This window comes from Rhopilema esculentum, chromosome 3 (assembly GCF_057945365.1).
Source record: "Rhopilema esculentum isolate cy_ngs chromosome 3, ASM5794536v1, whole genome shotgun sequence".
Lineage (NCBI taxonomy): Eukaryota > Metazoa > Cnidaria > Scyphozoa > Rhizostomeae > Rhizostomatidae > Rhopilema > Rhopilema esculentum.
The window spans coordinates 5,384,800-5,456,888 of NC_142817.1; the positions used below are offsets into that span (position 1 = coordinate 5,384,800).

At 35.2% G+C, this 72,089-nt stretch overlaps 1 protein-coding gene and 1 long non-coding RNA gene across 2 annotated transcripts; both read left to right on the forward strand.

Annotated features, from left to right (window-relative positions):
• The first annotated feature begins 2,894 nt into the window (after positions 1-2,894).
• LOC135695058 (cortactin-binding protein 2-like) lies at positions 2,895-42,621 on the forward strand. Its single transcript, XM_089112271.1, has 12 exons — positions 2,895-3,242; positions 33,639-33,694; positions 34,162-34,320; positions 34,637-34,774; positions 35,879-35,958; positions 36,085-36,171; positions 37,593-37,692; positions 38,783-39,005; positions 39,883-40,014; positions 40,467-40,558; positions 41,198-41,249; positions 41,688-42,621. The coding sequence occupies exons 1-12, from the start codon at positions 3,214-3,216 to the stop codon at positions 41,848-41,850; spliced, it is 1,311 nt and encodes a 436-aa protein (XP_088968397.1). The 5' UTR covers positions 2,895-3,213; the 3' UTR covers positions 41,851-42,621.
• Positions 42,622-56,636: 14,015 nt separating this feature from the next.
• On the forward strand, positions 56,637-60,446 carry LOC148960508 (uncharacterized). The gene is made up of 3 exons (XR_016144550.1): positions 56,637-57,587; positions 59,887-59,933; positions 60,397-60,446. It is a non-coding gene; the product is annotated as an uncharacterized LOC148960508 (long non-coding RNA).
• The last annotated feature ends 11,643 nt before the right edge of the window (positions 60,447-72,089 follow it).

A 72,089-nucleotide genomic window follows, 5' to 3' on the forward strand; every position in this document is an offset into this window, starting at 1 on the left:
TTTGAAAAAAATAACTTGGGACAGAGGGCGCACCGGGAAATTCCCCGGTGTCCCGGTGGGCCAGTCCGCTTCTGGTGCTGGCTTGATGCTGGTTGGATTGGCTCAATGTGCATTACACGTCGGATTTACACGCCGAAGGCCAGAGATTACTGTTTGGTGGGAAGTGGGGCCAAAGGCCTCAAATGTAGCATAGTAAATAAACACAAAAAATGTTTAACACAAAATTTGTTAAGTTTACGACTTTTTTGTTCAAGGTTGAGTCAAAAGATCGTTGTTTTGCCCCCACTCTGCAATTTTTAAGTTGGGACGTTAATCTTTGTAAGACTCTTCTTAGGTCGACTTGAAGTGCTTGAAGTCAGAAATGATGATTGTTGTTGTAGTTATTAGAGAACGCCACAAACTTTGGCGGCAAGAAAAATTTTAGATTGAACTAGTCTAAGAATGATGACCAGAAACTGCGTCTAAAGTTGATTTAAACGGGAGAAAGTTATATATTATATTAATACGAGACAATATTTTTGAGGCAAAAGAATTCGCTGGGCCGGATTAAATCTCGTTGCGGGCCTCAGTTGGCCCGCAAGCCTCAGAATGGCTGCCACCAATCAAAATGCTTCCTTTCATACGAATGATTTTCAATCGGCAAGAACAACGGCCAAGTACGCCGAGATTTATGCAGCGTATAGCCTCATATTTTGTTCAAGATAGTCTCTCTTTGAGGTCAATAAAAACAATTTATGGAGGAGGAGGTCGAATTTATATCTTCGAATTTGTCAAAATTGGATCATAGAATTGGAATCTTCATGTTGAAATTAGTCTGTGCCGAAATTTCATGTTATTTGGGCCGTCAGGCAGCGAATTCTCCTATTTTCAAAGTTTAGCTTTTCCTACATACTTCAATGGAATGTTTCTATACATCTATATATCAAATTTTTCACTACAGCACCAAATTCTCGTTAAATCTAAAGAAATATCTAAATATTCAAAAAAAGTAAGAGGCCTTTCACATGAGAAATTTCAGGCCTGTTTGAATCTTACGTCGGCCTGAGTTCAATTTGGCGTGTGGTCAAATCCCGTTGAGTGTTCACATGAGTTGGGCGAAATGAAATTCGGGCCGCCCTGAGATTCGGTTTTTCAAACCGGTTTGAAGTTTCAAGCCGGCGTGAAAAGTTCATGTGAACAAGATTTTTTAAAATTGGCGGGAACTTAACATGTAAATCATTTTCTGTGCGTCCAGTGTTTTCCAATCTCGTTGTCCCTACCTTTTTTTACCCTGAATTGCTTGAGAAACTTCTTGTTACAGCACCTGATACTTGCATGTGTGAAAACGCAGTATTCATCAATTCATTCCAACCGATTTGAAAAATCAATGTGAACGCGAAGGAAATTAGCTCACCCGAACTGAACTCAGGCCGGCGTGAGTTTCAAACAGGCCTGGGATTTCTCATGTGAAGGGCCTCTAACTAGCGACAGAATGATCCAAACAGCATGAAGTTCTCAGTATAAACTAATTTCAAGACGATGATTTCAAATTTTTGAGAAGGGTCTGTAGATAGTGAGATACAGAATCGATGATATCGACTCGGAACGGTGAAGGGAGACGGAGTGTTTCGAACTTCATCAAAACAACAAATACGACTGTATCTCTCAGAATTATTGGATGTTTGTGTTACTGCTTTGTAACAATCCTCTCTTTGAACCACAAATCTACGAACAGCAAAAGTAGGCTGCACATAGGTTTAGCTGTATGCTGTCCTCGTAGGGTAGGCCAATTTTACAATCGTTTGTTGGTAAGGAAGGTTTCCTATTTGTATTTTGTGATATAGTAAATTTAGAAAGGCTTAAAAATTCCCTTTCAAGTTGCCTAGTGTATTCAAGTATATTTTCCTGAGCGAAAAGTACTAAGCAAAAAGCTGTCGCACGAAAAGTTTTTGTCGAAAAATTGTAAGAAGGGCAAAAAGGCTAATAGCAAATGCCAAGTATAAGGACGGATGGACTTGCAAATGGCTCACTGTAAAGTTCTTGATCTCCTTTGACCAAGGAGTCATGACATATAGAATCTTGCATGATCTCTGTCCCGAAAATCTTCGTCATAAATTAACTGAAAGGTATCTCGTGTAAATAAATAAATATTGATTGATTATATACTGAGCATGCGCTGTTAGTGCAACTGTTGTCGCAGGATGGGTCGGATTCAGAGATGAAGCTATGGGGTGTCATGGTGGGCAGCTGCCCTCCAAGACTTTGCAATGACACCCTGTCGGAAACCAAATATAAGAAAAAATGAAGAACTGTTGGCCCTTTGAAACTGTCAGTTGTGGAATTTACCTTTTTAAAAGAACCAGAAAAGAGAAATTCTTGCTGCAGTGGAAAGCTTAAACGTTAATCGCAAAAAAACTTCACAGGTTTCGCGCGGCAGCTTTTCGCTCAGTGGAAAGTAAGCTTTAACCGCCATTATGATTATGTGCAGTTTTGTGCTCACTATCTTTAATGCTGCCTTTGGGAAAAGGGCTTGGAATTCATTTCACAAAGTATTAATAGCCGCATGTAATGCCCTCCGTGAATATTTTCGACATTCTCTGTCAGCATGTTGCATGAAAGTGTCATGTGTAGCAGCTATTGTGAGCACTTTGTTTATCGTTTACACCGACTAAAAGGATATCATAGTACACTAAGTTAGCAAAACCAAGGAACCAAAACAAGGTTCCGTCGACACGGTGGTGGATATTTTTTAAAACGCCATTATTTTTATCTGTTTTAAAAAAGTCTTTGTCACATTATGAGCGTCCACACCGAAAGTAAGGGAAGAAGAAACTTTTTTTACGCAAAGATAAACCTTTATTAAGTTTAAAGAATATCTTAGAATATCCAATAAATTGTTGGTTCTTTGAAATTTTCCCCCCTTCTATACCAGCCGTTCTGGTCCTATGAACCCTACCGACGATCCTGCGACGCTGCGCAATCCTTGGGGAAGTTGTTGTAGCCTCGGTTCCAGCTTTTCAGCCAACGAACACGGCGGGAATGAACACCATGTTGGATTGCACAACTCGGCCATGGACGAAGGTCGAGATTGCAGTTTCATTCCCTTGTTCTTATCAACCAATCTTGGACACATCTATTTACAATCAGCTTAAACGCAAGCTGCTATAAAGTACGAAGAATGCTGTTCTGGGAGGAATTCAAAAGAGGGCGGTTGCAACACGAACTGGCATCATCATGAAGAAAATCTCAGCAATTTCGTTGCGGTATGTTGCCAACTTCTTTTCTCACCTTATTATTTTTGGCAAATTTGCATTTGTGCAAATTATGGTATTTTTAATGCCAGTGGTTGATTATGAAAAGGGAACCCCAAAATGCAACCTGCAAGCTGGCATTCGTGGTTAAGGTTGCCGGGCGGGCGAGGTTCAAACCAGCTCACTTAGCAGTGCAAAGCAGCATCACATTTCGACTCTTTCATCAGTTCCGTAATTACTGCTTTGAGAGGGAAAATTGGAATAGCAATTTAGGAGGGCCGTTTCTTTACATTAAATGTGTGCTTATACTGCAGCATGCACTGGTCCTAAACTTGATGTTGCTGGAAATGGTTGACATAGAATGTCCAATGTAAGAAAATGAGCTACCACATATTACAACCTACCTTGCAGCTTAAATGTCAGCAGTTACATTAATGTTTTTAGTTACTAAGAAAGTCTCTTTTACCAATTTTGTATATATTTAGCTGTAATAACTAAATTTTGTCATTGGCTAGCAGTTTGATTCTTGAAAGACAACATATTCACTGAGGTCACACTTTTATCCCTGCAAAAACCCAAGCATGGTTCACAGGCTAACCATAGTTTGCAATGGTCCTACCATGGTTGAACCACGATTCTGACAAGTTCTGACCATGGCTAGTGACAATGGTTGATCAATGAATAAGATTTTGCCTGCAAAGAACTTAACTTGTTTGTTCTTTGAGAATGTTAATTCTGGACTGTGTAAGAAGTTACCCTGAATAGAAAGAAAAGAAAAGAAAAACAAAATTGTCTGTATTTTTCAAAACCTGATCATTGCTGTCCCATTGCTGAACCATGGTTCATTTCTCAAGTGACTTTCCATAAAATGGCAAATAAATTTTACATTGAATAGTTTTGATTTCACCAATTTTCTTTTGGAGACACATTCCCTTGTCCCTTAAATCCTAAAACATTGAATTTTTTATCAATTTGAAATGTTTTATGAGTATTTTGTCTGACAATTGCTGACGCATTGCTGAATCATGGTCAATTTCTCAACTGACATTTTCTAAAATGGCAAATTACTTTTACATTGAATAGTTTGTTTGACTATTTTTGTGTGGTTTGGTTTCACTATTTTTTTGTGGATTTATTTTACTGTTTTTTGGCCATAAAGCATTTATTTCTCTGAATTTGAAATGGTTAATGAAAATATGGACCAACTGTTGCTGACCCGCTGCTGAACCGTGGTCCATTTTTTAACTGACAGGTTCCTCATCCTGCTTTCTCCAAAACTGCTGGCTGCCTTTGAATATCATTAAATTTTAAATTTTAATGGTTTTAGAAATATATTGAAACTATCTTTTCACATGATATATATATTTATAAAATCAAAGATATATACTTAAGATTTTCATCAGATTTGCAAGAATATCAATCTTTGAAAAATATCTGATGAAAGCAACTGACAAGGTACCAGGGTCATAAGAGTGGATTCTTGGGTTTTTTCTCAGATAACTTTTTATTCCTATAACATGGTACAAACAAGCATATCAATACAAGATTGTCAGCAAATTGGAATATTCTATTGAAGTGCTTCTGTACAATTGCTCTAACAGTTCTTTGTGGTATCTTATGGATGCATTACCATTGAAGCCAGGTTTTAAATATTTCAGAATAAAAAAGTCTTGCCAGTTTCATTCTTAGCCAACAAAACAAACTTATTATCTCAAATAAAAGCAAATCAGGCCTCTCGGTTTCTGGCATGTAATTGCGTGCCATGCACCTGTAGTGGTGCCAAGGGGCACATGGATGTGATGCACAACTAGCAATATTGTCCACCTCATCCATATGCATTTACAATTACTATTTTATCTGCAACATTGTCTTGTTGCTCTGTGGAATCATTTTTAAAGTACAGCCTTCACCATCTAGGCAATCCCTTGACACTATATAAATAATAAACACTGGAAAAATTTTTGTGTTGGTTGTGTGTGATAAAGGATTCACTTTCAATCAGTGTTACCCCATGAGCCACACACCTACTAAAATCGGTGCGGAGAGGCCTGCGATCCTTGTTTTTCTTCCCAGTGTACCTATTAGAGGCCACATGGTGTTCAGAACGTACATTAAGGCTTTTAGGCTGTTTCGAGTAAAAAAATTTTTGAAAAATTTCAAATTTTTTGAACTTTTTAGCAGGTCAGGGATCTTGGATTTCTTCAAAAATCACTAAGTCCTTATTTTGTAAACATGTGCATAATTTTCACTGAAACTACCCAAAATGGTGTTCCGAACATAAATTAAGGCTTTTGACGTTATTTCTAGAAATATTTTTTTACAATGTTCACATATTTTCAGTTTTTTTCAAGTTTCAGTGTGAAACATGCTATAAATACTCTTTCCTACCATTTTCAGATACCACTTGGAGGCTCAACCAAATATCTAGAAATGATATCAGAAAGGTAAAATTTTAAGCTTTATATTGTTTCACATGAAAATTTTTTTTGAGAAAATTTAAATATTTTTAACTTTTTCAGGTCCGGGGGTCATGAATTTTTTATAAAATCACCAACTTCTTTTTTTAAAAAAATCAGAATAAATTTCACTGAAACAATCCAAAATGGCGTTCAAAACGTATCTTGAGGCTTTTTAGGTTGTTTCGAGTAAAAATTTTTTTTGGAAAATCTCAAGATTTTTCAACTTTTTTGCAGGTCTGGGGTCATGAATTTTTTCAAACTCACTAAGCCCTTATTTTGTAAATATGTGCATAATATTCACTGAAACTACCCGAAATGGTGTTTCAAACATAAATTAAGGCTTTTGATGTTATTTCTAGAAATATTTTTTTTACAAAGTTCACATATTTTGAGATTTTTTCAAGTTTCAGTGTGAAACATGCTATAAATACTCTTTCCTACCATTTTCAGATACCACTTGGAGGCTCAACCAAATGTCAAGAAATGATTTCAGAAAGGTAAAATTTTAAGCTTTATATTGTTTCACGTAAAATTTTTTTTTGAAAAATTTCAAGATTTTTCAACTTTTTTGCAGGTCCGGGGTCATGAATTTTTTCAAAAATCACCAACTCCTTTTTTTCAAAAAATTAGCATGAATTTCACCGAAACGACCCGAAATGGCGTTCAGAACGTATCTTGCGGCTTTTTAGGTTGTTTCGAGTAAAAAATTTTTTTTTAACAATTGCAAGATTTTTCAATTTTTTTTGCAGGTCCGGGGTCATGAATTTTTTCAAAAATCACCAACTCCTTATTTTCAAAAAATCAGCATAAATTTTACCGAAACGACCCGAAATGGCGTTCAGAACGTATCTTGAGGCTTTTTAAATTGTTTCGAGTAAAAAAATTTTTTTGAAATATTTCAAGGTTTTTCAACTTTTTTTTAGGTCCGGGGTCATGACTTTTTTCAAAAATCACAAACTCCTTATTTTCAAAAAATCAGCATAAGTTTCATCGAAATGACCCGAAATGTCGTTCAGAACGTATCTCGCGACTTTTTATGTTCTTTCGAGTAAAATAATTTTTTTGAAAAATTTCAAGATTTTTCAACTTTTTTGCAGGTCCCGGGTCATGAATTTTTTCAAAAATCACCAACTCCTTTTTTTCAAAAAATCAGCATAAATTTCACCGAAACGACCCGAATTGGCGTTCAGAACGTATCTTGCGGCTTTTTAGGTTGTTTCGAGTAAAAAAATTTTTTTGAAAATTTTCAAGATTTTTCAACTTTTTTGCAGGTCCGGGGTCATGAATTTTTTCAAAAATCACCAACCCTTTTTTTTCAAAAAATCAGCATAAATTTCACCAAAACAACCGAAATGGCGTTCAGAACGTATCTTGAGGCTTTTTAAATTGTTTCGAGTAAAAAAATTTTTTTGAAATATATCAAGGTTTTTCAACTTTTTTGTAGGTCCGGGGTCATGACTTTTTTCAAAAATCACAAACTCCTTATTTTCAAAAAATCAGCATAAGTTTCATCGAAGTGACCCGAAATGTCGTTCAGAACGTATCTCGCGGCTTTTTATGTTCTTTCGAGTAAAAAAATTTTTTTTAACAATTTCAAGATTTTTCAACTTTTTTGCAGGTCCGGGGTCATGAATTTTTCAAAAATCTCCAAACTCCTTATGTTCAAAAAATCAGCATAAATTCCACCGAAACGACCCGAAATGGCGTTCAGAACGTATCTTGAGGCTTTTTAAATTGTTTCGAGTAAAAAATTTTTTTTGAAATATTTCAAGGTTTTTCAACTTTTTTGTAGGTCCGGGGTCATGAATTTTTTCAAAAATCACCAACCCTTTTTTTTCAAAAAATCAGCATAAATTTCACCAAAACAACCGAAATGGCGTTCAGAACGTATCTTGAGGCTTTTTAAATTGTTTCGAGTAAAAAAATTTTTTTGAAATATATCAAGGTTTTTCAACTTTTTTGTAGGTCCGGGGTCATGACTTTTTTCAAAAATCACAAACTCCTCATTTTCAAAAAATCAGCATAAGTTTCATCGAAGTGACCCGAAATGTCGTTCAGAACGTATCTCGCGGCTTTTTATGTTCATGGGAATTAATCGTTTAATTCGAGTTAATACCCGCGGGGAAAGTGCGCAGATTCCCCTTTTCTAGAATCGGGTGGTCCCACACGTATATCCTTAGTAGGCTGTGGATATCATGTTACCTTAGCTATTTGCTAATCACCTTGTGGTATTTTCTAGGTGGTCTTTTCCTGGCATATTTCTTTAAGTACAGTGATGCAGCTAGGGTCATGTCATATTTTGCAGCAAGACTCACGCGTTGTTTGTACGCGTTTTCCCCTCCCATCCCTGTCCCCTTGTACTCACTTCTCCTCCTGCTTATATCCCGTCATATACTTCCTTCTGCCTTCTCCTGTCTCACTTCTTCTCACACAGTCATTCGATTGTGTGACAGGTGTATCAGTCTGTTTATCGGGGTAAAAAACTGAGGCAGTTTTTTCCCTGGAATCAAACACCGACCATAAAATTGCGTCATTGCTCAGGCAAGACAAGGGCTGATGCACCAAAAGCCCAAAATGTTTTTCCTGAGATTAGGGTGTTGTTTATCATAACTAAGGGGCCCCCGCGATGGAATTAATTTCGAGTAAAAAAATTTTTTTTAACAATTTCAAGATTTTTCAACTTTTTTGCAGGTCCGGGGTCATGAATTTTTCAAAAATCTCCAAACTCCTTATGTTCAAAAAATCAGCATAAATTCCACTGAAACGACCCGAAATGGCGTTCAGAACGTATCTTGAGGCTTTTTAAATTGTTTCGAGTAAAAAATTTTTTTTGAAATATTTCAAGGTTTTTCAACTTTTTTGTAGGTCCGGGGTCATGACTTTTTTCAAAAATCACAAACTCCTTATTTTCAAAAAATCAGCATAAGTTTCATCGAAATGACCCAAAATGTCGTTCAGAACGTATCTCGCGGTTTTTATGTTGTTTCGAGTAAAAAAAAATTTTTAAAAAATTTCAGGATTTTTCAAGTTTTTTGCAGGTCCGGGGTCATGAATTTTTTCGAAAATCACCAACCATTTTTTTTCAAAAAATCAGCATTATTTTCACCGAAACAACCTGAAATGGCATTCAGAAGGTATCTTGCGACTTTTTATGTTCTTTCGAGTAAAAAAATTTTTTTGAAAAATTTCAAGATTTTTCAACTTTTTTGCAGGTCCGGGGTCATGAATTTTTTCAAAAATCACCAACTCCTTTTTTTCAAAAAATCAGCATAAATTTCACCGAAACGACCCGAATTGGCGTTCAGAACGTATCTTGCGGCTTTTTAGGTTGTTTCGAGTAAAAAAATTTTTTTGAAAATTTTCAAGATTTTTCAACTTTTTTGCAGGTCCGGGGTCATGAATTTTTTCAAAAATCACCAACCCTTTTTTTTCAAAAAATCAGCATAAATTTCACCAAAACAACCGAAATGGCGTTCAGAACGTATCTTGAGGCTTTTTAAATTGTTTCGAGTAAAAAAATTTTTTTGAAATATATCAAGGTTTTTCAACTTTTTTGTAGGTCCGGGGTCATGACTTTTTTCAAAAATCACAAACTCCTTATTTTCAAAAAATCAGCATAAGTTTCATCGAAGTGACCCGAAATGTCGTTCAGAACGTATCTCGCGGCTTTTTATGTTCTTTCGAGTAAAAAAATTTTTTTTAACAATTTCAAGATTTTTCAACTTTTTTGCAGGTCCGGGGTCATGAATTTTTCAAAAATCTCCAAACTCCTTATGTTCAAAAAATCAGCATAAATTCCACCGAAACGACCCGAAATGGCGTTCAGAACGTATCTTGAGGCTTTTTAAATTGTTTCGAGTAAAAAATTTTTTTTGAAATATTTCAAGGTTTTTCAACTTTTTTGTAGGTCCGGGGTCATGAATTTTTTCAAAAATCACCAACCCTTTTTTTTCAAAAAATCAGCATAAATTTCACCAAAACAACCGAAATGGCGTTCAGAACGTATCTTGAGGCTTTTTAAATTGTTTCGAGTAAAAAAATTTTTTTGAAATATATCAAGGTTTTTCAACTTTTTTGTAGGTCCGGGGTCATGACTTTTTTCAAAAATCACAAACTCCTCATTTTCAAAAAATCAGCATAAGTTTCATCGAAGTGACCCGAAATGTCGTTCAGAACGTATCTTGCGGCTTTTTATGTTCATGGGAATTAATCGTTTAATTCGAGTTAATACCCGCGGGGAAAGTGCGCAGATTCCCCTTTTCTAGAATCGGGTGGTCCCACACGTATATCCTTAGTAGGCTGTGGATATCATGTTACCTTAGCTATTTGCTAATCACCTTGTGGTATTTTCTAGGTGGTCTTTTCCTGGCATATTTCTTTAAGTACAGTGATGCAGCTAGGGTCATGTCATATTTTGCAGCAAGACTCACGCGTTGGTTGTACGCGTTTTTCTCTGTAGAGAAGTGAACTATTCTGCGAAAGTGTAACTTATTTTAAACCCGCTAATAAAGGACATAGTCCTACCGTCAAATGGCGGGACGCTGATCATGGTCATGATTTCGACTGTTGCTTACTGTTGTCATAGCATGGCTGGAAAGTTGCAGGTACTGGTTGCTAGGCCTTGGCAGAGTTATCGAAAGTTATAGCAGTTCAGGTCAAGCGCTCAGTGGCTGCTGTCTACTGCTATTACAGTTTCAGTTACCCTGCATCTCGATTCTATCACGGGCTCCAGAGAAAAGGTTGTACCAGCATTTTTTTTTTCTACATTGGCTGTAGCATGGTTTGTAGGTTATTTGTTTTTAATTTTCGATCCACTATTTCCTGCCGCTTTTCATCATACCAACCCTGGAGCTTCATATCTCCACCATAAATACAACTAAATAAGGGGGCAGTATTCAAAGACCACAGTGCTGCCTCTCGGTAAAGCCACATGCCAGGCCGCCCAATCAAACGCATCCACCACGAATACCTGCTTGTTGTTATTTGTTCTTATTCTTTCAACTAATTTACCCTGTCATGTTCTTGTCCAAGGGAGAGATGCCTGTACTCAGAGATGGCAACGGGGGCAAAGCGTAGAGAAAAAAGGGCAAAACAATAGCCCGTACAATAGTCAAACGAAGAAAAATGCTCAATTTCGCGAGGTCAGGGGCAACTGCCCTAGCTGCTCTCCTGGCACAGGCGTCCTTTGGTTCCATTCATCTGGGATTCAACAAACGCCGTCTCTAAAATCCCCTCAATAGCGAATAGTATCTTTGTTGTGTCATTGTTGGCGTAAGGGGTGTGTGGCAAGCTGCCCCGTTATTTTATATTTACGTGGAGGAAATTAACACTAGCATAAAATTATACAGTCATGCCAGCAAAAGTTTCTGGACACGTTACATGGTCCATCTAGGATCAGTTGTTTTAGGCTTTTAAAAGTATCAAGATCCAATTAAGTGACACCCATCCGCATTGCACACAATTCAGCAGGTCCTTGCTTTGGCTGCATCACACTGCCGCCCTCCTTTCAAAGCAGTCATACTGTGGTTTAACAAATCTGCCAGTATGGTCATAGTAAACGTTTATGGAATCCCAATATTGCTCCCAGTGTTCTAACCTTCATACTTTAGTTTCGCAAACACACCTGTAAAGTTCGAATATCAGTTTGATCTTGTTTCAACAAAAATCAATAATCAGATGAATCAATAAATTGACTAAGGATTGTTTTCATTGTTTTGGTAATGTCACATTGCTTGCTTGGCTGTGGTTTAGTGGGCCCTCACGGTAGTGTTCACCTCAGTCCGGCACCAAAACTTCGCTCGAGTTACATAATAATATTTTTAACACTGGATCTCGGCAATGTCCCCCGAAACATCTTGATTGCCAGTTTACTGTTTTTAGATAACCCCAATTGGTCTATTCCTTTGATTACTCTTCCTAACAAAATGGAAATATTGCCTACAGCAAGATGATACCAAAAAGCAGGGCCGTCTTTAGCCGGCTTGTGCCCAGTGGTTATTGACAAAGCAAGACCCCGTTCAGAAAATTCCTGCGGCCATGCCCTTCGGTTTCGGTTTCGGTGAACGTCCTTTTTGGTTACAATAATTGAAAAGATTTGTTAGGGATTTTTGCAAGAATGTGCAGGAACGCTAAGAGTGGATCTGAGACACGTGGACATTTCTCTGCACTTTGCTTTTTAATCCGTATACTTTCCGTATGCTGAAATAGTAGCCTTTGTTCCATTTTGAAGATATCTTATTAAATTATTTTAAGTGTCACTAGTCATCACCATGGCAACAAACTTCCAACTAACTACGTGCTATATTTTCAACAACAAAAAAAAAAAAAAAAAAAAAAAACTTAGTGTAATACAGGTATTTTGATGTGATTTGTATAGCAGCAGAGCTAAACAATTTAGAAAAAGCGCGCTGGCAACTTTGCTCTCTGTTTTCATCAATCGTGATCGGCAAATGCATCAAATGTTTGTTGTTATTGCCAATTTATGAATGCATTGTGTGCCCCCCTTTTGTTCTGGTGCAAATTTGATTGGTTTGTGCAATCTGTATCTTGCTACTTTAGGCAAGCCTTTTTGTTGAGAGCGAACTTCTTGGTTCAATGTAAAACGTGCTATATTGTTAATACTAAACTTGCTCAATATTTATATATATAGAATTGATTTGCTGTAGTTATGCAAATTTATTTTACATTTTACAATGAATTTACTAACATTAGGCACACTGCTTGGTAAATGTAGAATTGTTTACTGTGGCTTTACAACAAATCTGCAGAATCTAAAACATGTAAGCTGAATCTGCAGAACCAATGTTTGCAATATAAATCGGTAAATACCTAGATAGCTTACTGTGGTGATGTTTCTTGCTAAATGCAAACATGTCAATTGTTCTGTCATGCAAACTGCAATGGTAAATATAGTGGCAGTTTGCTGTGTTTATGCAAACTCAAACGGCAAATGCAAAATCTTCCTTGCCATGGTTCATAAATTCGCATGAAATATGGAGATAGTGTGCTGCGTTCATGGAAATTCCCATAGTAAATACAAAATGTTTTCTTGTTATGGTTTATATATTCAAATAAAATATGGAGATAGTTTCCCAGGGCTATACATACGTATACATACATAAAAAAGCAGCTGCTGTTGTTGCCATAACACGTCTAGTTATGCCTTTACTCTTGGTGGCAAACAGGCAAGGTGAACAAAAAACAAACAAACCAAATGTTTACTGTTGTTGCCAAGCACGCAAAACAAAACAAAACGTTTGCTGTTGTTTGGCAAACATGCGAATATGTATATAAAAGAAAAGAAAAACCATTAAGCGTTTTCAGTTGTTGGGAAGCATGTAAATAAAAGAAAACATTTGCTGTTGTTGGCAGAATGCAAATTTATAGGTTCAAACAAACAAACAAATATTAAGTGTTTGCAGTTGATGGCAAACATGTAAAATAAAAACAAAACGTTTGCTGTCGTTTGGCAAGCATGAAAAATAAAACAGAACGTTTGCTGTCATTGGCAAGCATGAAAAATAAAACAAAACGTTTGCTGTCGTTGGCAAACAGGCAAAGAAAAGCGTTGTGCTGTTGTTGGCAAACATGCGGAAGAAAAGGGTTTGCTGTTGAAAAAAAAAAAAAAAAAAAAAAAAAAATTTAAAAACCATTAAGCATTTTCAGCTGTTGGGAAGCATGTAAGTAAAACAAAACATTCGCCGTTGTTGGCAGAATGCAAATTTATAAGTTCAAACAAAAAAAAAAGAAACAAAAAATATTAAGCGTTTGCAGTTGTTGGCATAGATGCAAAATAAAAAAAAAAAAAAAAAAAACGTTTCCTGTCGTTGGCAAGCATGAAAAATAAAAAGCGTTTGCTGTTGTTTGCAAACATGCAGGAGAAAAGGGTTTGCTGTTGTTGGCAAACATGCAGGAGAAAAGGGTTTGTTGTTGTTGGCAAACACGCAAAAACAAGCAGTTGCTGTTGTTGGCAAACATGCAAAAAAAAAGCGTTTGCTATTGTTGAGAAACATGCAGAAGAAAAGGGTTTGCTGTTGTTGGCAAACATGCAAAAAAAAGCGTTTGCTGTTGTTGGCAAACAAACAACGAAAAGCATTTGCTGTCGTGGGCAAACATACAAAAAAAAAGCGTTTGCTGTTGTTGGCAAGCATACAACGAAAAGCGTTTGCTGTCGTGGGCAAACATATAAAAAAAAAAAAAAAAAAGCGTTTGCTGTTGTTGGCAAACATACAACGAAAAGCGTTTGCTGTCGTGGGCAAACATATAAATAAAAAAAAAAAAAAGCGTTTGCTGTTGTTGGCAAACATACAACGAAAAGCGTTTGCTGTCGTGGGCAAACATGTAAAAAAAAGCGTTTGCTGTTGTTGGCAAACATACAACGAAAAGCGTTTGCTGTTGTTGGCAAACATAAAGAAAAGAAAAAAAAAAAAAAAACTTTTCTCTTGCTTTCTCTCCCCGCTTCTCTTCACCATTAACTTCCTCCCTTAGTAAGGTTAGGGCAAGAGTCTCCCCCAGTTACAGGTTTTCTAAGTCAGTGTTTGATGGGTGTAAACATTATCATGTTTCTTGTGGCGGGGTAAAAAACTGAGGCAGTTTTTTCCCTGGAATCAAACACCGACCATAAAATTGCGTCATTGCTCAGGCAAGACAAGGGCTGATGCACCAAAAGCCCAAAATGTTTTTCCTGAGATTAGGGTGTTGTTTATCATAACTAAGGGGCCCCCGCGATGGAATTAAATGGGAATTAATCGTTTAATTCGAGTTAATACCCGCGGGGAAAGTGCGCAGATTCCCCTTTTCTAGAATCGGGTGGTCCCACACGTATATCCTTAGTAGGCTGTGGATATCATGTTACCTTAGCTATTTGCTAATCACCTTGTGGTATTTTCTAGGTGGTCTTTTCCTGGCATATTTCTTTAAGTACAGTGATGCAGCTAGGGTCATGTCATATTTTGCAGCAAGACTCACGCGTTGTTTGTACGCGTTTTCCCCTCCCATCCCTGTCCCCTTGTACTCACTTCTCCTCCTGCTTATATCCCGTCATATACTTCCTTCTGCCTTCTCCTGTCTCACTTCTTCTCACACAGTCATTCGATTGTGTGACAGGTGTATCAGTCTGTTTATCGGGGTAAAAAACTGAGGCAGTTTTTTCCCTGGAATCAAACACCGACCATAAAATTGCGTCATTGCTCAGGCAAGACAAGGGCTGATGCACCAAAAGCCCAAAATGTTTTTCCTGAGATTAGGGTGTTGTTTATCATAACTAAGGGGCCCCCGCGATGGAATTAATTTCGAGTAAAAAAATTTTTTTTAACAATTTCAAGATTTTTCAACTTTTTTGCAGGTCCGGGGTCATGAATTTTTCAAAAATCTCCAAACTCCTTATGTTCAAAAAATCAGCATAAATTCCACTGAAACGACCCGAAATGGCGTTCAGAACGTATCTTGAGGCTTTTTAAATTGTTTCGAGTAAAAAATTTTTTTTGAAATATTTCAAGGTTTTTCAACTTTTTTGTAGGTCCGGGGTCATGAATTTTTTCAAAAATCACCAACTCCTTATTTTCAAAAAATCAAGATCAATTTAACCGAAACGACCCGAAATGGCGTTCGAAACGTATCTTGAGGCTTGTTAGGTTGTTTCGAGTAAAAAATTTTTCGAAAAATTTCAAGATTTTTCAACTTTTTTGCAGGTCCGGGGTCATGACTTTTTTCAAAAATCACAAAGTCCTTATTTTCCTAAAATCAGCATCAACTTCACTGAAACGACCCGAAATGGTGTTCAGAACGTATTTTGCGGCCTTTTAGGTTGTTTTGTGTAAAAAAATTTTTTTGAGAAATTTCAAGATTTTTTTGCAGGTCCGGGGTCATGAGTTTTTTCAAAAATCACCAACTCCTTATTTTCAAAAAATCAGCATAAATTTCATGGCAACAACCCAAATGGCGTTGAGAACGCATCTTGAGGGTTTTTAGGTTGTTTCAAGTAAAAAATTTTTTTGAAAAATTTCAAGATTTTTCAAATTTTTTGCAGGTCCGGGGTCATGAATCTTTTCAAAAATCACAAAGTCCTTATTTTCCTAAAATCAGCATAAATTTCACCGAAAAGACCCGAAATGGCGTTCAGAACGTATCTTGTGGCTTTTTAGGTTGTTTCGAGTAAAAAAATTTTTTTGAACAATTTCAAGATTTGTCAACCTTTTTGCAGGCCCGGGTCATGAATTTTTTCAAAAATCACTAAGCCCTTATTTTGTAAATATATGCATAATATTCGCTGAAACTACCCGAAATGGTGTTCCCAACATAAATTAAGGCTTTTGACGTTATTTCTAGAAATATTTTTTTTACAAAGTTCACATATTCTGAGATTTTTTCAAGTTTCAATGTGAAACATGCTATAAATACTCTTTCCTACCATTTTCAGATACCACTTGGAGGCTCAACCAAATGTCTAGAAATGATTTCAGAAAGGTAAAACTTTAAGCTTTATATTGTTTCTCGTAAAATTTTTTTTTGAAAAAATTGAAATATTTTTAACTTTTTGCAGGTGCGGGGGTCATGACTTTTTTCAAAAATCACAAAGTCCTTATTTTCAAAAAAGCAGCATAAATTTCACCAAAACGACCTGTAATGGCGTTCAGAACGTATATTGAGGCTTTTTAGGTTGTTTGGAGTAAAAAAAATTTTTTGAAAAATTTCAAGGTTTTTCAACTTTTTTGCAGGTCCGGGGTCATGAATTTTTTTAAAAATCACCAACCCTTTTTTTTCAAAAAATCAGCATAAATTTCACCAAAACAACCGAAATGGCGTTCAGAACGTATCTCGCGGCTTTTTAGGTTGTTACTAGTAAAAAAATTTTTTTGAAAAATTTCAAGATTTTTCAACTTTTTTGCAGGTCCGGGGTCATGAATTTTTTCAAAAATCACCAACTCCTTATTTTCAAAAAATCAGCATAAATTTCACCGAAACGACCCGAAATTGCGTTCAGAACGTATATTGAGGCTTTTTAGGTTGTTTCGAGTAAAAAAAATTTTTTGAAAAATTTCAAGTTTTTTCAACTTTTTTGCAGGTCCGGGGTCATGAATTTTTTCAAAAATCACCAACTCCTTGTTTTCAAAAAATCAACATAAATTTAACCGAAACGACCCGAAATGGCGTTCAGAACGTATCTTGAGGCTTTTTAGGTTGTTTCGAGTAAAAAAATTTTTTTTAAAAGTTTCAAGATTTTTCAACTCTTTTGCAGGTCCGGGGTCATGAATTTTTTCAAAAATCACAAGGTCCTTATTTTCCTAAAATCAGCATAAATTTATCCGAAACGACCCGAAATGGCGTTCAGAACGTATCTTGAGGCTTTTTAGGTTGTTTCGAGTAAAAAAAATTTTTTGAAAGATTTCAAGTTTTTTCAACTTTTTTGCAGGTCCGGGGTCATGAATTTCTTCAAAAATCACCAACTCCTTATTTTCAAAAAATCAACATAAATTTAACCGAAACGACCCGAAATGGCGTTCAGAACGTATCTTGAGGCTTTTTAGGTTGTTTCGAGTAAAGAAATATTGTTTAAATGTTTCAAGATTTTTCAACTCTTTTGCAGGTCCGGGGTCATGAATTTTTTCAAAAATCACAAAGTCCTTATTTTCCTAAAATCAGCATCAACTTCACCGAAACGACTCGAAATGGTGTTCAGAACGTATCTTGCGGCGTTTTAGGTTGTTTCGAGTAAAAAAAAATTTTTGAAAAAGTTCAAGATTTTTCAACTTTTTTGCAGGTCCGGGGTCATGAATTTTTTTCAAAAATCACCAAATCCTTATTTTCAAAAAAATCAACATAAATTTAACCGAAACGACCCGAAATGGCGTTCAGAACGTATTTTGAGGTTTTGAGGTTGTTTCGAGTAAAAAAATTTTTTTGCAAAATTTCAAGATTTTTCAACTTTTTTGCAGGTCCGGGGTCATGAATTTTTTCAAAAATCACCAACTCCTTATTTTCAAAAAATCAACATAAATTTAACCGAAACGACCCGAAATGGCGTTCAGAACGTATCTTGAGGCTTTTTAGGTTGTTTCGAGTACAAAAATTTTTTTAAAAGTTTCAAGATTTTTCAACTCTTTTGCAGGTCCGGGGTCATGAATTTTTTCAAAAATCACAAAGTCCTTATTTTCCTAAAATCAGCATCAACTTCACCGAAACGACCCGAAATGGTGTTCAGAACGTATTTTGCGGCTTTTTAGGTTGTTTTGAGGAAAAACATTTTTTGAAAAATTTCAAGATTTTCCAACTCTTTTGCAGGTCTGTGGTCATGAATTTTTTCAAAAATCACAAAGTCCTTATTTTGCTAAAATCAGCATCAACTTCACCAAAAAGACCCGAAATGGTGTTCAGAACGTATCTTACGGCTTTTTAGGTTGTTTCGAGTAAAAAAAATATTTTTGAAAATTTCCAGGTTTTTCAACTTTTTTGCAGGTCCGGGGTCATGAATTTTTTCAAAAATCACCAACCCTTTTTTTTCAAAAAATCAGCATTATTTTCACTGAAACAACCCGAAATGGCATTCAGAATGTATCTTGCGGCTTTTTAGGTTGTTTTGAGTAAAAAAAATTTTTTGAAAAATTTCAAGATTTTTCAATCTTTTTGCAGGTCCGGGGTCATGAATTTTTTCAAAAATCACCAACTCCTTATTTTCAAAAAATCAGCATAGATTTCACCGAAACAACCCGAAATTGCATTCAGAACGTATTTTGAGGCTTTTTAGATTGTTTCGAGTAAAAGAAATTTTTTTGAAAATTTTCAAGGTTTTTCAACTTTTTTGCAGGTCCGGGGTCATGAATTTTTTCAAAAATCACCAACTCCTTATTTTAAAAAATCAGCATAAATTTCACCGAAACGACCCGAAATGGCGTTCAGAACGTATCTTGAGGCATTTTAGGTTGTTTCGAGTACAAAAATTTTTTTAAAAGTTTCAAGATTTTTCAACTCTTTTGCAGGTCCGGGGTCATGAATTTTTTCAAAAATCACAAAGTCCTTATTTTCAAAAAATCAGCATAAATTTATCCGAAACGACCCGAAATGGCGTTCAGAACGTATCTTGAGGCTTTTTAGGTTGTTTCGAGTAAAAAAAATTTTTTGAAAGATTTCAAGTTTTTTCAACTTTTTTGCAGGTCCGGGGTCATGAATTTTTTCAAAAATGACCAACTCCTTATTTTAAAAAAATCAACATAAATTTAACCGAAACGACCCGAAATGGCGTTCAGAACGTATCTTGAGGCTTTTTAGGTTGTTTCGAGTAAAGAAATATTATTTAAATGTTTCAAGATTTTTCAACTCTTTTGCAGGTCCGGGGTCATGAATTTTTTCAAAAATCACAAAGTCCTTATTTTCCTAAAATCAGCATCAACTTCACCGAAACGACTCGAAATGGTGTTCAGAACGTATCTTGCGGCGTTTTAGGTTGTTTCGAGTAAAAAAAAATTTTTGAAAAATTTCAAGATTTTTCAACTTTTTTGCAGGTCCGGGGTCATGAATTTTTTCAAAAATCAACAACTTCTTATTTTCAAAAAATCAGCATAAATTTAACCGAAACGACCCAAAATGGCGTGCAGAACGTATCTTGAGGTTTTTAGGTTGTTTCGAGAAAAAAAATTTTTTTTGAAAAATTTCAAGGTTTTTCAACTTTTTTGCAGGTCCGGGGTCATTAATTTTTTTAAAAATCACCAACCCTTTTTTTTCAAAAAATCAGCATAAATTTCACCAAAACAACCGAAATGGCGTTCAGAACGTATCTCGCGGCTTTTTAGGTTGTTTCGAGTAAAAAAATTTTTTTGAAAAATTTCAAGATTTTTCAACTTTTTTGCAGGTCCGGGTGTCATGAATTTTTTCAAAAATCACCAACTCCTTATTTTCAAAAAATCAGCATAAATTTCACCGAAACGACCCGAAATGGCGTTCAGAACGTATATTGAGGCTTTTTAGGTTGTTTCGAGTAAAAAAATTTTTTTGAAAAATTTCAAGATTTTTCAACTTTTTTACAGGTCCGGGGTCATGAATTTTTTCAAAAATCACCAACTCCTTATTTTCAAAAAATCAAGATCAATTTAACCGAAACGACCCGAAATGGCGTTCGAAACGTATCTTGAGGCTTGTTAGGTTGTTTCGAGTAAAAAATTTTTCGAAAAATTTCAAGATTTTTCAACTTTTTTGCAGGTCCGGGGTCATGACTTTTTTCAAAAATCACAAAGTCCTTATTTTCCTAAAATCAGCATCAACTTCACTGAAACGACCCGAAATGGTGTTCAGAACGTATTTTGCGGCCTTTTAGGTTGTTTTGTGTAAAAAAATTTTTTTGAGAAATTTCAAGATTTTTTTGCAGGTCCGGGGTCATGAGTTTTTTCAAAAATCACCAACTCCTTATTTTCAAAAAATCAGCATAAATTTCATGGCAACAACCCAAATGGCGTTGAGAACGCATCTTGAGGGTTTTAAGGTTGTTTCAAGTAAAAAATTTTTTTGAAAAATTTCAAGATTTTTCAAATTTTTTGCAGGTCCGGGGTCATGAATCTTTTCAAAAATCACAAAGTCCTTATTTTCCTAAAATCAGCATAAATTTCACCGAAAAGACCCGAAATGGCGTTCAGAACGTATCTTGTGGCTTTTTAGGTTGTTTCGAGTAAAAAAATTTTTTTGAACAATTTCAAGATTTGTCAACCTTTTTGCAGGCCCGGGTCATGAATTTTTTCAAAAATCACTAAGCCCTTATTTTGTAAATATATGCATAATATTCGCTGAAACTACCCGAAATGGTGTTCCCAACATAAATTAAGGCTTTTGACGTTATTTCTAGAAATATTTTTTTTACAAAGTTCACATATTCTGAGATTTTTTCAAGTTTCAATGTGAAACATGCTATAAATACTCTTTCCTACCATTTTCAGATACCACTTGGAGGCTCAACCAAATGTCTAGAAATGATTTCAGAAAGGTAAAACTTTAAGCTTTATATTGTTTCTCGTAAAATTTTTTTTTGAAAAAATTGAAATATTTTTAACTTTTTGCAGGTGCGGGGGTCATGACTTTTTTCAAAAATCACAAAGTCCTTATTTTCAAAAAAGCAGCATAAATTTCACCAAAACGACCTGTAATGGCGTTCAGAACGTATATTGAGGCTTTTTAGGTTGTTTGGAGTAAAAAAAATTTTTTGAAAAATTTCAAGGTTTTTCAACTTTTTTGCAGGTCCGGGGTCATGAATTTTTTTAAAAATCACCAACCCTTTTTTTTCAAAAAATCAGCATAAATTTCACCAAAACAACCGAAATGGCGTTCAGAACGTATCTCGCGGCTTTTTAGGTTGTTACTAGTAAAAAAATTTTTTTGAAAAATTTCAAGTTTTTTCAACTTTTTTGCAGGTCCGGGGTCATGAATTTTTTCAAAAATCACCAACTCCTTATTTTCAAAAAATCAACATAAATTTAACCGAAACGACCCGAAATGGCGTTCAGAACGTATCTTGAGGCTTTTTAGGTTGTTTCGAGTAAAAAAATTTTTTTTAAAAGTTTCAAGATTTTTCAACTCTTTTGCAGGTCCGGGGTCATGATTTTTTTCAAAAATCACAAGGTCCTTATTTTCCTAAAATCAGCATAAATTTATCCGAAACGACCCGAAATGGCGTTCAGAACGTATCTTGAGGCTTTTTAGGTTGTTTCGAGTAAAAAAAATTTTTTGAAAGATTTCAAGTTTTTTCAACTTTTTTGCAGGTCCGGGGTCATGAATTTCTTCAAAAATCACCAACTCCTTATTTTCAAAAAATCAACATAAATTTAACCGAAACGACCCGAAATGGCGTTCAGAACGTATCTTGAGGCTTTTTAGGTTGTTTCGAGTAAAGAAATATTGTTTAAATGTTTCAAGATTTTTCAACTCTTTTGCAGGTCCGGGGTCATGAATTTTTTCAAAAATCACAAAGTCCTTATTTTCCTAAAATCAGCATCAACTTCACCGAAACGACTCGAAATGGTGTTCAGAACGTATCTTGCGGCGTTTTAGGTTGTTTCGAGTAAAAAAAAATTTTTGAAAAATTTCAAGATTTTTCAACTTTTTTGCAGGTCCGGGGTCATGAATTTTTTTCAAAAATCACCAAATCCTTATTTTCAAAAAAATCAACATAAATTTAACCGAAACGACCCGAAATGGCGTTCAGAACGTATTTTGAGGTTTTGAGGTTGTTTCGAGTAAAAAAATTTTTTTGCAAAATTTCAAGATTTTTCAACTTTTTTTGATGAATTTTTTCAAAAATCACCAACTCCTTATTTTCAAAAAATCAACATAAATTTAACCGAAACGACCCAAAATGGCGTTCAGAACGTATCTTGAGGCTTTTTAGGTTGTTTCGAGTACAAAAATTTTTTTAAAAGTTTCAAGATTTTTCAACTCTTTTGCAGGTCCGGGGTCATGAATTTTTTCAAAAATCACAAAGTCCTTATTTTCCTAAAATCAGCATCAACTTCACCGAAACGACCCGAAATGGTGTTCAGAACGTATTTTGCGGCTTTTTAGGTTGTTTTGAGGAAAAACATTTTTTGAAAAATTTCAAGATTTTTCAATTCTTTTGCAGGTCAGTGGTCATGAATTTTTTCAAAAATCACAAAGTCCTTATTTTCCTAAAATCAGCATAAATTTCACCGAAAAGACCCGAAATGGCGTTCAGAACGTATCTTGTGGCTTTTTAGGTTGTTTCGAGTAAAAAAATTTTTTTGAACAATTTCAAGATTTGTCAACCTTTTTGCAGGCCCGGGTCATGAATTTTTTCAAAAATCACTAAGCCCTTATTTTGTAAATATATGCATAATATTCGCTGAAACTACCCGAAATGGTGTTCCCAACATAAATTAAGGCTTTTGACGTTATTTCTAGAAATATTTTTTTTACAAAGTTCACATATTCTGAGATTTTTTCAAGTTTCAATGTGAAACATGCTATAAATACTCTTTCCTACCATTTTCAGATACCACTTGGAGGCTCAACCAAATGTCTAGAAATGATTTCAGAAAGGTAAAACTTTAAGCTTTATATTGTTTCTCGTAAAATTTTTTTTTGAAAAAATTGAAATATTTTTAACTTTTTGCAGGTGCGGGGGTCATGACTTTTTTCAAAAATCACAAAGTCCTTATTTTCAAAAAAGCAGCATAAATTTCACCAAAACGACCTGTAATGGCGTTCAGAACGTATATTGAGGCTTTTTAGGTTGTTTGGAGTAAAAAAAATTTTTTGAAAAATTTCAAGGTTTTTCAACTTTTTTGCAGGTCCGGGGTCATGAATTTTTTTAAAAATCACCAACCCTTTTTTTTCAAAAAATCAGCATAAATTTCACCAAAACAACCGAAATGGCGTTCAGAACGTATCTCGCGGCTTTTTAGGTTGTTACTAGTAAAAAAATTTTTTTGAAAAATTTAAAGATTTTTCAACTTTTTTGCAGGTCCGGGGTCATGAATTTTTTCAAAAATCACCAACTCCTTATTTTCAAAAAATCAGCATAAATTTCACCGAAACGACCCGAAATGGCGTTCAGAACGTATATTGAGGCTTTTTAGGTTGTTTCGAGTAAAAAAAATTTTTTGAAAAATTTCAAGTTTTTTCAACTTTTTTGCAGGTCCGGGGTCATGAATTTTTTCAAAAATCACCAACTCCTTATTTTCAAAAAATCAACATAAATTTAACCGAAACGACCCGAAATGGCGTTCAGAACGTATCTTGAGGCTTTTTAGGTTGTTTCAAGTAAAAAAATTTTTTTTAAAAGTTTCAAGATTTTTCAACTCTTTTGCAGGTCCGGGGTCATGAATTTTTTCAAAAATCACAAGGTCCTTATTTTCCTAAAATCAGCATAAATTTATCCGAAACGACCCGAAATGGCGTTCAGAACGTATCTTGAGGCTTTTTAGGTTGTTTCGAGTAAAAAAAATTTTTTGAAAGATTTCAAGTTTTTTCAACTTTTTTGCAGGTCCGGGGTCATGAATTTCTTCAAAAATCACCAACTCCTTATTTTCAAAAAATCAACATAAATTTAACCGAAACGACCCGAAATGGCGTTCAGAACGTATCTTGAGGCTTTTTAGGTTGTTTCGAGTAAAGAAATATTGTTTAAATGTTTCAAGATTTTTCAACTCTTTTGCAGGTCCGGGGTCATGAATTTTTTCAAAAATCACAAAGTCCTTATTTTCCTAAAATCAGCATCAACTTCACCGAAACGACTCGAAATGGTGTTCAGAACGTATCTTGCGGCGTTTTAGGTTGTTTCGAGTAAAAAAAAATTTTTGAAAAATTTCAAGATTTTTCAACTTTTTTGCAGGTCCGGGGTCATGAATTTTTTTCAAAAATCACCAAATCCTTATTTTCAAAAAAATCAACATAAATTTAACCGAAACGACCCGAAATGGCGTTCAGAACGTATTTTGAGGTTTTGAGGTTGTTTCGAGTAAAAAAATTTTTTTGCAAAATTTCAAGATTTTTCAACTTTTTTTGATGAATTTTTTCAAAAATCACCAACTCCTTATTTTCAAAAAATCAACATAAATTTAACCGAAACGACCCAAAATGGCGTTCAGAACGTATCTTGAGGCTTTTTAGGTTGTTTCGAGTACAAAAATTTTTTTAAAAGTTTCAAGATTTTTCAACTCTTTTGCAGGTCCGGGGTCATGAATTTTTTCAAAAATCACAAAGTCCTTATTTTCCTAAAATCAGCATCAACTTCACCGAAACGACCCGAAATGGTGTTCAGAACGTATTTTGCGGCTTTTTAGGTTGTTTTGAGGAAAAACATTTTTTGAAAAATTTCAAGATTTTTCAATTCTTTTGCAGGTCTGTGGTCATGAATTTTTTCAAAAATCACAAAGTCCTTATTTTGCTAAAATCAGCATCAACTTCACCAAAAAGACCCGAAATGGTGTTCAGAACGTATCTTACGGCTTTTTAGGTTGTTTCGAGTAAAAAAAATATTTTTGAAAATTTCCAGGTTTTTCAACTTTTTTGCAGGTCCGGGGTCATGAATTTTTTCAAAAATCACCAACTCCTTTTTTCAAAAAATCAGCATAAATTTCAGCGAAACGACCCGAAATGGCGTTCAGAACGTATCTTGCGGCTTTTTAGGTTGTTTCGAGTAAAAAAATTTTTTTAAAAAATTTCAGGATTTTTCAACCTTTTTTGCAGGTCCGGGGTCATGAATTTTTTCAAAAATCACGAAGTCCTTATTTTAAAAAAATCAGCATAAATTTCACCGAAACAACCCGAAATGGCGTTCAGAACGTATCTTGAGGCTTTTTAGGTTGTTTCGAGTAAAAAAAAAATTTTGGAAAATTTCAAGATTTTTCAACTTTTTTGCAGGTCCGGGGTCATGAAATTTTTCAAAAATCACCAACTCCTTATTTTCAAAAAATCAACATAAATTTAACCGAAACGACCCGAAATGGCGTTCAGAACGTATCTTGAGGCTTTTTAGGTTGTTTCGAGTACAAAATTTTTTTTAAAAGTTTCAAGATTTTTCAACTCTTTTGCAGGTCCGGGGTCATGAATTTTTTCAAAAATCACAAAGTCCTTATTTTCCTAAAATCAGCATCAACTTCACCGAAACGACCCGAAATGGTGTTCAGAACGTATTTTGCGGCTTTTTAGGTTGTTTTGAGGAAAAACATTTTTTGAAAAGTTTCAAGATTTTTCAACTCTTTTGCAGGTCCGGGGTCATGAATTTTTTCAAAAATCACAAAGTCCTTATTTTCCTAAAATCAGCATCAACTTCACCGAAACGACCCGAAATGGTGTTCAGAACGTATTTTGCGGCTTTTTAGGTTGTTTTGAGGAAAAACATTTTTTGAAAAATTTCAAGATTTTTCAACTCTTTTGCCGGTCTGTGGTCATGAATTTTTTCAAAAATCACAAAGTCCTTATTTTGCTAAAATCAGCATCAACTTCACCAAAAAGACCCGAAATGGTGTTCAGAACGTATCTTACGGCTTTTTAGGTTGTTTCGAGTAAAAAAAATATTTTTGAAAATTTCCAGGTTTTTCAACTTTTTTGCAGGTCCGGGGTCATGAAATTTTTCAAAAATCACCAACTCCTTATTTTCAAAAAATCAACATAAATTTAACCGAAACGACCCGAAATGGCGTTCAGAACGTATCTTGCGGCTTTTTAGGTTGTTTCGAGTAAAAGAAAATTTTTTGAAAAATTTCAAGATTTTTCAACTTTTTTGCAGGTCCAGGGTCATGAATTTTTTCAAAAATCACCAACCCTTTTTTTTCAAAAAATCAGCATAATTTTCACTGAAACAACCCGAAATGGCATTCAGAACGTATCTTGCGGCTTTTTAGGTTATTTTGAGTGAAAAAAAATTTTTGAAAAATTTCAAGTTTTTTCAACTTTTTTGCATGTCCGGGGTCATGAATTTTTTCAAAAATCACCAACCCTTTTTTTCAAAAAATCAGCATAATTTTCACTGAAACAACCCGAAATGGCATTCAGAATGTATCTTGAGGCATTTTAGGTTGTTTCGAGTAAAAAAAAATTTTTCAAAAATTTCAAGGTTTTTCAACTTTTTTGCAGGTCCGGGGTCATGAATTTTTTCAAAAATCACAAAGTCCTTATCTTCCTAAAATCAGCATAAATTTCACCGAAACGACCCGAAATGGCGTTCAGAACGTATCTTGCGGCTTTTTAGGTTGTTTCGAGTAAAAGAAAAATTTTTGAAAAATTTCAAGATTTTTCAACTTTTTTGCAGGTCCAGGGTCATGAATTTTTTCAAAAATCACCAACCCTTTTTTTTTAAAAAATCAGCATAATTTTCACTGAAACAACCCAAAATGGCATTCAGAACGTATCTTGCGGCTTTTTAGGTTATTTTGAGTAAAAAAAAATTTTTGAAAAATTTCAAGATTTTTCAACTTTTTTGCAGGTCCGGGGTCATGAATTTTTTTAAAAATCACCAACTCCTTATCTTCCTAAAATCAGCATAAATTTCACCGAAACAACCCGAAATGGCATTCAGAATGTATCTTGCGGCTTTTTAGGTTGTTTTGAGTAAAAAAAATTTTTTTGAAAAATTTCAAGATTTTTAAATTTTTTGCAGGTCCGGGGTCATGAATTTTTTCAAAAATCACCAACTCCTTATTTTCAAAAAATCAGCATAAATTTCACCAAAACGACCCGAAATGGCGTTCAGAACGTATCTTGAGGCTTTTTAGGTTGTTTCGAGTAAGAAAAGATTTTTGAAAAATTTCAAGGTTTTTCAACTTTTCTGCAGGTCCGGGGTCATCAATTTTTTCAATAATCACCAACTCCTTATTTTCACAAGATCAGCATAAATTTCACCGAAACGACCCGAAATGGCGCTCAGAACGTATCTTGAGGCATTTTAGGTTGTTTGGAGTAAAAAAAATTTTTCAAAAATTTCAAGGTTTTTCAACTTTTTTGCAGGTCCGGGGTCATGAATTTTTTCAAAAAATCACAAAGTCCTTATTTTCCTAAAATCATCATAAATTTCACCGAAAAGACCCGAAATGGCGTTCAGAACGTATCTTGAGGCATTTTAGGTTGTTTCGAGTAAGAAAAGATTTTTGAAAAATTTCAAGATTTTTCAACTTTTTTGCAGGTCGGGGGTCATCAATTTTTTCAATAATCACCAACTCCTTTTTTTCAAAAGATCAGCATAAATTTCACGGAAACGACCTGAAATGGCGTTCAGAACGTATCTTGCGGCTTTTTAAGTTGTTTTGAGTAAAAAAATTTTTTTTGAAAAATTTCAGGATTTTTCAACTTTTTTGCAGGTCCGGGGTCATGAATTTTGTCAAAAATCACCAACTCCTTATTTTAAAAAATCAGCATAAATTTCACCGAAACGACCCGAAATGGCGTTCAGAACGTATCTTGAGGCATTTTAGGATGTTTCGATTAAAAAAAAATTTTTCAAAAATTTCAGGATTTTTCAACTTTTTTACAAGTCCGGGGTCATGAATTTTTTTAAAAATCACCAACTCCTTATTTTAAAAAATCAGCATAAATTTCACCGAAACGACCCGAAATGGCGTTCAGAACGTATCTTGAGGCATTTTAGGTTGTTTCGAGTAAAAAAAAATTTTTGAAAAATTTCAAGGTTTTTCAAATTTTTTGCAAGTCCGGGGCATGAATTTTTTCAAAAATCACAAAGTTCTTATTTTCAAAAAATCAGGATAAATTTCACCGAAACGACCCGAAATGGCGTTCAGAACGTATCTTGAGGCATTTTAGGTTGTTTCGAGTAAGAAAAGATTTTTGAAAAATTTCAAGATTTTTCAACTTTTTTGCAGGTCGGGGGTCATCAATTTTTTCAATAATCACCAACTCCTTTTTTTCAAAAGATCAGCATAAATTTCACGGAAACGACCTGAAATGGCGTTCAGAACGTATCTTGCGGCTTTTTAAGTTGTTTTGAGTAAAAAAATTTTTTTTGAAAAATTTCAAGATTTTTCAACCTTTTTGCAGGTCCGGGGTCATGAATTTTTTTAAAAATCACCAACTCCTTATCTTCCTAAAATCAGCATAAATTTCACCGAAACAACCCGAAATGGCATTCAGAATGTATCTTGCGGCTTTTTAGGTTGTTTTGAGTAAAAAAAATTTTTTTGAAAAATTTCAAGATTTTTAAATTTTTTGCAGGTCCGGGGTCATGAATTTTTTCAAAAATCACCAACTCCTTATTTTCAAAAAATCAGCATAAATTTCACCAAAACGACCCGAAATGGCGTTCAGAACGTATCTTGAGGCTTTTTAGGTTGTTTCGAGTAAGAAAAGATTTTTGAAAAATTTCAAGGTTTTTCAACTTTTCTGCAGGTCCGGGGTCATCAATTTTTTCAATAATCACCAACTCCTTATTTTCACAAGATCAGCATAAATTTCACCGAAACGACCCGAAATGGCGCTCAGAACGTATCTTGAGGCATTTTAGGTTGTTTGGAGTAAAAAAAATTTTTCAAAAATTTCAAGGTTTTTCAACTTTTTTGCAGGTCCGGGGTCATGAATTTTTTCAAAAAATCACAAAGTCCTTATTTTCCTAAAATCATCATAAATTTCACCGAAAAGACCCGAAATGGCGTTCAGAACGTATCTTGAGGCATTTTAGGTTGTTTCGAGTAAGAAAAGATTTTTGAAAAATTTCAAGATTTTTCAACTTTTTTGCAGGTCGGGGGTCATCAATTTTTTCAATAATCACCAACTCCTTTTTTTCAAAAGATCAGCATAAATTTCACGGAAACGACCTGAAATGGCGTTCAGAACGTATCTTGCGGCTTTTTAAGTTGTTTTGAGTAAAAAAATTTTTTTTGAAAAATTTCAGGATTTTTCAACTTTTTTGCAGGTCCGGGGTCATGAATTTTGTCAAAAATCACCAACTCCTTATTTTAAAAAATCAGCATAAATTTCACCGAAACGACCCGAAATGGCGTTCAGAACGTATCTTGAGGCATTTTAGGATGTTTCGATTAAAAAAAAATTTTTCAAAAATTTCAGGATTTTTCAACTTTTTTACAAGTCCGGGGTCATGAATTTTTTTAAAAATCACCAACTCCTTATTTTAAAAAATCAGCATAAATTTCACCGAAACGACCCGAAATGGCGTTCAGAACGTATCTTGAGGCATTTTAGGTTGTTTCGAGTAAAAAAAAATTTTTGAAAAATTTCAAGGTTTTTCAAATTTTTTGCAAGTCCGGGGCATGAATTTTTTCAAAAATCACAAAGTTCTTATTTTCAAAAAATCAGGATAAATTTCACCGAAACGACCCGAAATGGCGTTCAGAACGTATCTTGAGGCATTTTAGGTTGTTTCGAGTAAGAAAAGATTTTTGAAAAATTTCAAGATTTTTCAACTTTTTTGCAGGTCGGGGGTCATCAATTTTTTCAATAATCACCAACTCCTTTTTTTCAAAAGATCAGCATAAATTTCACGGAAACGACCTGAAATGGCGTTCAGAACGTATCTTGCGGCTTTTTAAGTTGTTTTGAGTAAAAAAATTTTTTTTGAAAAATTTCAGGATTTTTCAACTTTTTTGCAGGTCCGGGGTCATGAATTTTGTCAAAAATCACCAACTCCTTATTTTAAAAAATCAGCATAAATTTCACCGAAACGACCCGAAATGGCGTTCAGAACGTATCTTGAGGCATTTTAGGATGTTTCGATTAAAAAAAAATTTTTCAAAAATTTCAGGATTTTTCAACTTTTTTACAAGTCCGGGGTCATGAATTTTTTTAAAAATCACCAACTCCTTATTTTAAAAAATCAGCATAAATTTCACCGAAACGACCCGAAATGGCGTTCAGAACGTATCTTGAGGCATTTTAGGTTGTTTCGAGTAAAAAAAAATTTTTGAAAAATTTCAAGGTTTTTCAAATTTTTTGCAAGTCCGGGGCATGAATTTTTTCAAAAATCACAAAGTTCTTATTTTCAAAAAATCAGGATAAATTTCACCGAAACGACCCGAAATGGCGTTCAGAACGTATCTTGAGGCTTTTTAGGTTGTTTCGAGTAAAAAAAAATTTTTGAAAAATTTCAAGGTTTTTCAACTTTTTTGCAGGTCCGGGGTCATGAATTTTTTCAAAAATCACAAAGTCTTTATTTTCCTAAAATCAGCATAAATTTCACCGAAACGACCCGAAATGGCGTTCAGAACGTATCTTGCGGCTTTTTAGGTTGTTTCGAGTAAAAGAAATTTTTTTGAAAATTTTCAAGGTTTTTCAACTTTTTTGCAGGTCCGGGGTCATGAATTTTTTCAAAAATCACCAACCCTTTTTTCAAAAAATCAGCATAATTTTCACTGAAACAACCCGAAATGGCATTCAGAACGTATCTTGCGGCTTTTTAGGTTGTTTTGAGTAAAAAAAAATTTTTGAAAAATTTCAAGATTTTTCAAACTTTTTTGCAGGTCCGGGGTCATGAATTTTTTTCAAAAATCACCAACCCTTTTTTTTCAAAAAATCAGCATAATTTTCACTGAAACAACCCGAAATGGCATTCAGAACGTATCTTGCGGCTTTTTAGGTTGTTTTGAGTAAAAAAAAATTTTTGAAAAATTTCAAGGTTTTTCAACTTTTTTGCAGGTCCGGGGTCATGAATTTTTTCAAAAATCACAAAGTCTTTATTTTCCTAAAATCAGCATAAATTTCACCGAAACGACCCGAAATGGCGTTCAGAACGTATCTTGCGGCTTTTTAGGTTGTTACGAGTAAAAGAAAATTTTTTGAAAAATTTCAAGATTTTTCAACTTTTTTGCAGGTGCGGGGTCATGAATTTTTTCAAAAATCACCAACCCTTTTTTCAAAAAATCAGCATAATTTTCACTGAAACAACCCGAAATGGCATTCAGAACGTATCTTGCGGCTTTTTAGGTTGTTTTGAGTAAAAAAAATTTTTTGAAAAATTTCAAGATTTTTCAACCTTTTTGCAGGTCCGGGGTCATGAATTTTTTCAAAAATCACCAACTCCTTATTTTCAAAAAATCAGCATAGATTTCACCGAAACAACCCGAAATTGCATTCAGAACGTATTTTGAGGCTTTTTAGATTGTTTCGAGTAAAAGAAATTTTTTTGAAAATTTTCAAGGTTTTTCAACTTTTTTGCAGGTCCGGGGTCATGAATTTTTTCAAAAATCACCAACTCCTTATTTTAAAAAATCAGCATAAATTTCACCGAAACGACCCGAAATGGCGTTCAGAACGTATCTTGAGGCATTTTAGGTTGTTTCGAGTAAAAAAAAATTTTTGAAAAATTTCAAGGTTTTTCAACTTTTTTGCAGGTCCGGGGTCATGAATTTTTTCAAAAATCACAAAGTCCTTATTTTCAAAAAATCAGGATAAATTTCACCGAAACGACCCGAAATGGCGTTCAGAACGTATCTTGAGGCTTTTTAGGTTGTTTCGAGTAAAAAAAAATTTTTTTAAAAATTTCAAGATTTTTCAACTTTTTTGCAGGTCCGGGGTCATGATTTTTTTCAAAAATCACCAACTCCTCATTTTAAAAAATCAGCATAATTTTAACTGAAACAACCCGAAATGGCATTCAGAACGTATCTTGCGGCTTTTTAGGTTGTTTTGAGTGAAAAAAAATTTTTGAAAAATTTCAAGATTTTTCAACTTTTTTGCAGGTCCGGGGTCATGAATTTTTTCAAAAATCACCAACCCTTTTTTTTCAAAAAATCAGCATAGATTTCACCGAAACAACCCGAAATTGCATTCAGAACGTTATTTGAGGCTTTTTAGATTGTTTCGAGTAAAAGAAATTTTTTCAAAATTTTCAAGGTTTTTCAACTTTTTTGCAGGTCCGGGGTCATGAATTTTTTCAAAAATCACCAACTACTTATTTTAAAAAATCAGCATAAATTTCACCGAAACGACCCGAAATGGCGTTCAGAACGTATCTTGAGGCATTTTAGGTTGTTTCGAGTAAAAAAAAATTTTTGAAAAATTTCAAGGTTTTTCAACTTTTTTGCAGGTCCGGGGTCATGAATTTTTTCAAAAATCACAAAGTCCTTATTTTGAAAAAATCAGGATAAATTTCACCGAAACGACCCGAAATGGCGTTCAGAACGTATCTTGAGGCTTTTTAGGTTGTTTCGAGTAAAAAGAAATTTTTTTAAAAATTTCAAGATTTTTCAACTTTTTTGCAGGTCCGGGGTCATGATTTTTTCAAAAATCACCAACTCCTTATTTTAAAAAATCAGCATAAATTTCACCGAAACGACCCGAAATGGCGTTCAGAACGTATCTTGAGAAATTAGACATTAGTAGAAATTAGAAATTAGTATAAGTATAAATTAGACATTAACAAACTTTGTTATTGGTTGTTCCCATATTGGTATATTTAAAAGTGCACTCCCGCCCCTTAAGATGACAGGATTATTTGTCCTAAAGTGAAACTAAACATGCACACCTGACCTATTCATATTACGAATGCTTATCTTATGGTAGTGGCCAAAGTTTCAACAAAACAAGGTACACGACAAAACATGACTCTTCTCTACATAAAGGGTAGGGAACCTCCAATGCCCTTAACACCCTTCTGCTCCTAGTATCAGCGACTATCAGCAGGAAGGTGTCTGTTCTGATATAACCTTTCCGATGATAATTGCAAAGGCAAACATCGTTGTTTTGTGGGTGGGTGGAGAAACCATACATGGTATATAACTTAGTTTTATTTTCCTAGTATTTATAAAGAAAATTTTGTTTTGTTTATTTAGAAACAAGAGGATGTTTAGCTCAAATGTTATGGTGATAGAATTGAAACTATTGCTCTTGTTAGCATCTGCTGTCATATGTCAGTCTGTTTTTTAAGTCTTAACCTTCTAGTCTTAGGTCCTGAAGGCACTTTGTCGCGTAACTGGGTGACGAGTATGCTTTGAGATTGTGATAAGTGTAGGCCAGGTTTCCATCAGAAACATTTGCTATACAGTAATCTCTACTGTCTTTGTATACATTTTGTTTGAATGATGCACACTGTGGACAAAGGAGATTTTCTAATTCATTATTTCATATATATATATAATTAATTGTTAACAAATGATGCGAGTAAAATGTTTTTTTAAATTTTGGTGATAAAATTCTATGGTTGTATGTACATAGCCTTAACAGCAACTGCGCGCGATAGGCACTGAATCAGAATTTACTTATCTTTCTCCTTGCCGGTCGGTTCATTACGACACTCAAACAAAAACAATTACTAATGACCTCATAAAATGTCGAAAATGTCAAATTTACAGAGACATCTAATGTTTTCAGAGACTTTTCAAGAACGCTTTTTACGCGGTACCTGGCCACTAGTGTAAATTTCTGCGACATCAAATCTATATGTTGCCTTTAGCATACATCGGTAAACAAAACTTCTTTAATTATTTGCAAGAATCTGAACTGAAGTATTGTTTCCACTTTTCTATAAACTTTGACTTGATGCTTTTAATTCTAGATTCCTGCACCCTACTCATTGCAGTTGCCCAGGTTATGGCTGGGGCTTTTCTGATGGTATGCTAGTGACCTTTGAAAGTACTTTAAACATTTGTGAGAGCCTGTTATAGGTGCAGGAATAAATTCTTTTGCTAGATAGCTGCATATCCTAAGCAATAGTTGGCTGGCTTTGAATAACACTTGTTATGCAAAGGATCCTTTATGATTTTTTAAATTATTTTGGAAATTAACGTCCACAAGCCTGAATGCAAAATAAAACATTTTTCTTTATTTGCTTTAGTTTGTCATGTAGTGCCTGTGTAATACTGTCAAGGGAAATCTTCAAGCGATTTTATTAAAATTCTTGCTTGATTTTTTGGACAATGTCAGATTTGTCTTTGTTATGCTTCATGTTTTTCAAGTGGGACGCTTGAATTGATTTCTTTGTTTGCTTTTACTAGCTAGAGATGGTTAAACTTCTCTAACTTCGCTGCATGTCTTATCTGTCAAGTTGGTAATATTTTTTTCTGTATTTTGTATTTTAGCAGATGGTTTGGTGATGTCTGATAGTTTTCTAGACTTCATTGGTGAATTGCGGCTACAAAACGAAAGTGAATGGATCTCCGTTACAGAGGCCGTGAAAAAATTTTTCTTGGATAAGGTTCCTTGGAGAGCGTCTAGAGGTCTGAGCACGAGTAATGCTGGTACGTCACTTCCGAATTGATTTTCTTTGCAAATGGGCTCACATGTGATAGTTCGACTTTTTTGTCAAATCCACAGTGCTGTTAAGTAAAAATACAGCACTTGGTGTTGTGATGCTTATCAAAGCTCAGATAGCTCCACGATCGTGACAATTTTATTCTCGGTAGATTATGACAATATCAACGATTATGCCAAATTAATTATGCCGTAATTTCAGGCCCTAAACGTTTGCAGTTGTATAAACATTAGCGTTTCCCTTGAAATTTGCGATGTGTTTTGCCAGTTTCTTAGCCTTTCTTCGTTTTACACTGTTTACAGCGATTTTCCAGTCAAGCGTCAGTCGATTTGAGCTAGGATCTGTTGCCTGGACGCCTACAGGGTTTCCTGCAGGTATCACGCCTTGGACAGCAGCATGGCAAGATAGATCAAAACCTTACCTGACTATTCGTCTCAAAGGTACTGTTGCAACATGTTAACCTCTTTTCCCCTCCAAGAGTCTCAACTCGCTTTAGAAAACGTTCACGAGTTTCGGTCCTTGTAGGGAGCCTCCATCTGTCAAATCAAATCAAAAAATTCATTGGCTGAAATCATGGAATTAGTTCCAGAAGTTCTTCCTAATTCTTATTGAAAGTGAAGAAATCCCCCAGATTAGTTCTTGTCCATCGCCAGTTTTTACTGACGTCAACCACAAATTGATATGGTACTGATTTTATTAGAAGAAAAATCCCAGTGTTAGAGTGACTACGTAATTACATCAAATGAGTATGCAATTGGAATGCCACAAAAAGTTCAACTTACGTTTCCTTACATTTTCAAATTCATTACCTTTTTTGATACGGTGTCACCAACATTCAGAAAGGACAGTTAAAAGAAATATGCTAAAAACTCCGGCTAGTTAGATCTTTATCATTGGAAATGTTAATGCATGATTAGGAAGATATTAAAAAAGTTTCGAACTTGCTTTTCAGGACAACTCTAATTTTTTAGTTTCCGTCTCCTATTTTAAAAATTCAACTACATACAATTTATCAGTTACATTAATACAATACTACACACAATACAAATTAAACACAAATCTAAAAACAACAGAGAAATAATAGCCTACATACCAAATTGTATGAAGGGGAATTCCTTAAGGAGGGACTCTCTGAGTAGTTGGGCTAATCGAGGAGAGAGCACCACTTGTTTTAAGATTGAATATGAGTTATCCCTAAACATATTTTAACTTATTTTGAGAGCTTGGTCAATCTATCCTCTTTCCTTTCTTTTTAGATTAAAGATGCACCTAAATTTCTGCTTTTAAGTTATTGTCAAACATAAAAGGATTTTTTATTAATGCACGTTGTAGTTGATAACTGCACGAAAAATGCTCTCTTTTGGTTTTCTTTATTTGATAAAGTTCATATATATTCTTAACAATATTCTCAATAATTGTTTATCTCTGATTAGAGGTGTCTAGTTTGATTTTCGTAACGACAAATTGATTAATCGTTTGCAATTTTCATTGTCCTAAAGCTTTTGTCCTAACGGTGACAACAATTTTTAATCATTGCTTTTCAGATGAAACAACTTCAACATTTGATTCAGTGGCATACTCTACGTCTTTAGAAAATACGTCTTTACAAGAATATTGCAGATTGGTGAGCTATTCTTATAGCTTGAATTTTTGTTATAGCTTGAAGTTTTTAACTTATTTGAAAATACACCCACTGTTGATGACAGTAATGATTTTATTTCCACATAACATATATGATTACCATTTTCAGATTAAGCGGTACAGAAATGTGCTGTTCATGACTGACAACACAATAGAGGCTAAGCATTTCATTTCCTGCTTCTCCCATTGGCTCAAGGTATGTTGTCTACAGTATCCTCCGTATGATGTCGACCGGTAAGACAGCAGTTAATGTATGTTGCTTAGAAAGTCGTTTTCCCTGGACGGGGGGGGGGGCTACATTAACTTTACTTTCAATGATGTAGAAGATCTTCTAAGTGCATATTATTCTTTGGGTTGTCTCAATATAACAAGTTGCATTAATTTGATTAATGATGAATTTTCTACTTTTCATGTCTGTTGTTTGTTCCCCTAGATAGAATAAACAATTATTTTGTTTGGATATTTTCCATATGAAAACTTGCTTAAAAATAAGCTCTAGGTGATAGAAAATTTGTTTTCATCAAATTCAACAAACGTAATGAAGTTTTGTTTCTTATTCATTTCCCAAATCTGAAATTTTCAGCGTAAGTAATATTACGTAGTATCATATTACATTACGATTCCTTTTGCGCAGTAAGATGTGTATATTTTTTTATAATTGACTCTTGGATTATAAGAACACCTTGCTCAGTAAACCTAATCTCCGTGATAAATTCCTTGCCATTAAGTGGCAGCGTCTTCACAAATACTATAGTGTCTCTATTAGACGGGCCCCCCGTGTATTAATTTCAGAAGAATTTGCCCTTATGTTTGTCTATCTTTATCTCTAACCATTTATCCATTATGAAGTAACCAGTGTCACCATCCTAATAATTCCACTGCCTTTTAATGAAAGATTTACCAACATCCACTCCTTCTATTAGCTCCCCTTTGCTATTGAAGTTTATTGGCATTTTGTTGAAAATTGGCCAACCTGAACACCCCCTTCTATTAACAACCCCTTTCTATTGAAAACTGGCCGACATGAGCACCCCTTTCTATTAGCATCTTTCTTCTATTGAAAATTGGCCAACCTGAACACCCCCTTCTATTAGCAACCCCCTTATATTGAAAACTGGTTGACATGAACACCCTCTTCTATTAGCACCCCCTTTCTATTGAAAGTTGGCCGGAATGAACACCTCCTTTTATTAGCAACCCCCTTCTACTGAGAACTGGCCGACATGAACACCCCTTTCTATTAGCACCCCCCTCCTATTGAAAACTGGTCGACATGAACACCCCCCTTCTAATACCTCCCCCCTTCTATTAGAGCAAAGTTCGCTTTCTCATCTAAATGGAAACGAAACAAATGTTTTCCGTTTTCACGTAAGCGTCTATGTGGAAGGGGTTTTAAAGCGTTTGTTACAGGATCGAGTCATTTGAGGTTTTCTCAGAATTCGATAAGAACTCTGCACGAAAGGGCATGTTCACTAATTTAATTAATTTATAATGAGCTATATGCTTGATTATATGCGCACAATTAGCTGAGAATCCCATTTTATTATGAGCTGTATTTTTATACGTATATCCAGTATTGCATTTAACTTGCAAGGATGAAATTTATTTTTCAATCAGACCATGGACGAAATTAGAGGCAAGACAAGTTTTATTGCAAGCGTTGAAGAGAATGAGATTTGCACTGCTCAGGAACTTGTGAAACTGTTACGAGAATATGGTTGGTATCTCCGTAAATTTGTGTTTTATTATGCACCCCTTATATGTCACATTGATAGGTTTTTACTAGAACTAAATATAGTTTCATTCAATCCAATGCGTTTCCCATGCCTGATTTTTGCCATACTTTCCGGGCTACTGCGCGAAGTCCAAAATGACCTTGGAAAATTCCATGTGAGAGTTGTTTATATGCGCTAGGGTTTTTGAAAAGGAAAGGTAATAATTTATTTCTGAATGCAGATTTGTATCACGTAGACATGCACAGTAGTTGATTGGAAGCACTTGATTTGGCTAAGCGTTTTTGGAGCACATTTATTTGAGTTATTCTTGTTCGCATGTATAAATTCAAACAGCAGTGAAAGAGTGTATTTTTTACGAACAATTCGACCATTTCTCAACAAATGCTATTTCCCGATAATCAATGAAAGGACGTACTAGAAATCATATTTACTTTCATAGATTATATTAAAAATATAGAAATTTTTTCGCAAAAATACAACCCATGTTATGTTTCTGTTATCTGTTAAATATGTACCCTAGCGTATCTTGATTCTTTAATGATTTCACCACGTTTCATATGTTATGCTGATTCATGCTTATTGCTACATAAGTCGTCATACAAAGTCACATACCATATGTAGACGCACATTTTAACTGTCCTCTAGTTCTCAAACATAACGGGTATGGCTGTTTAATGATCCTGGATCAATCGATGTGCTTTGAAACATCTCAAATTGTTTTACAAGGAAAGGCATTCGAATTAATTGATATGTTAGGTTGGATTAAATTTGGCTATCTTGCCAGTGATAGGAATTGTAGCTCTCCTGGTAGACATTGACAATCTTACTTTTTGCGTTTTTGGGAAAAAAAATTATGATAAATTAACAAAAATACCCCCATTTTGGCCCATTACATTTTAGTGAAATGCTTAAAAAAATGCTTGAAAATTACGCTATTGTTCCTTTTGCCACATACGGTGCTTGGAAAAAGTTTCTCCATAGCACCCCATTTCCACCTTCAAACGGTGTTGTATTGTGTGATCAATGAGCATAGGCGAGTCCATTGCAATGCAGTTTGTTGTCCCTTTTTAGGAGCTTTGGTTGAGGTGAATCGTGAGAGACCGAAGTGCTCAACAATTATTCTGATCGACGTTGATTTCATCCTTAATCGAAAATTATCTTCGGATGTCTTTGTTTGGCTTGGAAAACGTGGAACAGAAGAACCCTTCTATCTAAGCAATGGCATTGGAGTGAACAGTCAGCTTTACTATTTGCAAAATGACGTCATCGTACTTGCATATGCAACAAAGACAAGGTAAATAACCCTTACAGTATAAAACAACAGTATGTTAGGTTTCCGCTTTTCCTTGCTATTTGGAGAGTCAAGGTGGTATTAATTGTTGGATATATCATTTATTTTTTGTCATTAACTGTCTTGCTTAAAGTAAAGGCGATTCCTGTATGCGAGCCGTGCCCATGAGCCAAAGCATGGAGACAAAGGATGGCCAGTTTCTTCAATCCAGACTTCCTGTTCTCGATTTCTTTAGCTTCTTCGTCGTTGTTAGTCCTTTCCTAAATAAAGGATAGAGCCCAACCTTCAGCCTTCCGAATTGCTTTACCGTGTGTCGATAGCCTAAGCTACTAAGCCACATATATTTTGAAGACGGTACAGCTGATGATATTTACAGCTGCTAACAAACCTTTAAGGCTGATAGAGCGCTATCCACGAGAGCTAGAAAGAAGACATAAGTTCCATGATACAAAAATTCGCTTTATTAAATCGTACTTCTATCCAACCTTTAGCACCATGTTCCCTGTCAGAGTTTGAAATAACATATCATTTTGAGTAATCCTGCTCATGCGACTAAGAGATGTGGGATCGACAGAATTCAGAATTGTTGATCGGAATTCAATTTCTTCAGATCTAGTTTGCCAAAGCAAGGATATTTCAACCCTTTCATACTATGTATGAGGTTTTTCGTCTCAGTTCAAAAATGAACACTTTGATACACTCAGATTTTATGGGGACGTTGTGTGTATCAAAACTACTTGTAAAGCAACAATCTTTATATTATTCAGTATTGATTTTATTGTCAGTGTCTCTTGCCTATTTGCAGCCTTCTTTCCAGCCATTTGCAGCAAAGATTTTAAGACTCTATATTCACTTGTTTTAAGTGCTCGCTTTTTTCCAGCATGGACCGATTTGGGCAAGGAATTCATAGATTTTTCAAGTTAATTGATCTCCCACCAACCATGCCTGTTCTTCTGCAACGTTGGCTCCGACAAAAGGCAACACGAAATTCAGAAAGCCGATTAAACTTCAGGTAAATATCTCTGTAGTTTAGTTTTTACACTTACAGGAGTGTTATGGCAGCGAGATTTGTAATAGCCGGGTTATTGGCTCTTTCACTTCTACAAGCTGCTTTTTCCAATTTAGTTTTTAATTTTCTATGGGACTGCTTTTCATTGTGTGTGAACAGGTGCTTTCATAATTTCAATCTGGCAGAGTCTTCAGATTTTCAGTTTTCTTTTTTGTGCCATCTCCTGAGTGCCCTCTTCACCTGGCACATGACTAATGCGAAATGTAGCACAATTGTGAAATGTGAAATGTGAACAATTAGATTTATACCTTTAATGTCAATCTTAATTTAGATACCTTTCTTACAATCCAATCACACACCCATATGACGTTAATTGTCAAGTCACTTACAGTTTCAGAAACATTTTAAGTTCTTCCCAGTTCACAATCTCTGAATATTGCTTGATCCATTTTTAGGGAAATTGATAACTGGAGCTCCTGGATAAGCGATGTTTACAGAAGATCTAGAATCGATCTTGAAAAGCTAGACATTAAATTGGATATGCCAGGTTTGTCGTTATTGTCAATCATGTTCATTTTGTTTTCAAAATTTGAAGTTCATTTTTTGTAGATGCCAAAGGTCGAACCATTCAATTTTGTTTCTTTATTTCGTAATTCGTTGTCACTTGTGTAAACGTTGTTTCATCGTATATCTGCTTAGGCTCAATGTCACCTGGTGCTGCCATAAAATGCTCAAACACTTGTTTTGATAATGTCACCAAAACCAAATAAAGTCACACTCAATTTTCTCAGTATCTTCAGTGCCACTTTGGTTTTTACTGAAACATATATCAAAATAGATTCAAAGCTAACTAGTTGTAGGTACCAAAGGGACGATTTCCAGCTTGCTTTAAGGAATTGAGAGTATGTAAGAATGTGCCTTCTGATCAGATCACTTAGTTTATAGTCTCTTTAAATTTTGCTAGTTGATTTTCAATTGTTCTGTAATTTGGATGCAAACATGAATCGATTCGAAAAAGCACTTTGTATTGTTACACACAAAGCCATCATTTTATGGACAGTCAAGCCAATCTGACTGCAATGTGTTTCATAAATTTCTGTTAGTTCGTTGGTCGTTTGTGTCAAGACATGATCTAAGCACGATTAACAAACCTGCATATTACTCACTGTCATTGTTTTCTTCGCAGATCTTGGGCTGTTTCTGTCTGCTCCTTTCAGTGATTCAGCCGGCCTTAAAAGGTAATGATTTCATGTTTCATGTCACATAATTTCGTAATATAATACGTTGATTATATTGATGTGGATGAAATGAAGACTTAAGACAACACTCAAAATCTTTCTGGAGTTGTTGGTTCCCTTTCGAAGAAGGCGGCTTAGTCGCGTGCTTTCTGTAGAAATGTGCTGGGAAATCGCTTTATCGTGACGAAATTTACATACATACTGTACAGAAAGCAAAAAGGTGTCATCATAAGTGCCTAGGCCTAAGCAAAAGTTCCTATGGTCCATAGGCTCTATGTTTCGTGCGCCTTAGATAATACTGCGCCTCTGCTTGTCCTTGTGTCTAATACGGCCTTAATGTCATATTTGGTAAGTTGCATCCCGTCTTCTTTCTCCCCTTCCTCGTTTGGAAATAGAAACCCTGCACTATTATGACATAAGGTATCCTTTTCTTTGCAGGTGGGCTGAACACCTTTGGTTGCATCACTTTCTGCCACAAGTCGAGAGTTCTGTGGAGGAGCAGGTTGCCGAGGCAACCAATACTCAGCAGGACTTATTGATCCAAGTCGCTCTGAACGCATTCTTAGAAGGAGCTTTTTGCCGGGCTGCCCATGCAAATTAGATATCGGTTAAGTTAGGACTAAATTTTTAGATATTTTAATCGACTCTACTAGACCTAATGCTTTCTGACCAGGAGGAATGTACTCATATTCCAGAGATTTTGTCGGTGGTCGAAACAGGGAGATTTGAAGAATTTTCGTAGATGCTTTCATCAATAGGAGGGACTTGAAAATTTTATAGAAGAAGTGACCTGTCGTTCTCTGATTTCCCTGGTGCAAATCAAGTCCTGTTTCGGATGCCAACACTCTTGTTGTTCATGTGTGTAACACCTTCTGCAATTAGATATTACTTTCACAAAGTTTTTAAAGAGGTCGGAAGTTTGTCATAATGTGCAGGCCTAAGAGGGGACGTATTTTCGTCAAAATTTTCGTCGCAGAGGCACCATCTTTTACCTTGTTACCTAGCAGTCCAGCCATATGATACTCTGGGTACCAGATCCTCAATAAACCGGGTATAAAGTATTGTAGACCGCTGCGGTGGCAAAGAAGGAAGCTCAAATGATTATTTCTGGAACTAATTTCGAACTACAGTATTCTCTCCAATTAACGGACACTCTAAAAGGCGGACGCCTCTGATTAGCGGACAAATTTTTACTTCCTGATCGTTTTCTGGTCAAAGTTTTCTGGTCAGAAAATAATTTCAACCATTTTGACACTTGACAATCTAGTTGGCTTTTTACAGTTTCGAGCTTCTTTACAGCCCATCTTTACTAATATTTTTGTCCATGAAAGTGTTGCGTTACGCGCAATTTGGTTATTTTTTCTCTTTTAGTGTCTAAGTTTAACCCGATAGCCAACTACCCAGACTACACCCAGAGGTGGCGCCAGAAATCTTCTGACAGAGGGCTTGGAGCTTCCGACAGGGGGGCTAAAATGACAAAAGTATGCAGTTTTTTGTCTAAAGTCTTAAGAATGCCGTACGTTGTTTTGTCAAATTTGCTCCGATAGTAACCTAAAATTTCCCCCGATGGAGGGGGGGGCTAAGTGCTTCCGACGAAGGGGCTGTAGCCCCCTAGCCCTTCCCTGGCGCCACCACTGATTACACCTGTTAAATACAAAACTAGGGTCTATTTTGAACTTCGGAACTTGCATTGCAAAACTTTCCAAAAGGCGGACACTTTCAATTAGCGGACACCTTGCTCTGGCCCCGACGGTGTCCGCTAATTGGAGAGAATACTGTATATTTCTCAGACGAAATAATGGAGACTCTGTCGCCCAGAGTAGCCATATGACTGTCTACTAACAAAAATCTCTTCATATCCCCTCCAACCCTTCTTAAGATTTTTTGAATTACTTATCTTCAGTTTCATTTTAAGCACTTGTTATAAACTGCCGACTGAATCAAATAAAGATATATCTTACTGTTCTTAAATACATATTCACTTTTTCTAAAACGAAATGTTTAGTCTAAGTTACGTTGCAATTAGTTCTTGCAGTTAACAGCGTCAAAAGATGTGTAAATGAAGGCCCCCTCGTTGTAAATAGTGCTATACCTAAGCATGCTACGTTTCTAGTTGATAAGTATGGAAAAACCACTGCCCCAGTTTTCAACTCTTTATTATTCAAATCTATTTAACACTTAAGGTGGTGGAAAAGGACACTGTGACTCCTGACAAACTCTAAAAGAACATATTGTACTTAACACAGAAGGGCAATTGTTGTACTCAACGACGTCGGAGAGTTTTTTCTTTCCACCTTCTGTCGCGCCCTTTCCCGCCCTGTTCACCATTATATCGACCCGAATCATGTTTGCTAGTTTGGTACATATTTCAACAGTTTTATAGCCACTGTTATCTTGCCTTAAAGCACAAAAATAATAGGTGTTACTACCAACATTATAAATTTTATTCCCGTCCTTTCAATAACTTAGTAACACACTCAGAAAGATCAGCTACTTGGTTTGAAACTGGTGTGTTTACTGTGTTTTGTGTAAACTATTTGAAAACTTGGTACCCTATTCAGGCGCTGTTCACTCAACCTGAACGATACTTACAGACACGGTAAAGGGGACGAAAATACAACCCCTTTGATAGGAGGGTAAAAGTACCCTTGTCATTTGTCTTCGCAATTATCAAGAACATATATATAAGTTTCCGACTGTAGCAACTTTTTCAAAAACTTGCGTGATTATTCGTATCTGCTAGAATTGAGCCGTTCATACGCTTATCGGAATGGAAATATCATTTACATAACAGTAGAAGCTGCAAATCACTGTTGCAAATTTTTTCCTTATCATGAAGCTAATAGCCATGCCCCTGGACCGTGCCGGTGTCTTCAACGACTCTAGACCTTAAAGATATTCATAAAGAAATACCTAAATAGATTTTCAATGTTAAGTGAGAAACATATTACTTTATCCTCGATGAGTATTTATAATAAACAAATTTATAACAGTTTAGGTATTGTGATGTACATGGTAAAAATTTGCCTTATCGATTTCATCCAGAAATCCTGTCGTTTTTTGACTCTCTCTTTCTCTTCTGTCGAAAACAAAAAGAAAGTTCTTATGTTGATGCACAAGGTAAGGTAAGAGCTGAGACATACTTGTAAAGCTTTTCACTGCATCGACCAGTTTCTTAATTCTCGAATACTGAGAAAAGGGACCCTATTTCGATAAGTATTTTGACAAGAAGCTCAAGGGTAAAGGAAAGCGAAAGAATGAAAATAATATAAATTATAGGGCCGTGATTAACAGGGAATACCCATCAGTCTACTTTACCATTCTTTGTCTCCCCCACCTTCAAACATCACTTTGCCATGCCACATCATTCTAAAGTACCAGGCACCGCGGAGCGTTGAGAAAAGTGGGGTGGTCTAAAGAAAGTGGGGGGCTGAAACCGTACAAAAAGAGGCTTTTCTGGCAGTTTGACACTTAATATTTGGCATTTTTATTATTTGGCATCTTAATATTTGGCTAAAGCCCCCCCCAGCCCTCCCTGCTCCGCGGTGCCCGAGTACCTCAGTGAAGTGAGAAGTCATGCGAGTAGGATCGATGAGAACGGTCTTGCTTTTAGTACAATGTGTTTTGCATTTTACGGGCTACGTTATGAATTGAAGATATACAAAAACAGAACCAAGGTGCACATGCTGTGTGTTTATCAAGTTTCAGTAAGCTTTTGCGTTTTCAGTATTGCGTTAACAAGTTAAATCGTCTGGCACGTGGCGAAGTAGGCCCACCACACCTTGAATTCCTGATGCCATTTAAACCTGCAAGTCAAGCTCTTGTCATGATGGGGATACAATCAGGAAGGTTATTAATGATGCTGTTGCACACCCTCTCTGGAAAGACTACATAAATGACAAGCAGGAGAATTGATGTTGCAACAGAGCCTCTGTAGCAAGAATTATCGGCGCCGAGATGGGAGTTGTTGGGCATTCCCTGCATCGTGGAAGTACTTCTTTGCTGTATTTTAGGGTAAGAAAAAGTTGGTAATTCAGAAAATTATTTTGAATATGACTCCAAGAAAATCAAAGTTTTTCAACGGTCCGAGTGAAAGTGGAAGACAACCTCAACGTCGATTATTCGTTTAAATACGATAAATGAGCATAAAAATATATGTAGGGGAGTAAAACTCTTTAACTGCGCAGAAGAACCATACTTATTTTGAAATGGGAACTCATTGTGTTTGGCTGCGCTAATGACTATTTTCTCCAGGTATTTTGCCGTCCTCGTGCCAGTTTTTGTGTTGTTTTGAGTTTCTCTTGAACTTGGTGAACAGGGTACTCTCTCTCTCGACTGGACTCTCTAGAGAAGTTGTCAAGTAAATTCCCATGAAAATGTATTTCGAAGGTTCACGCCCGAATTTGCACAAGTTTACGCCCGAATTTGCAAAAGTTGACGCCACAATTCTCATTGTGATCAAAATTGAATACATATTTGTTTTCACGCAAAGGGGATTGGATTGCACACATACGTCCTTTTTTTGCCCTTTTTATCAGAAATATAGTCCTTCAAGAAAATCCACAAAGTTAAGAAAATATTGCTTGATATCAAATTTAAACCTTTTCGGCCGTCGTTGATATGAAGGGTTTGGGAGGGTGGGTTGTGCGTGGTGAAATGGTCGAATTCGTTTTCTTTCGAGTAGCTTGTCGACCGTTCCGTTTCATCGTGTTTCGTGATCTACAATCCCGTACAAAAATAGTTGAGACTTTTCAGGAAATCTTTATGTTCTTGAAAAATAACTTCCCCCCTCCCCCAATTCAATGTTGAATGCATGATTTTGTAGCAAAAATGATAGAACGACATACAAATCCAACATTGCTTCGGGGGAAAGGGAGGGATTCGAATTTAGAAGGGCAAGGTGGCGTTAACTCAGTTCAGTTCATTTCATTTTTAAAAATCCATACATACAAATCTTTTAAAATACAGCAACAGGTTACAAAAGATGAAATGAATTGTATATAATGAGAGAAATAGAGAACAAACAAAAAATATATATGATTTTATAAAAACGAAGGAGATTTGCATCCAGAAATTTCTTAAAGGAGGAGCTCTCTCAATAGATAGACTAATCGAGGAGAGAGCACGTCCTGTGGTAAAAATAGTAAGATAGTAAGGTAAAGTAAGGTAAAGTAGAAAAATGCAAAAATTGCATCTTGTCTCAACATTTTTGTCCGGGATTGTAGTTTCAGTTTCAAGATATTCGCTTCACTTGCAGTAGAAAACACATACAATGATCGTAATATTGGGCTCCTAGATCTTCAATAGTATTTCAGTGCACATTTTCCTACCTTTTTCTTTCTAATCAAAGCACAAGATTCAGTTTACCCTTACGAGTTCAAGTGTCAGCGGGCCCATGCTCGAATATATCATCCAAGAAGTTTATCGGACCAAATTGGTCAAACTATATAAGATTTTTTACCCTTGGTACCAAGTATATAACTATATATACCATCAAGATATAATAAGAGAACTCTTAAGTACCATTGAAGGAACGGACAGAGTTGGGCGTTGCTATGGAAGGGATTGGTTCGAGGAGTTGGGAGATGAGGAGACGTGGGGTCCCTTAATAATATACGAGCGAGGAGGGTTGGGCTTTGTTATAGAAAAGAAGGGTTGAATGGGATCACTAGCTTTCTTCAATAAGGTTGGACTATGGAAACTTTTTATGATTTGATTTTGCAAAAGAAAGTACCAACTTTACAAAGCTTCTTAGGCTATGTTCACATTGCTCCGTATTCGTTTTTATCCGTTTTCATATCGATCCGTTTTGCCTGTTCACACTGCTCCGGATACATTTGAAAACGGTATAAAGACGATGACGCGTTCACATTGCTCCGCTCTTGATAAAAAGGAAAACGCCACTAACTGGTCTACAGCACTCGCGACTGCTAAAAAACTTTTTAGACAACTCACTGCCACTAATATTCCTCCGAGTAGAGTACTAACTTCGAGTTAATCAGCCATGTTAAGAAAAGTTGTTTAAATTGGCGCGGTCTAAGCATCTTGCTGTATTGTTGTTGCTGTTGGCGTTTTCAAAAGTATCCGTTTTCGGTGTTCACACTGCGTTTTTGCGTTTTCAAAAGACTCCGTTTTCAAAAGTCTCCGTTTTCAAAGTGCGTTTTCAAAAGTCTCCGTTTTCAAGGTGGAGCAGTGTGAAGGCAAGGCACAAACGGACACTTTTGTATCCGTTTCAGGGGCGGATCCAGAGGGGTGCGAAGGGGGCTCGAGCACCCCTCAGATTTGAGGAAAAACGTTTTGGGGATTAAAGCTTATTCTACCGCAATTTTGTTTATAATTATTTAAACCATTTATTATCTCTTTTACCGAGAAGTATGCACATCTCCTGAAATTGTTGTATCCGCTTCAATGCCCCGTCTCACAACTGTTCAACATTGTTATTTCAGTCCATGCATTGAAGTGTTATCAAACTCCCCCTGGTTGTACTGTATAGCATTCTACAGACTCGGAAAGCATTGTCTCCTCTTATAACCAGCCACTTGGGGAACCCGTGGCCTGTAAATTATACGATTTTCTGCACCCGTGGAAGTGAATCTAGCCAATCACGGTGCCAGGTCGAGGGGTTCCAAACTTTGGCGCGAGAACCCATAGATTTCAAAAATCCAAATCATCAAAGAATACCGACCAAACCAGGGGGAGTTTCTTCGCTTCAATCTACAGTCAAATGCAGAGTCAAATGTATAAGTGGTTTCATGACCAGGGGGAGTTGAGCTTGAACAGGGGGAGTTGAGGTTGACCAGGGGGAGTTGAATTATGATACAGCACGCGACGAATGCTTAGGCGCAAATTTGCAATATGTTTTCGTGGGTCTTTTGACGATCTTTACCTGGTGCTCGATGCTGTAACGGCAGAACTTGTTAACGCTTTGGTTTATATAACAGAACGGTTTCAAGTTTCAACTCCGTGTTTCACGTCTTATTCATAGACCATGAGGTATGATTTATATTCAGAGGATAAAGCTTGCCCGAGCCCTTGTTATTCTTTTTTTTAATCATTCAAGAACTACATACAAAACATCTCAAAAACTTGCCCTTACTATTCTTGACCAAAAGGGGTTTCCTTATTATTCCTACTTATATTCCTACGAATACTTTTTTCTCTAAAGATTTCAAATTCATAAAAATACTCAAAACGGCAGGCCCATAGCGAAACGTTCAGGGCCTTCTTTGTTTGGTTTGGCATCATATGTCGATGCATGCCATGCATGCTGTGTTTGAATCCCTGTGTTCAACTTTTGTTCGACTTTTTTCTATTGTTCTATTGTCTCTAATGACGTGCACTGCACTTCAAGTTCAAGGGCTTCATTCCACCAGCCACGTTAATTTTTTGATCAAGCTGATCAAGTTCCAATAAATGGCTGCAAAGAGTCAAAAATTAATTTTGCTTTGGAAATTTGTGGGCTCGGGCCTTTCGCCACTGCGGGCCATCATATCATATTTGACTACAGTTTCTATACTTTTGTACCCTAAGTGAATATAAGAGGGGGAGAGCTGCAAAATACGTTCAATTGGCAAAAAAGCGGAAGCCAAAGTTCCAGGATCTGATCAAAGTGTAGTAAAAAATAACTATATCAATCAAGGCATCCAAATCCAGGCTTTTTAGTTTATGGAAGACTTTCATTTCATTATGGCTTAAGAGCAGGGGGTGTACGGAGTTTGTGCTTAGCAACATCCTTGGTTACCAAGCCTTACGTTTTAGCACCCCTCAGAATATTTTCTAGATCCGCCCGTTTTCATTTGAATCCGGAGCAATGTGAACGGGGCCTTAATCTTTCTTTATGTTCACATTTCTTGCAACAGTTTGCTCAACTTCTTTTGCTTTAAAGTCTATTCAATAACTTTGCAAGAGCCATCAAACGTCTGTCAAATTCAAGCCAAAACAATATAGTATTATTATAATAACAAGTTCATAAATTTTGCCTGGAATCTTCCTTGATTCATCATTCAATCGACGTTCGAAATAAATGTTGTTAATATACAATGTAGATTCATTTTCCGGACATCGCAGAATGTCAAATTTTCAAAATTTTTCTTGCCGTCAACAATGGAGGCGGCCTTAAACCCACTGTAAACTCTCCACACCCTAAATTGTGATGTCCCCGATCATCGTTCTTATGCTGTTAAGTGATAAGTGATTCTAATTTATGACCGCCTTTTAATTGAAGTATTCCACATCTTTAGCAAAAATTGCCTGTAAATGTCCTTTGTTGCACACACTCACTTTTTTAATAAGAAACAGGCTGTAAGAAACGGTAGGCTCAATTTTTTCGTAAGTTAAGGAACAACCCTACCCAAATTGAAAAAAGCTAAGAAACTTTTATAATTTGCAGTTTTAATTTTCCGAGTTGACACTCGAAACAGTCTTGACATTGAACATCACTGTGTATTGCAACACTACACTTGACATGCACTTTGCATTAATTCGCAGTAAATTACACACTCCAGAGGTTTCCGTTCAAAATTTGTTTTGACTTCAACTTGACATTGTTGAAGTTCGATGAGCTTTTCGATGAGCTTGACTGTTTACAGATCTCAACAGAGTTTGTCATTCTAGGAAAACATAATTCCTTGATCACTTTGTTAGTTTATCTCTGAATGTGAGTGAAATATTTATTCTACCTTAGGAGCACGTTTACAAAATTCATTACCTAAGAAATTTAAGAAGCATGTTAGAAACTATTGATAGCAAAATGGCTGGCAAATTTAAGAAAGTGCCTACCAGCACCGGACCTTAGTTTCTTATAAAAAAAATACATGTAATGAAATTTAGATGCATTCTTACAATCAATGTCTTACTATACTGCAGCACTCCAATTGTAAATTTAACCAAATGCGAAATAAGGAAACTTTTTAGACCCCGAAAGGTTGATTTCCCGTTAAGGAATACCATTCCAGTCCGCCCCTGATGGACCAAGACCAGGGGTCTGAGAAGGAGTCGAACGAACTTATGTACCAGCGGGAAATTGAAAGGTCACGCTTTTCAAAGTGGTGGAAAATGCCGATTGTTGCAAATGAATTTATTTTGTGCTTTGTTGTTTGTATGCTCCGGTGGCTGGTTTTTATCAAGTATAAAAACAGAGTCCTATGTAGCTTTTTGGGCTTGCCTTTTCCATTTCACAAATGACTACGCCTTAGGTAGGTAGGTAGAATATTGTATACTAAAGGTCCAAAGAAAGTCCATTCTTCTAGCATCAAAATCTGTCAAATCCTTGACAAGCAATTTCGGTATCTAGTCTTTTCAAGAATTTCCGATTCTACTGACATCAGCATTAGGCCTTGTAGCCTCTCTTGTCACTGAGTAGATGCCCTGCCAGTAGTGGATGCCCTCTCAGCACTGAATGATGTCAAGGTAACGAGAGCGCAATTTTCATCAACCTATCCGTTTTCTATTACACGCCATGTCATGCCGGTAATTTCTCTAAAGCACGCCATTAAATCTGAAAATTTCTGATTATAAATGTACGGCACGATCTCGTACAACTGGATACTGGAGTTACCTCCTCAACAGCATGTCTAAAGTCATCTGCTCTGCTACACTCATTTTTCTAAAAAGAAACAAAGGTCGATGTTGAGTACTCCAGTTTCTTAATGTTCTGGAAATTTTAATACTCATTGTTTCTTAGGAATTTTTTATTATGATGTCATGAATGATGTTATGAAATGTTTCTGACCTTTTTTCTCACGTCAAGAGATTCGCTGCCGTTTCGATGCTTTGTTTAGAGGTGGGAAGTATATTTTTATCCCTTTTGTCTTAAGTTCTAGGCCAACAGGACACAAAATTTCGTTGTTCTCAGTTTTTTCACGATTTAATAGTTTCTCAATTTTTCAGTTTCGAGTACTGAAGTTTCTTGATTTTTCTGACTGTCCAGTACTCGTTTCTTATTGCCAGTTTCTTATAAAAAATTAGTGTAGCCAGGTAAATATCACATCAAATATCAAATTATAATTTTGTCTAGTTCAAAAATCTAGGCCACGCCCTTTGTTCTGTCAGAAAACCCCTTTACCAACAGGGAATGCTAATTCTACAAAAGCAAAAACACCCATGACCAACATTTGGTTACATAAAGGCAGTTTCAAAATCATTGAGACAGGTCATGAAAAAGACTTATCCAAAATATCACCCTTTCCCCAACACTTTCTCGTCGAATTTAGACGATATACAAAATTCTTCCTTCAGAGAAGTGAATCAAATAGTGGTTCTGTAATTGCCAATTGTACGAGACTTAAATGCATTATAAATACTCTATGAATACTGTAACTATGAATAATATAAATACTGTGTTAAGAACAATGTTTATTACAACTTAAATTATTAATACCCTAAATTAAAAATATGAGCTAGCCACAAAATAGAAATTAACAGTCAGCATCTAGATCTTTATAGGTCATTTAAATGTGGAACCCATATAAATCTTGATTTATTTATTAAAGTAAATTTTTGACCTTTCTTAGAGAAGCCCTGCTCAAAGTCTTATTAATATTTTAGATTTAGGACTTAAGAATTAAGGCGTGGCCGCAGAAATGTTCCCAAGAACCACATATATTACCTTAATTCGGCACTCCAACATGTGCTATAAAAGCCACTGACCCAGTAACGTAGCGGACTAAGGACCCCCAACTTTGAAGCCCACGGGGTAGCGAAAACTTAGGGCCCCCAACTTTTAGGGGCTCCCAACCTTTAGGAGAACAAAGAAACAATTCTTTCTACGGCTTTTACCGTGAAGCTGGTATTCTGGGTGTCATGACACTGAATGGAAAGTCTCTAGATTAGCCTCTTCTGTTTTGTCTATACACTGGTAGTACATTGTTGGAAAGGAAACATCTTCGTCTGTGAGTCTTCCATTCCTGATGAGATCATAAGCGCAATATAACTCACCTTCTGTGATAGCAGTCTGAATGTCAGCAAGGAAAGTCTCCTTTAATCCATCAACAAAGGCTTCTTTAAGAGCTTTTTAAACTTTTAAGAGCAGTATCTTTTTCAATAGTTATGTCTATGATGGTGACGTAGTCATCTTCAAAGCAATTCTGAAACCCTCAATAGATGTAAAAGACAAAAGCAGGCACGAATATCAAATACATTTTATCTTTATCAAACCATCCTTAAAAGGTCTTCATTGCAAAAGTCTTGATGTAGTGTGCACGCCAATCGTTCATCCTTTTATTCTTGGCATCTTTTTTAATTGTGTCAAGTACTTTCATGATAATTGTGCTTGTGTTAAATTGTGTTCTCAATCTCTCCTGATGCGGCATTTTGTTGAAACTGAAACGGCAACTGCCGTCAAAATCTTGGCTTGCATTAAACATTGATTATTATGTTTGCATGTAGGAAAAGATGTGCGTGTTCATAAGAATCCACACACTTTTAAAAGATATTTACAACCGATTACAAGAAAATATATGTATTTTAAGCTAATCGAAAGGGCGTGATCGCAAAAATTTCCGCTTGCTTCGCTTGCAGGGAGATTCTCTTTCATTTTTGCCCCAGGGCCTTATACACGCATAACGAGCAACGATACTTCATTTGGATCGGGTCAGGAAAATGTACCCTAACAACAGAATTATTTAGTTATGAATTTTGCTTTTAAGGGGTTCCCTTTTCGATTAGAAACAGTATTACGGCCAATGAGCACATTTTGCTTTACATTTTTTGAAACATGTCTTCCTGAACGTTCTAATAATAGAATGAAAGGAGATAGCCGTCCTCGAATAGAAATTGCGCTTTTTGAAAAATGAAATATCTTAGTCATGCAATACTATGTCATTACAATAGCAAGACAGGCAACTGCTGGAAAATGAGGCACATTGCATAAATGCATGCTATCCCATTGTTATTTTGTCGTTGGCAGATTGATACATTCTTTGTCGGCAGTTTAGTTGAATGTGAACGCCCGGTACCTTGAATGTTTGCCTCTAGTGCCTCTCCGATAAGCTGCCAAGTCATTTCTAAATCTATCATTGGCCTTCAGCAATTTCCACTGTTCGTGGACTTGTGCTTTCACGCACAGAAGTCTCTATCCCCTCTACCAAACAGACCTGTAAACAGGAGCGCAGTGGCTGGGGGACAGGGGGGCAGCCGCCCCCCTGGCAAAAATTTTGTCGGATAGTCGGAAAATCCAACGTTTGTCGGAAAATTTGAAATATTAGACAAAATGTAAGGTTTTCATCGATCCTGTCCAAAAGGTCGCATATTTTTTTAAACCTCTCGTAAAATAGGGCATGCTCAACCCTTCTTACTTATTTTCATTAGAGTATTCATCGGAATCTTCGCATTGCTGAAATTTGTAAAGGAAATCAACGCTTTGGTCTCAGTTATTTTATATACTTCCATTTCCGACAGTTTAAGTTTAACTCAGTTCATTTCGAAATGAATTCGCTGGTATGGTAGAAGACGCAAAAAGTTATTGTTTTCGCCTTGACTGAGAAGAGCAAAATTTTGTCGAGCGGAAAATACGCAGAAAAAAAGATGTCAGGGGAAAATCGACAAGATATCGAGTGAAAAATAGAGTCGTTTTGCCACCTTGTCGAGCAGGTCGATTGGCGTCGAGTGATGTCGAGTGAAGTTTGATCTCTATCAAAAAAGTCGAGTGAAAAAGGTGTTGTCAAATGAAAACCGAATCGTTTGGTCACCTTGTCAAGCGAGTCGAGTGAGCGTGTACGCAGTTATCATCTCTTATGCTGGGCAGGGAAGCATACTACCCTGGGGCCTCTAGGTCCAGGGGACCTTTTTAAGTGGTGAATCTCATTTTAAGAATGGAATTAGTCAAAAGAAACAAAATTTTGCCTGAAAATAGTAATATTTTAAAGAAATAAGTATTTAATGGCGGTTTCTACATGAAACGGTCTTATATCGCTCGAGTTCGTCAAGAGATTGTTAAAGGATATTTGCACACAAGATAAACACGGCAGCCGATTTGCGTTTCTTTGCCTTCATTTTGTGGGCGTGAATGAAAAGTCGAATGAAAAATCGAGGGAAAGATCGAAAAGTTTGGCCACCCATACTCGACTTCGCTCGATTTTGAGATCAAATGTCGAGAGAAAGATCGAGCGAAAAATCGAATCGTTTGGCCAAGGCTTTGAATAGAGAAAACTTTCATTCAGTTTTTCAGTTGATGATAACTACAACCTGAAAAATGCCTTTCCACAGCTGGTCCTTCTTTACAAGATTCTCGTCACTTTGCCAATAGGTTCAACAAACTATGAAAGAGCTTTTTCAAAGCTGAGGATTGTAAAAAATCGGCTATGGTCAACGATGGGACAAGACCACCTTTCCTCTCTGATAACAATCAACGTCGAAAGTGATATTTTACAGTTGATAGTCTATGGTGACATCATCGATGTGTATGCTGCCACACCTCTTTTGAGAAAGATGCTGCTTGAGTAACAGTTTATATCAATATCATTTAAAGGAAAACTATTTATTTAGACGCGTTTTATCTATTTAAGGTTTAGCATAAATAAGTGCAAAGAAATTATGATGCGATTTAAAACTTGCCAAAAAAACTTTTTGCTATAAACAGCTATAAACACTAACGTGACAGTTTATTGTCTAGTATAGCGAGAAGACTTGTAGGGTGTAAATTTATAACTTGTTGCAGTTTTATTCATAGCGATTTATATTTGGTAAGTTTTGTTAGAATCGGTTAGAATAAAGGCTATTGTTGAACTTGAAGGTGTATAGCGAACGATCCATTCGTTAACGATTTCCAGATCCATTCGTTATATTGTAGTATCAAGTGTTGTAGTATATGCAGCAAGGGTAGTCTTCAAGGAATGTTTTGAGAAAGAATTTGTCGGAAAAATCATAGTTTTATCGGAAAATTTTCAGCTTTGCCCCTCCCCCCAAAAAGATAACTCCCACTGCGCCCCTGCCTGTACAACGTTCTCCTCTCATTGCCTGCTGCAGTCCGAACAGGCCTCTTTTTTGTTGACACGTTCATTAAATAACGTTAGAAACACATAAAAGATCAGCCATTATAGCATAAGCGATGCTAAAATATGGTTCTGAAACTGTAAGTGAAAAAAAGTTAAAATCCGTCCGACGCGTTCCGATTCCCTTTCCAGTCAAAACTTACTTTAGTTGTCGTGGTGGATTCACCCCATCCACAAGCTACAACACAACAACATTGGCCCGCGGCATAACACGTGATCCAGTCCCTTTAATGTAAAAAACAAGCTCTCCCTAAAGTCCTCATGTCTTGACGTCAAGCCAGAAGTAAATGCAACTTATACACATTAATAAAAATTTGCAAGTATCGGCGCACTTTATTTATACAGTCGCTAGATCTTTTCGAGCTCGCTTCAATCCCAGTCAAAAGGAAACAAAATGCAATTTTTGCAAATTCCTTCTTCAAGGTTGCCCTGTAAAATTGAATCCCTTCTTTCCTCCCAAGTCAATGTTAGATCTGTAGTTCTATCAATTTGGCTTAGAAATCATTCATCCAACATTGAATCGTGGGAGAGGAAAAGTTATCTTTAAAGTCTCAGCTATTTTTGTCCAGGATTGCCATCTTCTGGCCACTTCACGTCTTTTAGCACTCAAGAGAAACTTTTGCATACGAACCTCCTCCAACATTTTTCCAAAACAGGAAACTTTTGCTGCACATTTGTAGAAGTATAGGATCTTGTATGATTCATAAATACTTGGAGCTTTGAGCCTTCATGACTGACTCACTGACGGAGGGTACTAGGGATAAAATCATCAAAGCGCTGGGGAACAAAGCCCCTTTTTTGCTGAACGCTGCTGACCTCAGTGGATTTGATTGTTTTTTCGAAGATCAGCAACCGTTTCCATGCATCGGGCCTCAGTGAAGTTTACCCATCTTTCCATCTAAGCTTCTATCGCACTGCTTTAGCTTTAGACAATGCTGTGACAAGATTTTGACTGGAAGATTGCAGCTGCTTCACGACTGTTTATTGGCTTTAGAATGTCCACCAACAGGCAATTTAGCATTGTCCTCATCCTCTTGCCAAAGCTACTGTATTCGCCTTTAAGGCTCAACGGTCTCGACTTTCGGTTAATTTTCAGCGCTTGTTTTTGCAATATTCTATCTTTCTGTAGGCTCACTCAATAAATGCGTCTTTTTATTATAACAGAATTTATAACAGGCCAAAGTAACGCCTTGTTTTTTAAGATCGAGCAGGTATTTTCAGCGCAAAGCACTATCTTAAGTCCTACATGGGTAATAAGAAACCCTAATAGCCAATTTTCTTAGCTTGACTCAAATTGTTACAACATCAGTGGCGTAGTGTCCGGGTATTCAAGGTATCCAGTGAATACCCTGAGATTTTTAGAGAAATTATATAAATGGAATGAAATTTTAGTAATCTAAAAATGCTTTGGTGATAATTGTTTGTGACTAATTTTGTTGCCTTTCAATATGTTGTATTTGATACAGATTCAAAATAGCACGAAATTCACGGAAAAGAAGACATAGTTAATGTGACGAAGTGTTTGGAAGCTTGGAAATTTGAGAGGGTAATATCGAAGATCAAACTTCTCAATGTTGAATGGAGATCAGTCACGAACTCGCAGAGAATACCCTAGACCAGAGGTTTTCAGTTTTTTGAGTGCCTGGCCAGAAAAACATAGATTTTACGTAGATTTTTTTCGTAGGCCAATGAATTTTCATTTCATTCTTACCATGCTTTATTAGAGATAAGATAGACCGGTCAACTATTTCTTTATTCATAAAATTTTTCCAGTGTGCTTATTCACACGAAATAAGTCTTGGAAAGGTGGATGACAGAAGGGAACGAAGGAAGCTGCTGTCTTGATGCTGATGGGATTGGCTCAATGTGCATTACACGTCGGATTTACACGCCGAAGGTCAGGGATAACTGTTTGGTGGAGATTGGGGCCAAAAGCCTCCAAATGTAGCATAGTAAATGAACGCAAAAAATGTTCTATAAATTGTTGGTTCTTTGAAATTTTTCCCCCTTCTATACCAGCCGTTCTGGTCCTATGAACCCTACCGACGATCCTGCGACGCTGCGCAATCCTTGGTGAAGTTGTTGTAGCCTCGGTTCCAGCTTTTCAGCCAACGAACACGGCGGGAATGAACACCATGTTGGATTGCACGACTCGGCCATGGACGGAGGTCGAGATTGCAGTTTCATTCCCTTGTTCTTATCAACCAATCTTGGACACATCTATTTACAATCAGCTTAAACGCAAGCTGCTATAAAGTACGAAGTATGCTGTTCTGGGAGGAATTCAAAAGAGGGCGGTTGCAACACGAACTGGCATCATCATGAAGAAAATCTCAGCAACTTCGTTGCGGTATGTCGCCAACTTCTTTTCTCACCTCATTATCTTTGGCAAATTTGCATTTGTGCAAATTATAATATTTTTAATGCCAGTGGTTGATTATTAAAAGGGAACCCCAAATGCAACCTGCAAGCTGGCATTCGTGGTTAAGATTGCCAGGCGGGCGAGGTTCAAACCAGCTCACTTAGCAGTGCAAAGCAGCATCACATTTCGACTCTTTCATCAGTTCCGTAATTACTGCATTGAGAGGGAAAATTGGAATAGCAATTTAGGAGGGCCGTTTCTTTACATTAAATGTGTGCTTATACTGCAGCATGCACTGGTCCTAAACTTGATGTTGCTGGAAATGGTTGACATAGAATGTCCAATGTAAGAAAATGAGCTACCACATGTTACAACCTACCTTGCAGCTTAAAAGTCAGCAGTTACATTAATGTTTTTAGTTACTAAGAAAGTCTCTTTTACCAATTTTGTATATATTTAGCTGTAATAACTAAATTTTGTCATTGGCTAGCAGTTTGATTCTTGAAAGACAACATATTCACTGAGGTTACACTTTTACCCCTGCAAAAACCCAAACATGGTTCACAGGCTAACCATAGTTTGCAATGGTCCTACCATGGTTGAACCATGATTCTGACAAGTTCTGACCATGGCTAGTGACATTGGTTGATCAATGAAATAAGATTTTGCCTCCAAAGAACTTAACTTGTTTGTTCTTTGAGAATGTTAATTCTGGACTGTTACCCTCAATAGAAAGAAAAGAAAAAAACAAAATTGTCTGTATTTGTCAAAACCTGATCATTGCTGTCCCATTGCTGAAACATGGTTCATTTCTCAACTGACTTTCCATAAAATGGCAAATAAATTTTACATTGAATAGTTTTGATTTCACCAATTTTCTTTTGTGGATACATTTCCTTGTCCCTTAAGTCCTAAAACATTACCTTTTTTATCAATTTGAAATGTTTTATGAGTATTTTGTCTGACAATTGCTGACTCATAGCTGAACCATGGTCAATTTCTCAACCAACATTTTCTAAAATGGCAAATTACTTTTACATTGAATAGTTAAAGCATTTATTTCTCTGAATTTGAAATGGTTAATGAAAATATGGACCAACTATTGCTGACCCGCTGCTGAACCGTGGTCCATTTTTTAACTGACAGGTTCCTCATCCTGCTTTCTCCAAAACTGCTGGCTGCCTTTGAATATCATTAAATTTTAAATTTTAATGGTTTTAGAAATATATTGAAAATATATTTTCACATGATATATATATTTATATAATCAAAGATATATACTTGAGATTTTCATCAGATTTGCAAGAATATCAATCTCTGAGAAATATCTGATGAAAGCAACTGACAAGGTACCGGGGTCACAAGAGTGGATTCTTGAGTTTTTTCTCAGATAACTTTTTATTTCTATAACATGGTACAAACAAGCATATCAATACAAGATTGTCAGCAAATTGGAATATTCTATTGAAGTCCTGCTGTACAATTGCTCTAACAGTTCTTTGTGGTATCTAATGGATGCATTACCATTGAAGCCAGGTTTTAAATATTTCAGAATAAAAAGGTCTTGCCAGTTTCATTCTTAGCCAACAAAACAAACTTATTATCTCAAATAAAAGCAAATCAGGCCTCTCGGTTTCTGGCATGTGATTGCGTGCCATGCACCTGTAGTGGTGCCAGGGCGCACATGGATGTGATGCACAACTAGCAATATTGTCCACCTCATCCATTTGCATTTACAATTACTATTTTATCTGCAACATTGTCTTGTTGCTCTGTGGAATCATTTTTAAAGTACAGCCTTCACCATCTAGGCAATCCCTTGACACTATATAAATAATAAATATATATTTTTGTGTTGGTTGTGTGTGATAAAGGATTCACTTTCAATCAGTGTAACCCCATGAGCCACACACCTACTAAAATCGATGCGGAGAGGCCTGCGATCCTTGTTTTTCTTCCCAGTGTACCTATTAGAGGCCACATGGTGTTCAGAACGTACATTAAGGCTTTTAGGCTGTTTCGAGTAAAAAAATTTTTGAAAAATTTCAAATTTTTCGAACTTTTTAGCAGATCAGGGATCTTGGATTTCTTCAAAAATCACTAAGTCCATATTTTGTAAACATGTGCATAATATTCACTGAAACTACCCAAAATGGTGTTCCGAACATAAATTAAGGCTTTTGACGTTATTTCTAGAAATATTTTTTTTACAATGTTCACATATTTTCAGGTTTTTTCAAGTTTCAGTGTGAAACATGCTATAAATACTCTTTCCTACAATTTTCAGATACCACTTGGAGGCTCAACCAAATGTCTAGAAATTATATCAGAAAGGTAAAATTTTAAGCTTTATATTGTTTCACGTAAAAATTTTTTTTGAGAAAATTTAAATATTTTTAACTTTTTCAGGTCCGGGGGTCATGAATTTTTTCAAAAATCACCAACTTCTTTTTTATAAAAAATCAGAATAAATTTCACCGAAACAATCCGAAATGGCGTTCAAAACGTATCTTGAGGCTTTTTAGGCTGTTTTGAGTAAAAACATTTTTGAAAATCTCAAAATTTTTCAACTTTTTCGCAGGTCTGGGGTCATGAATTTTTTCAAACTCGCTAAGCCCTTATTTTGTAAACATGTGCATAATATTCACTGAAACTACCCAAAATGGTGTTCCGAACATAAATTAAGGCTTTTGACGTTATTTCTAGAAATATTTTTTTTACAATGTTCACATATTTTCAGGTTTTTTCAAGTTTCAGTGTGAAACATGCTATAAATACTCTTTCCTACAATTTTCAGATACCACTTGGAGGCTCAACCAAATGTCTAGAAATTATATCAGAAAGGTAAAATTTTAAGCTTTATATTGTTTCACGTAAAATTTTTTTTTGAGAAAATTTAAATATTTTTAACTTTTTCAGGTCTGGGGGTCATGAATTTTTTCAAAAATCACCAACTTCTTTTTTATAAAAAATCAGAATAAATTTCACCGAAACAATCCGAAATGGCGTTCAAAACGTATCTTGAGGCTTTTTAGGCTGTTTTGAGTAAAAAAATTTTTGAAAATCTCAAAATTTTTCAACTTTTTTGCAGGTCTGGGGTCATGAATTTTTTCAAACTCACTAAGCCCTTGTTTTGTAAACATGTGCATAATATTCACTGAAACTACCCAAATGGTGTTCTGAACATAAATTAAGGCTTTTGACGTTATTTCTAGAAATATTTTTTTTACAATGTTCACATATTTTCAGGTTTTTTCAAGTTTCAGTGTGAAACATGCTATAAATACTCTTTCCTACAATTTTCAGATACCACTTGGAGGCTCAACCAAATGTCTAGAAATTATATCAAAAAGGTAAAATTTTAAGCTTTATATTGTTTCACGTAAAAATTTTTTTTGAGAAAATTTAAATATTTTTAACTTTTTCAGGTCCGGGGGTCATGAATTTTTTCAAAAATCACCAACTTCTTTTTTATAAAAAATCAGAATAAATTTCACCGAAACAATCCGAAATGGCGTTCAAAACGTATCTTGAGGCTTTTTAGGCTGTTTTGAGTAAAAACATTTTTGAAAATCTCAAAATTTTTCAACTTTTTCGCAGGTCTGGGGTCATGAATTTTTTCAAACTCACTAAGCCCTTATTTTGTAAACATGTGCATAATATTCACTGAAACTACCCAAAATGGTGTTCCGAACATAAATTAAGGCTTTTGACGTTATTTCTAGAAATATTTTTTTTACAATGTTCACATATTTTCAGGTTTTTTCAAGTTTCAGTGTGAAACATGCTATAAATACTCTTTCCTACAATTTTCAGATACCACTTGGAGGCTCAACCAAATGTCTAGAAATTATATCAGAAAGGTAAAATTTTAAGCTTTATATTGTTTCACGTAAAATTTTTTTTTGAGAAAATTTAAATATTTTTAACTTTTTCAGGTCTGGGGGTCATGAATTTTTTCAAAAATCACCAACTTCTTTTTTATAAAAAATCAGAATAAATTTCACCGAAACAATCCGAAATGGCGTTCAAAACGTATCTTGAGGCTTTTTAGGCTGTTTTGAGTAAAAAAATTTTTGAAAATCTCAAAATTTTTCAACTTTTTTGCAGGTCTGGGGTCATGAATTTTTTCAAACTCACTAAGCCCTTATTTTGTAAACATGTGCATAATATTCACTGAAACTACCCAAAATGGTGTTCCGAACATAAATTAAGGCTTTTGACGTTATTTCTAGAAATATTTTTTTTACAATGTTCACATATTTTCAGGTTTTTTCAAGTTTCAGTGTGAAACATGCTATAAATACTCTTTCCTACAATTTTCAGATACCACTTGGAGGCTCAACCAAATGTCTAGAAATTATATCAAAAAGGTAAAATTTTAAGCTTTATATTGTTTCACGTAAAAATTTTTTTTGAGAAAATTTAAATATTTTTAACTTTTTCAGGTCCGGGGGTCATGAATTTTTTCAAAAATCACCAACTTCTTTTTTTCAAAAAATCAGAATAAATTTCACTGAAACAATCCGAAATGGCGTTCAAAACGTATCTTGAGGCTTTTTAAGTTGTTTCGAGTAAAAAATTTTTTTTGAAAATCTCAAGATTTTTCAACTTTTTTGCAGGTCTGGGGTCATGAATTTTTTCAAACTCACTAAGCCCTTATTTTGTAAATATGTGCATAATATTCACTGAAACTACCCGAAATGGTGTTCCAAACATAAATTAAGGCTTTTGATGTTATTTCTAGAAATATTTTTTTTACAAAGTTCACATATTTTGAGATTTTTTCAAGTTTCAGTGTGAAACATGCTATAAATACTCTTTCCTACCATTTTCAGATACCACTTGGAGGCTCAACCAAGTGTCTAGAAATGATTTCAGAAAGGTAAAATTTTAAGCTTTATATTGTTTCACGTAAAATTTTTTTTTGAAAAAATTTAAACATTTTTAACTTTTTGCTGGTCCGGGGGTCATGAATTTTTTAAAAAATCACCAAATCCTTTTTTTCAAAAAATCAGCATGAATTTCACCAAAACGACCCGAAATGGCGTTCAGAACGTATCTTGTGGCTTTTTAGGTTGTTTAGATTAAAAAAAAATTTTTGAAAAAATTTCAAGATTTTTCATCTTTTTTGCAGGTCCGGGGTCATGAATTTTTTCAAAAATCACAAAGTCCTCATTTTCCTAAAATCAGCATAAATTTCACCGAAAGACCCGAAATGGCGTTCAGAACGTATCTTGCGGCTTTTTAGGTTGTTTTGAGTAAAAAAAATTCTTTGAAAAATTTAAAGATTTTTCAACTTTTTTGCAGGTCCGGGGTCATGAATTTTTTCAAAAATCAACAACTCCTTATTTTCAAAAAATCGGCATAAATTTCACCGAAACGACCCGAAATGGCGTTCAGAATGTATCTTGCGGCTTTTTAGGTTGTTTGGAGTAAAAAAAATTTTTTTAAAAATTTCAAGATTTTTCAACTTTTTTGCAGGTCCGGGGTCATGACTTTTTCTAAAATCACAACGTCCTTATTTTCAAAAAATCAGCATAAATTTCACCGAAACCACTCGAAACGGCGTTCAGAACGTTTCTTGAGGCTTTTTAGGTTGTTTCGAGTGAAAAAAGGTTTTTCAAACATTTCAATCTTTTTCAACTTTTTTGCAGGCCCGGGGTCATGAATTTTTTCAAATATCACCAACTCCTTTTTTTCAAAAAATCAGCATGACTTTCACTGAAACGACCCGAAATGGCGTTCAGAAGGTATCTTGAGGCTTTTTAGGTCGTTTCGAGTAAAAAAATTTTTTTTAAAAACTGCAAGATTTTTCAACTTTTTTTCAGGTCAGGGGTCATGAATTTTTTCAAAAATCACCAACTCCTTATTTTCCTCAAATCAGCATAAATTTCACCGAAAAGACCCGAAATGGCGTTCAGAATGTATATTGCGGCTTTTTAGGTTGTTTCGAGTAAAAAAATTTTTTTTAAAAATTGCAACATTTTTCAACTTTTTTGCAGGTCCGAGGTCATGAATTTTTTCAAAAATCACAAAGTCCTTATTTTCCTAAAATCAGCATAAATTTCACTGAAAGGCCCGAAATGGCCTTCAGAACGTACCTTGCGGCTTTTCAGGTTGTTTCAAGTAAAAAAAATTTTTTTAAAAATTGCAAGATTTTTCAACTTTTTTGCAGGTCAGGGGTCATGAATTTTTTCAAAAATCACCAAGTCCTTATTTTCAAGAAATCAGCATAAATTTCACCGAAACGACCCGAAATGGCGTTCAGAACGTATCTTGAGGATTTTTAGGTTGTTTCGAGTGAAGAAATTTTTTTGAAAAATTTCAAGATTTTTCAACTTTTTTGCAGGTCTGGGGTCATGAATTTTTTCAAAAATCACAAAGTCCTTATTTTCCTAAAATCAGCATAAATTTCACTGAAAGGCCCGAAATGGCCTTCAAAACGTATCTTGAGGCTTTTTAGGTTGTTTCGAGTAAAAAAAAATTTTTTTAAAATTTCAAGATTTTTCAACTTTTTTGCAGGGCCGGGGTCATGAATTTTTTCAAAAATCACAAAGTCCTTATTTTCCTAAAATCAGCATAAATTTCACCGAAGCGACCCGAAATGGCGTTCAGAACGTATCTTGAGGCTTTTTAGGTTGTTTCGAGTAAAAAAATTTTTTTTTAAAATTTCAAGATTTTTCAACTTTTTTGCAGGGCCGGGGTCATGAATTTTTTCAAAAATCACAAAGTCCTTATTTTCCTAAAATCAGCATAAATTTCACCGAAGCGACCCGAAATGGCGTTCAGAACGTATCTTGTGGATTTTTAGGTTGTTTCGAGTAAAAAAATTTTTTTTAAAAATTGCAAGATTTTTCAACTTTTTTGCAGGTCAGGGGTCATGAATTTTTTCAAAAATCACCAACTCCTTATTTTCAAGAAATCAGCATAAATTTCACCGAAACGACCCGAAATGGCATTCAGAACGTATCTTGAGGATTTCTAGGTTGTTTCGAGTGAAGAATTTTTTTTGAAAAATTTCAAGATTTTTCAACTTTTTTGCAGGTCCGGGGTCATGAATTTTTTCAAAAATCACAAAGTCCTTATTTTCCTGAAATCAGCATAAATTTCACTGAAAAGACCCGAAATGGCCTTCAAAACGTATCTTGAGGCTTTTTAGGTTGTTTCGAGTAAAAAAAATTTTTTGAAAAATTTCAAGATTTTTCAACTTTTTTGCAGGTTTGGGGTCATGAATTTTTTCAAAAATCACCAACTCATTATTTTCCTAAAATCAGCATAAATTTCACCGAAGCGACCCGAAATGGCGTTCAGAACGTATCTTGAGGCTTTTTAGGTTGTTTCGAGTAAAAAAATTTTTTTTTAAAATTTCAAGATTTTTCAACTTTTTTGCAGGGCCGGGGTCATGAATTTTTTCAAAAATCACAAAGTCCTTATTTTCCTAAAATCAGCATAAATTTCACCGAAGCGACCCGAAATGGCGTTCAGAACGTATCTTGTGGATTTTTAGGTTGTTTCGAGTAAAAAAATTTTTTTTAAAAATTGCAAGATTTTTCAACTTTTTTGCAGGTCAGGGGTCATGAATTTTTTCAAAAATCACCAACTCCTTATTTTCAAGAAATCAGCATAAATTTCACCGAAACGACCCGAAATGGCATTCAGAACGTATCTTGAGGATTTTTAGGTTGTTTCGAGTGAAGAATTTTTTTTGAAAAATTTCAAGATTTTTCAACTTTTTTGCAGGTCCGGGGTCATGAATTTTTTCAAAAATCACAAAGTCCTTATTTTCCTGAAATCAGCATAAATTTCACTGAAAAGACCCGAAATGGCCTTCAAAACGTATCTTGAGGCTTTTTAGGTTGTTTCGAGTAAAAAAAATTTTTTGAAAAATTTCAAGATTTTTCAACTTTTTTGCAGGTTTGGGGTCATGAATTTTTTCAAAAATCACCAACTCATTATTTTCCTCAAATCAGCATAAATTTCACCGAAAAGACCCGAAATGGCGTTCAGAATGTATATTGCGGCTTTTTAGGTTGTTTCGAGTAAAAAAATTTTTTTTAAAAATTGCAACATTTTTCAACTTTTTTGCAGGTCCGAGGTCATGAATTTTTTCAAAAATCACAAAGTCCTTATTTTCCTAAAATCAGCATAAATTTCACTGAAAGGCCCGAAATGGCCTTCAGAACGTACCTTGCGGCTTTTCAGGTTGTTTCAAGTAAAAAAAATTTTTTTAAAAATTGCAAGATTTTTCAACTTTTTTGCAGGTCAGGGGTCATGAATTTTTTCAAAAATCACCAAGTCCTTATTTTCAAGAAATCAGCATAAATTTCACCGAAACGACCCGAAATGGCGTTCAGAACGTATCTTGAGGATTTTTAGGTTGTTTCGAGTGAAGAAATTTTTTTGAAAAATTTCAAGATTTTTCAACTTTTTTGCAGGTCTGGGGTCATGAATTTTTTCAAAAATCACAAAGTCCTTATTTTCCTAAAATCAGCATAAATTTCACTGAAAGGCCCGAAATGGCCTTCAAAACGTATCTTGAGGCTTTTTAGGTTGTTTCGAGTAAAAAAAAATTTTTTTAAAATTTCAAGATTTTTCAACTTTTTTGCAGGGCCGGGGTCATGAATTTTTTCAAAAATCACAAAGTCCTTATTTTCCTAAAATCAGCATAAATTTCACCGAAGCGACCCGAAATGGCGTTCAGAACGTATCTTGAGGCTTTTTAGGTTGTTTCGAGTAAAAAAATTTTTTTTTAAAATTTCAAGATTTTTCAACTTTTTTGCAGGGCCGGGGTCATGAATTTTTTCAAAAATCACAAAGTCCTTATTTTCCTAAAATCAGCATAAATTTCACCAAAGCGACCCGAAATGGCGTTCAGAACGTATCTTGTGGATTTTTAGGTTGTTTCGAGTAAAAAAATTTTTTTTAAAAATTGCAAGATTTTTCAACTTTTTTGCAGGTCAGGGGTCATGAATTTTTTCAAAAATCACCAACTCCTTATTTTCAAGAAATCAGCATAAATTTCACCGAAACGACCCGAAATGGCATTCAGAACGTATCTTGAGGATTTTTAGGTTGTTTCGAGTGAAGAATTTTTTTTGAAAAATTTCAAGATTTTTCAACTTTTTTGCAGGTCCGGGGTCATGAATTTTTTCAAAAATCACAAAGTCCTTATTTTCCTGAAATCAGCATAAATTTCACTGAAAAGACCCGAAATGGCCTTCAAAACGTATCTTGAGGCTTTTTAGGTTGTTTCAAGTAAAAAAAATTTTTTGAAAAATTTCAAGATTTTTCAACTTTTTTGCAGGTTTGGGGTCATGAATTTTTTCAAAAATCAACAACTCATTATTTTCCTCAAATCAGCATAAATTTCACCGAAAAGACCCGAAATGGCGTTCAGAATGTATATTGCGGCTTTTTAGGTTGTTTCGAGTAAAAAAATTTTTTTTAAAAATTGCAACATTTTTCAACTTTTTTGCAGGTCCGAGGTCATGAATTTTTTCAAAAATCACAAAGTCCTTATTTTCCTAAAATCAGCATAAATTTCACTGAAAGGCCCGAAATGGCCTTCAGAACGTACCTTGCGGCTTTTCAGGTTTTTTCAAGTAAAAAAAATTTTTTTAAAAATTGCAAGATTTTTCAACTTTTTTGCAGGTCAGGGGTCATGAATTTTTTCAAAAATCACCAAGTCCTTATTTTCAAGAAATCAGCATAAATTTCACCGAAACGACCCGAAATGGCGTTCAGAACGTATCTTGAGGATTTTTAGGTTGTTTCGAGTGAAGAAATTTTTTTGAAAAATTTCAAGATTTTTCAACTTTTTTGCAGGTCTGGGGTCATGAATTTTTTCAAAAATCACAAAGTCCTTATTTTCCTGAAATCAGCATAAATTTCACTGAAAAGATCTGAAATGGCCTTCAAAACGTACCTTGAGGCTTTTTAGGTTGTTTCGAGTAAAAAAAAATATTTGAAAAATTTCAAGATTTTTCAACTTTTTGCAGGTCCGGGGTCATGAATTTTTTCAAAAATCACCAACTCATTATTTTCCTCAAATCAGCATAAATTTCACCGAAAAGACCCGAAATGGCGTTCAGAATGTATATTGCGGCTTTTTAGGTTGTTTTGAGTCAAAAAATTTTTTTTAAAAATTGCATGATTTTTCAACTTTTTTGCAGGTCCGGGGTCATGAATTTTTTCAAAAATCACAAAGTCCTTATTTTCCTAAAATCAGCATAAATTTCACCGAAGCGACCCGAAATGGCGTTCAGAACGTATCTTGAGGCTTTTTAGGTTGTTTCGAGTAAAAAAAATTTTTTTTAAATTTCAAGATTTTTCAACTTTTTTGCAGGGCCGGGGTCATGAATTTTTTCAAAAATCACAAAGTCCTTATTTTCCTAAAATCAGCATAAATTTCACTGAAAGGCCCGAAATGGCCTTCAAAACGTATCTTGAGGCTTTTTAGGTTGTTTCGAGTAAAAAAAAATTTTTTAAAATTTCAAGATTTTTCAACTTTTTTGCAGGGCCGGGGTCATGAATTTTTTCAAAAATCACCAACTCATTATTTTCCTCAAATCAGCATAAATTTCACCGAAAAGACCCGAAATGGCGTTCAGAATGTATATTGCGGCTTTTTAGGTTGTTTCGAGTAAAAAAATTTTTTTTAAAAATTGCAACATTTTTCAACTTTTTTGCAGGTCCGAGGTCATGAATTTTTTCAAAAATCACAAAGTCCTTATTTTCCTAAAATCAGCATAAATTTCACTGAAAGGCCCGAAATGGCCTTCAGAACGTACCTTGCGGCTTTTCAGGTTGTTTCAAGTAAAAAAAATTTTTTTAAAAATTGCAAGATTTTTCAACTTTTTTGCAGGTCAGGGGTCATGAATTTTTTCAAAAATCACCAAGTCCTTATTTTCAAGAAATCAGCATAAATTTCACCGAAACGACCCGAAATGGCGTTCAGAACGTATCTTGAGGATTTTTAGGTTGTTTCGAGTGAAGAAATTTTTTTGAAAAATTTCAAGATTTTTCAACTTTTTTGCAGGTCTGGGGTCATGAATTTTTTCAAAAATCACAAAGTCCTTATTTTCCTAAAATCAGCATAAATTTCACTGAAAGGCCCGAAATGGCCTTCAAAACGTATCTTGAGGCTTTTTAGGTTGTTTCGAGTAAAAAAAAATTTTTTTAAAATTTCAAGATTTTTCAACTTTTTTGCAGGGCCGGGGTCATGAATTTTTTCAAAAATCACAAAGTCCTTATTTTCCTAAAATCAGCATAAATTTCACCGAAGCGACCCGAAATGGCGTTCAGAACGTATCTTGAGGCTTTTTAGGTTGTTTCGAGTAAAAAAATTTTTTTTTAAAATTTCAAGATTTTTCAACTTTTTTGCAGGGCCGGGGTCATGAATTTTTTCAAAAATCACAAAGTCCTTATTTTCCTAAAATCAGCATAAATTTCACCAAAGCGACCCGAAATGGCGTTCAGAACGTATCTTGTGGATTTTTAGGTTGTTTCGAGTAAAAAAATTTTTTTTAAAAATTGCAAGATTTTTCAACTTTTTTGCAGGTCAGGGGTCATGAATTTTTTCAAAAATCACCAACTCCTTATTTTCAAGAAATCAGCATAAATTTCACCGAAACGACCCGAAATGGCATTCAGAACGTATCTTGAGGATTTTTAGGTTGTTTCGAGTGAAGAATTTTTTTTGAAAAATTTCAAGATTTTTCAACTTTTTTGCAGGTCCGGGGTCATGAATTTTTTCAAAAATCACAAAGTCCTTATTTTCCTGAAATCAGCATAAATTTCACTGAAAAGACCCGAAATGGCCTTCAAAACGTATCTTGAGGCTTTTTAGGTTGTTTCAAGTAAAAAAAATTTTTTGAAAAATTTCAAGATTTTTCAACTTTTTTGCAGGTTTGGGGTCATGAATTTTTTCAAAAATCAACAACTCATTATTTTCCTCAAATCAGCATAAATTTCACCGAAAAGACCCGAAATGGCGTTCAGAATGTATATTGCGGCTTTTTAGGTTGTTTCGAGTAAAAAAATTTTTTTTAAAAATTGCAACATTTTTCAACTTTTTTGCAGGTCCCAGGTCATGAATTTTTTCAAAAATCACAAAGTCCTTATTTTCCTAAAATCAGCATAAATTTCACTGAAAGGCCCGAAATGGCCTTCAGAACGTACCTTGCGGCTTTTCAGGTTGTTTCAAGTAAAAAAAATTTTTTTAAAAATTGCAAGATTTTTCAACTTTTTTGCAGGTCAGGGGTCATGAATTTTTTCAAAAATCACCAAGTCCTTATTTTCAAGAAATCAGCATAAATTTCACCGAAACGACCCGAAATGGCGTTCAGAACGTATCTTGAGGATTTTTAGGTTGTTTCGAGTGAAGAAATTTTTTTGAAAAATTTCAAGATTTTTCAACTTTTTTGCAGGTCTGGGGTCATGAATTTTTTCAAAAATCACAAAGTCCTTATTTTCCTGAAATCAGCATAAATTTCACTGAAAAGATCTGAAATGGCCTTCAAAACGTACCTTGAGGCTTTTTAGGTTGTTTCGAGTAAAAAAAAATATTTGAAAAATTTCAAGATTTTTCAACTTTTTGCAGGTCCGGGGTCATGAATTTTTTCAAAAATCACCAACTCATTATTTTCCTCAAATCAGCATAAATTTCACCGAAAAGACCCGAAATGGCGTTCAGAATGTATATTGCGGCTTTTTAGGTTGTTTTGAGTCAAAAAATTTTTTTTAAAAATTGCATGATTTTTCAACTTTTTTGCAGGTCCGGGGTCATGAATTTTTTCAAAAATCACAAAGTCCTTATTTTCCTAAAATCAGCATAAATTTCACCGAAGCGACCCGAAATGGCGTTCAGAACGTATCTTGAGGCTTTTTAGGTTGTTTCGAGTAAAAAAAATTTTTTTTAAATTTCAAGATTTTTCAACTTTTTTGCAGGGCCGGGGTCATGAATTTTTTCAAAAATCACAAAGTCCTTATTTTCCTAAAATCAGCATAAATTTCACTGAAAGGCCCGAAATGGCCTTCAAAACGTATCTTGAGGCTTTTTAGGTTGTTTCGAGTAAAAAAAAATTTTTTAAAATTTCAAGATTTTTCAACTTTTTTGCAGGGCCGGGGTCATGAATTTTTTCAAAAATCACAAAGTCCTTATTTTCCTAAAATCAGCATAAATTTCACCGAAGCGACCCGAAATGGCATTCAGAACGTACCTTGCGGCTTTTTAGGTTGTTTCGAGTAAAAAAATTTTCTTTAAAAATTGCAAGATTTTTCAACTTTTTTGTAGGTCAGGGGTCATGAATTTTTCAAAAATCACCAACTCCTTATTTTCAAGAAATCAGCATAAATTTCACCGAAGCGACCCGAAATGGCGTTCAGAACGTATCTTGAGGCTTTTTAGGTTGTTTCGAGTAAAAAAATTTTTTTTTAAATTTCAAGATTTTTCAACTTTTTTGCAGGGCCGAGGTCATGAATTTTTTCAAAAATCACAAAGTCCTTATTTTCCTAAAATCAGCATAAATTTCACTGAAAGGCCCGAAATGGCCTTCAAAACGTATCTTGAGGCTTTTTAGGTTGTTTCGAGTAAAAAAAAATTTTTTTAAAATTTCAAGATTTTTCAACTTTTTTGCAGGGCCGGGGTCATGAATTTTTTCAAAAATCACAAAGTCCTTATTTTCCTAAAATCAGCATAAATTTCACCGAAGCGACCCGAAATGGCATTCAGAACGTACCTTGCGGCTTTTTAGGTTGTTTTGAGTAAAAAAATTTTCTTTAAAAATTGCAAGATTTTTCAACTTTTTTGCAGGTCAGGGGTCATGAATTTTTCAAAAATCACCAACTCCTTATTTTCAAGAAATCAGCATAAATTTCAGCGAAGCGACCTGAAATGGCGTTCAGAACGTATCTTGAGGCTTTTTAGGTTGTTTCGAGTAAAAAAAATTTTCTTTAAAAATTGCAAGATTTTTCAACTTTTTTGCAGGTCAGGGGTCATGAATTTTTCAAAAATCACCAACTCCTTATTTTCAAGAAATCAGCATAAATTTCACAGAAACGACCCGAAATGGCGTTCAGAACGTATCTTGAGGATTTTTAGGTTGTTTCGAGTGAAGAAATTTTTTTGAAAAATTTCAAGATTTTTCAACTTTTTTGCAGGTCCGGGGTCATGAATTTTTTCAAAAATCACAAAGTCCTTATTTTCCTGAAATCAGCATAAATTTCACTGAAAAGACCCGAAATGGCCTTCAAAACGTATCTTGAGGCTTTTTAGGTTGTTTCGAGTGAAAAAATTTTTTGAAAAATTTCAAGATTTTTCAACTTTTTTGCAGGTCCGGGGTCATGAATTTTTTCAAAAATCACCAAGTCCTTATTTTTAAGAAATCAGCATAAATTTCACCGAAACGACCCGAAATGGCGTTCAGAACGTATCTTGAGGATTTTTAGGTTGTTTCGAGTGAAGAAATTTTTTTGAAAAATTTCAAG

Coding starts and splice junctions, on each gene's coding strand:
- LOC135695058 (XM_089112271.1), top strand. CDS start 3,214: ATGAAGAAAATCTCAGCAATTTCGTTGCG. Junction 33,695..34,161: donor TGGCTGGGGCTTTTCTGATG/GTATGCTAGTGA, acceptor TTTGTATTTTAG/CAGATGGTTTGGTGATGTCT. Junction 36,172..37,592: donor GCTTCTCCCATTGGCTCAAG/GTATGTTGTCTA, acceptor TTTTTCAATCAG/ACCATGGACGAAATTAGAGG.